General features: G+C 33.1%; 4 protein-coding genes and 1 long non-coding RNA gene across 5 annotated transcripts; all 5 read right to left on the bottom strand.

Moving 5' to 3' along the window:
- Positions 1-6,762: 6,762 nt before the first annotated feature.
- On the bottom strand, positions 6,763-16,591 carry LOC133331390 (23 kDa integral membrane protein). Its single transcript, XM_061539785.1, has 5 exons — positions 16,526-16,591; positions 7,412-7,570; positions 7,184-7,342; positions 6,916-7,116; positions 6,763-6,850 (listed from the first exon to the last, which is right to left on the bottom strand). Exons 1-5 carry the CDS (start codon positions 16,583-16,585, stop codon positions 6,779-6,781), a joined length of 651 nt encoding a protein of 216 aa, XP_061395769.1. The 5' UTR covers positions 16,586-16,591; the 3' UTR covers positions 6,763-6,778.
- Positions 16,592-31,144: 14,553 nt separating this feature from the next.
- On the bottom strand, positions 31,145-33,340 carry LOC133331398 (uncharacterized). The gene is made up of 4 exons (XM_061539791.1): positions 33,335-33,340; positions 31,834-31,995; positions 31,472-31,669; positions 31,145-31,405 (listed from the first exon to the last, which is right to left on the bottom strand). The coding sequence occupies exons 1-4, from the start codon at positions 33,338-33,340 to the stop codon at positions 31,322-31,324; spliced, it is 450 nt and encodes a 149-aa protein (XP_061395775.1). The 3' UTR covers positions 31,145-31,321.
- Positions 33,341-33,377: 37 nt separating this feature from the next.
- On the bottom strand, positions 33,378-42,515 carry LOC133331388 (uncharacterized). The gene is made up of 3 exons (XR_009754382.1): positions 42,466-42,515; positions 41,669-41,777; positions 33,378-33,496 (listed from the first exon to the last, which is right to left on the bottom strand). It is a non-coding gene; the product is annotated as an uncharacterized LOC133331388 (long non-coding RNA).
- A 2,315-nt stretch (positions 42,516-44,830) lies between these two features.
- Positions 44,831-50,866, bottom strand: LOC133331384 (tetraspanin-9). Its single transcript, XM_061539780.1, has 5 exons — positions 50,791-50,866; positions 45,477-45,686; positions 45,247-45,411; positions 44,979-45,176; positions 44,831-44,911 (listed from the first exon to the last, which is right to left on the bottom strand). Exons 1-5 carry the CDS (start codon positions 50,848-50,850, stop codon positions 44,831-44,833), a joined length of 714 nt encoding a protein of 237 aa, XP_061395764.1. The 5' UTR covers positions 50,851-50,866.
- Positions 50,867-61,562: 10,696 nt separating this feature from the next.
- LOC133331406 (protein late bloomer) lies at positions 61,563-64,974 on the bottom strand. The gene is made up of 5 exons (XM_061539800.1): positions 64,911-64,974; positions 62,232-62,414; positions 61,994-62,158; positions 61,728-61,925; positions 61,563-61,669 (listed from the first exon to the last, which is right to left on the bottom strand). Exons 1-5 carry the CDS (start codon positions 64,968-64,970, stop codon positions 61,592-61,594), a joined length of 684 nt encoding a protein of 227 aa, XP_061395784.1. The 5' UTR covers positions 64,971-64,974; the 3' UTR covers positions 61,563-61,591.
- Between the last annotated feature and the right edge of the window lie 727 nt (positions 64,975-65,701).

Genomic DNA, 65,701 nt, shown 5'->3' with positions numbered 1-65,701 from the left:
TTTGTGAACCAAAAAATATGGGAGATCCTTTTAACCCATTAATAGCCAACAACCTTTAAATAATCATCAATAACTTAAACTAAAACTATGAAAATTAAATAGAAAATATTTTAGAATATATTTTTGAGCCTACTACTAGGTATGATCGTTAAAAACTGAATTTTTTAGAGGATTTATGGCATTTTAAATATGAGTGTTTTTCTGTGAGAGTAAAATGGTCAATAACGGGTTAAGTGTGAACGGATTAAAACAAAGTTGTTCCAAAGTCCCAATGGTAAATTTTGGCAAAAATTTGTACAGCGTACCAATTTGACCATTGAAATCGGTCCAGATTTATATATAGCTCTCATATATATTTTCGTCTGATTCATCGGGCTTGGCTGCAGCATACAGGCGTACGCTAAGTTTACCTCAAATCGGTTCAGATTTATATATAGCTCATACATAATGTTGCTTGATTTCCATCAAATGGCGCAGCAAATATTCCAAGTCTGCCGGATTTCCATGGAATTTTGCATAGATTTCGAATGTTAAGCTTGCACTGCATGTCACATATCACATTGTCCATCTTATAAAGTAATAAGACAAACAATGTGTTCCCGATTTTACTCAAAAAGGCAATAATCTTATTAAACCGACATCTTCAGTACATAAGTCCAAAAACCTCATGGCAAATTACGAAACATCCCAGTCTTATCTTCAACTCAAAACCATGGAAAACACCGTTGATGCTATGAGAAAGATACGAACCTCGATAATACGTATTATTGGGTAATCCAAACTGTATTTTACAACTCGTAGTGTATACTATAATCTGGATATTTGCCTCTATTTGATCATTATAGTCATTCATTATATTTTATGAGTATTTTTTATTGGAATCGTACCACGGCTCAAAACTACCGTTAGAATAATGAGCCGTGAATGAGATCACACAGTGAAGAGATCACACAAAACTTAATATATTTTAGTGAAAATTTTGCCTATTATTTTTAAAGTTCATATTTTTGCAATGTTTTCTATAAAACACAAATTTTTTTAAATTATAATTAAGCTAATAAATTAATAACATTTTAAACCAATTTAATCCTTACAATAAACTTGATAATCGGTAGACGCAAGTGCAGGTAATGTGGTATGCTTTGAGTAAGCTAGAAAAAAACTAGTACAAGACGAAATCTCATTACTCTTTGGAAGACATGTCCTCTACTAATATTGCGACAGTCTACCATGAATCGCAAGGGGTAAAAAACGAAGGCTACCAGTTCTAACAACTTCTCCATACAAAAATGTAATGTTGCTATGCATTGACGAGATTATATAATAAAATATTTAAATTGAACTCTACTTAAAAAAGTTAACAATTATTTCCTCTAATATTCGAAATCATTTTTTCGCACTGTTATTTTAGAACTCTATGCGGTTCGCTGAATAACCAACTTTCGGAATGTATAATTCACGAAGATTTTTCGGTTTACTGTGTGTGAATACAAAGAATTGATACAGGTTTGATAGCATACTTTAAGGCGAATATAATATTAGATTTTCTGTCGCTTTGCTCATTTCGATTTGCACGAAATTTGGTACAGCCTAATCATTTAGGTCTAGAATGATGTCTGCCAAGTTTCGTGAAAATCGGTCCAGATTTAGATATAGCTCCCATATATAGTTTCGTCCGATTTCATGTAAATGGTGCCCCAAAGTCCCTATATATCCTTCGATTTGCACGAAATTTGACATAACGTACTGAATTAAGCCTAGAGTGATGTCTGCCAAGTTTCGAGAAAATCGGTCCAGATTTAGATATAGCTCCCATATATAATTTCGTCCGATTTCATGTAAATGGTGCCCCAAAGTCCCTATATATCTTTCGATTTGCACGAAATTTGGCATAACGTACGGAATTAAGCCTTGAATGACGTCTGCAAAGTTTCGTGAAAATCGGTCCAGATTAAGATATAGCTCCCATATATAGTTTCGTCCGATTTCATGTAAATGGTGCACCAAAGTCCCTATATATGATTCGATTTGCACGAAATTCGGTACAGCGTAATGAATTAGGCCTATAATGATGTGTGCTGAGTTTCAAGAAAATCGGTTCAGATTTAGATATAGCTCCCACATATAGTTTCGTCCGATTTAATGTAAATGGTGCACCGAAGTCCCTATATATCTTTCGATTTGAACGAAATTTTGCACAGCGTACTGAATTAGGTCTAGAATGATGTGTGTTAAGTTTCTCGAAAATCGGTTCAGATTTAGATATAGCTCCCATATATATTTTCGTCCGATTTAAGGTAAATGGTGCACTAAAGTCCCTACATATCTTTCGATTTGCACGAAATTTGGCATAGTGCACTGAATGAAGTCTAGAATGATGTGTGTTAAGTCTCCTGAAAATCGGTTCAGATTTAGATATAGCTCCCATATATATGTTCGCCCGATTTAATGTAAATGGTATACCAAATTCCCTAAATATCCTTCCATTTGCCGGAATTCGGCACAGCGTACTAAACTGGGTCTAGAATGATGTGTGTAAAATTTCTTGAAAATCAGTTCAGATTTAGATATAGCTCCCATATATAGTTTCGTCCGATTTCATGTAAATGGTACATCAAAGTCGCTATATATCCTTCGATTTGCACGAAATTTGGCATAACGTACTGAATTGAGTCTAGAATGATGTCTGCCAAGTTTCGAGAAAATCGGTCCAGATTTCGATATAGCTTCCATATATAGTTTCGTCCGATTTCATGTAAATGATGCACCAAAGTCGCTATATATTTTTCGATTTGCACGAAATTTGGCATAACGTACTGAATTGAGCCTAGAGTGATGTCTGGCTTTTTTCGTGAAAATCGGTCCAGATTTAGATATAGCTCCCATTTATAGTTTCGTCCAAGTTAATGTCAATGGTGCAATAAAGTCGCTAAATATCCTTCTATTTGAACGAAATTTGGCATAACGTACTGAATTGAGTCTAGAATGATGTCTGCCAAGTTTCGAGAAAACCGGTCCAGATTTCTATATAGCTCCCATATATAGTTTCGTCCGATTTCATGTAAATGGTACATCAAAGTCGCTATATATCCTTCGATTTGCACGAAATTTGGCATAACGTACTGAATTGAGTCTAGAATGATGTCTGCCAAGTTTCGAGAAAACCGGTCCAGATTTCTATATAGCTCCCATATATAGTTTCGTCCGATTTCATGTAAATGGTTCACCAAAGTCTCTATATATCTTTCGATTTGCACGAAATTTGGCATAACGTACTGAAAATCGGTCCAGATTTAGATATAGCTCCCTTTTATTATAGATTGATTATAAGTAATTGACGCACCAAGGATCCAATAGGCTGATAGGAACAAAACGTTCTGAAATTAGTATAATCTAACCTGTGACAAGTTTGTTTGAAATCGCTTAATATTTGGATAGAGCTTCCATATATATTTTCGCCCGTAAATTGGGCATCAAACTCCTCATGTTAGTCAGATTGACATCAAAGTTTGCACAACGTACAAAATTGAGCATAAAATTACGTAGTTGCGTTTTCTAGAAGTACAGACATAGCCCAACGGATGACCTATTTATATTTGTTTGAAGTCGATTTACATACTTTATGGATAGATCTAGGTATATTCATATTTAGATAAATATCACATATCTTATTTCATCCAATTTCATGTTAATAGTCCTGTTTAATATACCCATAGTGGTGAAGGGTATCATATAGTCGGCCCCGTCCGACTTTACTACTTTCCTTACTGGTTTTATTATGTTTTATGAACGGAGAGCCTCAATGAAGAAAAGTTTCCAAACGGAATTAGCATAAAATAAGTAAAAAAAGTTTCAGTAGGTGTTGCCGACATATATATACCCTTAGCCTATGGTTTAGGGAGATCATCGGAGTTACACACAGGTTTTATATAAGGTATATGTTTTGAACATTATATAAGGTATATGTTTTTATCAAAGAGGTTTCGGATTTAATATTGATCAAATCGGGGTTTCAATTCTCTTCAAATACAATTTTTGAGTTTATATAACATTGAACCTTTTTGGGGGAGATACCAGACGAAGTGGACCAATGGGTCTCATCTTCGGACTTGGCTTGGTAAAGTTATGGTTGTGCAAAGTTAGGTTCAAATCGGATATTCCGTTCGCATGATATTATAAAATTAATTTTTAACACAATTTTTACCACTATGTGGGGGAGGTACCAGAAGGAGTGGAACAATGGGTCCCATCTTCGAATTTGAACTAATTTCTTTAGAAATATGATGTGCAAAGTTTGGATGCAATCGGATATTCCCTTCGAGAGTTGACGTGCGCACCAGCCAGTCAGACCATTTTGCGGGGATGTACCAGAAGGATGGACCAATTTTCCACATCTTCGAACTTCTACTAAGTTTGGTAGAAATATGATGTGCACAGTTTGGATGAAATCTGATACTCTCTTCGAGAGTTATCGTGCACACCAGATCTTTATCAAAACAGGCATGCTTATTCTTTGGTCCCTTCTTTATGTACAATTTCGCGATGTGCGACCAGAAAAAACGAAAAAAATACATATTTAGTCGTTTTCATCCCCTAAATCTTGGCCAGAACCAATCCTATATGCAAAATTTCGTGAAGATTGGTCTAAAACAATGTTTACAAATTATAATGGACAGATGGATGGACGGGCACACATGTCTAGATAGACTCAGCCAATCGATATTGACGATCGGTATACTTAACTCTTGGGGTTGCACTACGCTATAATATCCGATAAAAATTACTACAGGAAAAAAACAAAAATATTATATTAAAAACGTGTAACTTCAAATACATGTATTTGAAGACTTAACAGCCCTACCTAAAATTCAGCTAGCTCGTTCGACGTTTTTCACCACAAAAGTAGAACGCATGTATTTATATGAATGTTACCGAAATATGTCGAGCGTACAAAATTTCAAGCTGAACAATTTCAACTTTGACAGAACGTGTTTTTTATTTTATTCTTTTGTTGAAAATAAAAACAAAAGATTCAGAAAAAACGAAATTTCGAATGTAAACATAAAATATTTGGATTAATTTAATAAATTTTCAATTTTGTTTTGCGGCTTGTATTATTCGCTTGAATATACATATGTATTCGACGTATTTGGGTAATACGGCCGTACACAACATTTTCCAAAAGTGGGGAAGTTGAATTTTTCTGTGCGCCCCTCTTTTCGACGGCGGGCTTGATTGCCGATCACTGGAACATACAAATCTCAAAACGCAAGTAGGAAGTTTACAATGGGGCTGCGGTAAGAACTAAGATTATTAACATCGCTACAAAATTTACTAAATGGTGGACCTGAGAAAATTATTTTTTTGGAAAATCGCAAATTTTCGACCACAGGAAAATAGGAAAGATCTTGACCGATTGGATTTATCCTAGTTCATACGATATCAATGTAGCCCCAGAAAAACGTTTTAAGTTTGCAACCGATATACATTCAAGAGTTTTTGAAGAAGACTTTCTTGAGGTGATATATATAGTTTAGTTTTTATAGTTTTCATTCAATACAGTTTTTTGCTTCTCCTACACAATTATGCTTTTGTTAGTTACGCCTTTTTTGATTCTTTACATTAAATATTAGGTTGGGGAAAAATAAATCCATTAGGCCAGTCGTCGAAAATGTCGATAAAATCGGAAATATGATCGAAATTTTACCTACAAAATGTGAAATTTAAATACATACTGAAAAAACTTTTTGGTGCATGTAATCAAAGAATCAATGTTGTAATTCTTATTAGTACTTCTGCGTAATGCTATATGCGCTTTTAGTTTGGTTGTAACTCAACCCGTTTTCTCAAAATCAACTACCATGTCAAAGTAAGAAAATCTCAAATTTTACCTTCAAAATGTGAAATTTACATACATACTGGAAGTGGATTATTTATAATGAGTTGCTTCCATATGGCCAAACGCTATATTCTGATCTGTACTGTCAACAACTGGACCGCTTGAAGATTGCAATTGACCAAAAACGGCAAGAATTGGCCAACAGGAGAGGTGTGGTGTTCCACCAGGACAACGCTAGCACACACATCTCCAGTGACTCGCCAGAAACATCGTGAGCTTGGGAAATTTTAATGCATCCGCATTCAGTTCAGACCAAGCGATTATCATCTTTTTCTTGCATTGCACAATTTCTTTAATGATTGGTATCTAGGGAGGATTGTGCAAACCGACTACGACGTTTTTTTGCAAATAGAGAGCAGGACATTGCAAAACATGTTAAAGTACTATAGTTAATAAAAAAATAATGTATTTCTTTTTCCCCAACCTAATATATCATGAGGGAAATGCCTTTTTTATTCTTCTCTGCTTACTCAATTGATTTTTTTTTTTTTTGAACTAGTTATTTTGCCTCTACTGTACAATGGTGATAGATCTGAACGTCAATAGCATTTATTTCCGGAAGGGGAATTCAAATCCCTAAATTCATGAACCGGTTTTTACGGTTTTTATTCAAATTATATGTATACCTGTTCTGGACCTTGTCAAAGTAAATTCTTATATTGTCTGCAAATTTAAATTATTATCAAATTTTTATTCGATCCATTGAAAAAATAAATTCAATTCATGCTTCTTGTAAATATTAAAAAAGTACAATTTAATAAAAAAAGTTACAAAATTTATTAATCATTGTTAACAAAGATATTACATTGTATCATTAAATAAAAAAAAACATTTAAGGATCGAATTTATAGGATATCAAATACAAAAAAACAGGCATTTCTAGTAACGATAACGCTTGTTTCGGCTGTTGAAACGGAATACCAAGTAAATGGAAAAGATAAACAAAACGGCCTGAAATGATATGAACAGATTCAATAAATTGTCCAAACATACGTTTCACATCAATCTCTACTTACGGTGACAGCAATTACACCCCATTCGCTGGATGTTTGATATTTTGCTAAGCTGAATATTTTATTCTCACTGGCTGTAACACAACCGACATTATAGAATGCATGTGCCGAAGTGGAAGCATCATCGGAATAACAACTGGCTGGCAAAACAAAGCGACCATTTCTTTGATAATCGGTTGGGCCATCAAGTCCACAACATTTGAGCTAGAAGAAAAAAATGTGTTTTTAAATCCATTTGATGTTTTGTTTACCAAAAAGTTATGTATTTTACCGATTTCTGGGTAGAATCCATGGCACCGGGGGTCTTCAGTTCCTCATCCCATACGGCTTTAATGGTGCTGCGAATGATCTTCTTGATTTCATCTGTGGAAGCTGGTTTAATTTTATTGTAAATTTGACCAATCAAAGAGGACAATATAAAGAGGGCATACTGCAGAAAATAGATTTTAGATTTTTTTTATAAATTCAATATTCGTTAAAAAACAAAAAATTAACTTACAGTGGCCGTCATACAGACATGTTCATGGCAAATACCGCAACAACCCAAAATGGCAGCGATCAAATTAATGGCACCCATGGCAATGATTATGTACAATTGTACAATGTTTGCCGTTTGTAACAAGGTAACACCGAAAACGATCAGAACAATTCCAGATATCTGAAAATATGAAGACAAATGAACAAAATGTTTTGAAATATTTTTTTTCGAGAAGGTTAAGTAATTTTTGCATTTAACTTTTATTTTAATAATCTCATAAAAGCTACTGTAAAGAAGGCTCAAAGGCTCCTCCCACTCACTACACATCATGATATCCTACCGATCAGCACCTTCGAGAGAGAGTAACAAACTAGATATAAAGTATCAGTCGATGTTGCGACAAATATATACCCCAAGCTTATGACACATATGTAGTATACCTTTATTCTGGCATTTGTATGATATTTTGGTCAATTTTTTTCATGACAGGAAAATCGTGTTTGACAGATGTCCAGTTCTATAATTCTGAAACCACGATATGGAGAACTCTGTATATCAGAAATAAATTCTATGTCGATTTGGCCGTCTTCGTTTAAATCAAGATAGAAATCGCAAATTTTTAAAATATAGTTTTGGCATTTTTACACAATGGGATATATCGGCTATACTCCTCATATAACCATACTTCTTTATTGTCGATAATTTGAAGGTTTTGTGAATTGGTCGGAAATGGTTGAAAATCTGGTATGTTTATAAGAATGTTTTATGATTAAGGTCTATGTTTCGACATAGCCCCATATAAAGGTTCCGCCCATTTCCAACAGAAGTGGCATAAATTTGGCTTTCAGAATTCTCGTATAGTCAATATGTTGAACGTTTTGGGTGTATTTTCAATGTAAGTGGCTTATCGGTTTATTAGAATGTAAAACAAAATAATCTTTACAAAAGAATTTTAATATAAGTCCATGTTTTTACAAAGCCTCCATTTAAAGTTACCGCCCCATTTTGGGTATTGATCTATTAATGGAATATTTTGCACTCAATTGAAGTCTGTACAAGCTAACCAAGCTCAGGTTTTGTTGGAGATCATTATCTCAAATTTCAACCGGAAAAATTGTTAAATAAAAAAATAAAAAATATTTGCAGCCGGAATAATAGCATAGAAAACAATATCGCCTGAAATGTTTTTATGTGCGAGTGTCCTCCAAGATAAAGTTCACGCAACAAACGTCGTGTTTAATATTTTTTCCCTACTCTTTTTGCATTTCCGACTTAAAAAGTTTTCTGAATATTTAAAATTATGCTTTTTATTCTGAATTCTTAAATATTCTGAATTCTTAAAAGCATAAAAAATATCATTTAAAACAAGTACATTCTCAAAATATCTAAAAGTGGGGCTATTGTTATATGGGGCTATAATAAAACGGAGATCAATATTGATATTTTTTGATAGTAAGATTTGACAGCCAATGGAAATATAAAATTGAAACCGTGTTCAAAATTCAGTTGAAAACCGTGTTCAAAATTCTCAAAAAACCGACTTGGGTCAATATTAATAATTTTTAGTGCGGAGATGTGGTGACTGTTGTCCTCTAATCAGTGAAGGTGGTGCAAGTATCGTGAAATATTACCCATGCTCAGAACATTGGTCCGTTGAATGTTGCGGTTCAGTGGTTTAATCACATTTTTGTAAAACACAATATTCAAATACTATCGCTTATAATATACATCAGGAAATTATTGAAAATTACAACCAAATTTATTAATTGGTCATTTTTAAGTATTCTATGTTTGATAAGAAAAATGAAAAGAATTTGGGTGTGTTCAAATTTGAAATTCCTGCTACTCAACTGGCTGAACAAAATTAAATAAACAAAAACATAAGCCAAATTTGTTATGTGCTTGTTTATTTATTTATATAAAAATTAATATTGAATCGAAAGAAAAAAATAAATTACTTCAGCAGAATTGAAATTTTATTATTGGTTTATAAACAAAATTTCAGATTTTCGATAAATCTTGATATTGTTGATGACGATGATTATGTATTTAACACTTTCACCAATACCACCATCAATTTGCCACTTTTTAAAATTATATTTAAATACATTATAACATTTGTATACGATATGTATGTATGAATATCATATGTTACCATTTGAGGATGAAGATCTCATTGTTTGTGTGTTTGTTCTCATTGTTTTTATGAATTTCATTTCACTCACCGTGACTAACAAACGAATCCTAAATTTGCTGCTTCAGACAAAAGTTCAAGAGCGTTGTAGACAACAGCAGCGACGAAAGCAAAAATCGGCACAAACGGCCATGAACCGACCTAAAAATTTATTTTTTTGAAAAGAAACAAGTGGTTTGTTTGAATGCCTTTGACTTGAAATAATCAGTTAGAAATTCATGCAGGTTCTGCACAATCCTTATTCAATTTTATATACAGTGAATTTCTGTATGCATACCATTATATACTTTCTTTCGAAGCATAATTATAATAATGTCTTTAGTCCTGTGCATTTTCCAAATATCTTTATTGTTATTATTACTGATGACCTAATCAAATATTTTCGGGATCTATTTTTCATATTGATATTTAAATATATAGCATTAAATGATCAGATAAAGTAATAACAATCTCCTTGTTCATATGTTCAAATTTCGAATGAAAATCTCAAGAACTCGTAAAGATATAGCCGATTTATTGTGTCAGCATCAAGTGACGGCTGAAGGGCTTCTCAAACTTAAAACGCGTTTTTCTCTAAAATTTTTTTTGCGAATGGCGGGCACGATAACTCAAAAACTAATAACCCAATCGATTTCAAATTTTTACACGTTTCTCTGTGAGTGTATAGTTATCGTATGAACTAGGATAAAGCCAATCGGTGAAGATCTTCCTTATTTTTTAACTTGGGTTTTGGTAAAAAATCGGCGATTTTCCAAAAATATTTTTTCAAAGGTCCACCATTTTGTTAATTTTGGAGCGATGTCAATAATCCTAGTTCATACGAGAGCCAGACATGTATTCTTTCTAACACCGTTGGAATTTTTGGATTCCGATGTTCCAGTGAGGAGTTATCATGCCCGCCATCAAAAATAAGGACTTTTCTTTAATTACAAAAAACAACAACAAAACAATAACAAAAATTTTTTGTAAATTATTTTTCTTCTATTTTAAATCTTCAATTATATATGTGCAAAGTTACAAACCTTAACAAGCATTGGTTTTGATTTACCAGCCCATTGAAAGTCTTGAAAAATTAAAATCGCGAATGGGTGGGGTTCCCTTAAATGAATTTTTGAATTTTTGTTTAACATTATAATATAGAACCAGTTCAACAAACCACATTTTGATGATATCTTTTTTAACAGTGCAGGAATAAATGTATATTCAAATATTTATATAAAAAATTAATAAAACAAAAAATTCAATTTGTTTTCTTTGATTTGACATTGTGATGCAAATTTGTCAGCTAGAAAATCACGTGAATATATGACTGAACAGAATACCATTATCATCTTCATATAATAGATAAATATAATAGGAAAAATATGACGAATCAAAGTTGGACCAAGTCGACTTTATTACACCCTACATATATGTAAGTTACTCATAAAAATCTAAACCCGTTCTCACAAATTTCAAAAAACTTCATTCTTGAGCGGGACGGTATGCATGCATTAATCAAATCTGAATGGGATTTTAATCAAATCTGAATGTGATTTCCATCAAATCTGAATGTGATTTTGAAACAGGTCAAATTTGAAGATGAGCTGTAATTTAGTCATAGTGGTATAGTTGGTATAGTTTTGGGTATAGCTTACAATGATTTTCAACCGAATAGGTTACTCTTATGGACCCGGGTCAATTTACCCTCCACCATAGATTGGATACTGTATTCAATTGGGCATTCCGTTTGTAACACTTCGATCAAATTACAATAGTTTCCATATTTCGTTTCATTCCATTTTAAGGGGACCTCCCTTATTCTCGGTTTCAAATGATTTGAATTTTGAATGTCCCAAGGATGTCCCTTTAAAATTTTAAGTGAAAATCTCCACAACACTTGAAGATATAGCCGATTTATTGTATAAGCAAGAAGCGACGGCGGAAGTGATTCTAAAACTTTAAACGCGTTTTTCTAGAAAGAGTTTTTTAACAATTGCGGGCACGATAACTCAAAAACTAAAAGCCCATTCCGTACATTATTCTGTACGTATTTAGCTTTTCGCCTATCTTATAGTTGGAGTTTATAAGGATAGTTTCTTTAATTTTTACCGGCAATAACACAAAAAAAAATGTTTTTAGGGATTTGGAAATCTAAATTCCGTCTTCCACAAAGAATGAATTTGAATTCTCGTTTCAAAAAAATGGTTTCAATAGAACGATACCGAAATTGTTTATTTGTGTATTCACATTTCCCAATATTTTATAATAGAAAGAATAAATAAAAAATTTCCCAAAATTTGTATTTGTATAATGCATTCAGTTCAATAATTATGAAATGTTGAAGATGTCTGCTGTTCTATATGACATAACAATTGTCAACAAGTTTGTAATTAATTATAGGATACGTGACAAACATTAAAAACAATTTAATCATTACAGACCATTACAATAAATGATTATATTAATAGCGCATATACGAATTTACAAAATTAATTGTATTGATGGTTATTTGAATTCGAAGCATGTAAATCGAATGTAATAATTTTGAGTATATGTACTGCACGCGTACTTTTCAAGTTCATTTCATTGAAAATTAAAGGCAATCACACATCGAAGCGATATATCAAGGATAAGTTCAAGATTACATTTTTTGTGATATCATAATAATTGCAAATTGCAAATTGGATTTATCACATTTTTGTAATAAAGGTTTTAATGTAGTTCCAGCTTTCGCAACAATGTTACAAGCGGGTTATGTATATTCGTTGTTTCGTATGGCAAAATCTCTTCTGGTACATTATTTCCAACATTGATCCACTAAAGATGACCCCATAAAACGGTGCTACATATCGAAGTCGATGTAATTCGGAATATCGAGGTTGATAACCATGTTCAAGTTATGACATAGCCCCATATAAGGCTACAGCCTGATTCTAACTAGTTTGATTCATATTTTATATTCGGATTCGATTTCCACGTCATTGTTAGCATTATTCACCAGTTACGACAGTCTGGATCAACATTGTCACACATAATCTAATTCAAATGTAATCAAAAATAATTTAAAAAGTCCGAATTCATCGACAAAGAATAAAACCAGGGAAGTTCGAATAAATTTACAAGCTCATTTCATTTACTCATAATCACCAAGCCGCAGAGCTATTTTTATTTCACAGTAAATTCAATTACTGATGGTAAAAATATATCATTACACCATGAAAGAGTTTGTTCTCCATATAATTGTAAAAAACCCAAACCGCTATAAATAATAAATATAGTCCATTACAAAGCGTATAATTTAAGTTTTAAATCGTTTAATGGTTAGTTTCCCTCCGTTTACTCGTACATAGATAAGGAGGTGTTAAGGCTGCCAGCTATTTACCTAATTTTGATTATATAAAAAACCCTTAAAATATTTTCAATATACAGCTCAAAATACTAAAATGTCAAACTATAATTTGCAAAAACGTCTCTACACACAAGCTAAATTACATAAATTTTATTGAAAATATGGCTAAAACCTTCAAAATATCGAAAATCGGTGCATACACATTTTCGAACTTTGAGGGCTACTATATATTACTGGTCTAATAACGCAACCTAAATTACATAAATTTTATTGAAAATATGGCTAAAACCTTCAAAATATCGAAAATCGGTGCATACACATTTTCGAACTTTGAGGGCTACTAAATATTACTGGTCTAATAACGCAAGCTAAATTACATAAATTTTATTGAAAATATGGCTAAAACCTTCAAAATATCGAAAATCGGTGCATACACATTTTCGAACTTTGAGGGCTACTATATATTACTGGTCTAATAACGCAAGCTAAATTACATAAATTTTATTGAAAATATGGCTAAAACCTTCAAAATATCGAAAATCGGTGCATACACATTTTCGAACTTTGAGGGCTACTATATATTACTGGTCTAATAACGCAAATATCTATCATTAATAAAGGTTTTATTGTTTTTGAATGTATGCTCTGGTATGATTTCTATAAGGGTTATCCATTTCGTTGTTTCAAATATATGGGGCTGGAATTCGATATCTATCAAATTAAGTTATTAATCCATACAACGCCACAGATTTGTCCTTCAAAATCGTAAATTTAAAATTGAACCCTAAATATTTTATTAAAAAAAGCTATATTAGAATACAATTTAATTTTAGCATGAAGCTAGGATACAAAAAAAAAACAATTGAAAAAGCGTTAAATTCGGCCCGGCCGATACCCTTCAACATAGGTATACTGACAGATACTTGAAATGAAAATATAGGGAACATACCAAAAAGTGAACGTATGCCGATAATTCTACAAACCGGTTTATCTAAACCATTATGTACTCCAAATACAAATTTCAGAAATTTTTAATGAAAACCCCAAAGCGTGGACTCAAATTACTGCAATTTCAATTACAAAGTTACATAGTGTAGGAATTAGCGAATGTTTGGGGGTTATAACTTTATGAGGGTTATGCCTATTTAATGATCGACATATTTCAATTTTGAACCCAATATTTTTGTTTTGTGTCTCAATTCTTTCCTTCAGGATGTATAATATATGGGAGAGAAGTCTAAATGCTGGTCAATATATTTCATTTACGTCAGGTTCGAGTTTTTTCATCACGATTTCCTTAGAAAGCGGCATGATTACAACCGATGGCTAAACCGTCTTAGAATTCCATAATTTTTACCCTACAAACTGAATACTTCGAGTAATGAATGGGGGTACCGTTATATAGGGGCTACCAGAAAAAGTGGACCGATATTTATAAGATTTAGTGGAGACAAAAAGAACCAAACGTACAAATTTCAGCGAAATTTCGGTGAGTTACAAACGGCATGACAAAATTAATATACCCTCCATACTATGGTGGAGGGTATAAAAATAAAATCATTAATTGAAATTCCCAAAGGAAAACCAAGGTGGTTGCTGACTTGTACATGAATCGCCCTGATGGTCCTATGTCGTCTAGGGAAAAATTTGCAGAGGGGTTGGGGAACATCTAAGAGATCCCTTTAACAAATAATCTAATAAGATCCCTTTAACAAATAATTAGAAAAGTTTGACCCATTCGGAAGATATAACGAAATGACTATAATTATATATATATATAAATTATTAGTAAAAACACCCGAAAAATGAAAAATTACGGATAATTTTATAGCAGTTTTAATCAAGAAAAGATAAAAATGTATCCGGTTATTGATTGTAGGGTTGAAAGGATAGTGGAGCCAAATGAGTTAAACCATTTGTTTTCCTTTCACTTGGCAGTCTGACATTTACGAAAATATACCGCTTAACTACCCCATTATCAAAAACTACTACAAACTGGTGATTCTGCCACAGCAACATGGCAGAAAATCATGGTTAACATACTCGTTAAACACAGTTAACATAATCGTTACACATAAAACATAATTTAAAGATACTGGAACGGTTACAATATTTAATTTGAGATTTTCAAAATCCTCAAATAATTACATCCAGAAAAAGTTACTGTTTGGTGCGTTGTTTGATCCGAAGGTGTGAATGGACCTTACTTCTTCGAAAACGACGATGCAACTACTGTCACCGTCAATTCGTAGCGTTTTTGTAATATGATAAACGACTTAATTTGCCTACTATTTAAAGACTACAATTTGGGGAATATGTGGTTTCAACAAGACGGTGTCATATACCACACAACTCGAGCGAATATGGCTTTGTTGCAAGAGACTTCATGGCTGCGTAATTTCCCATCGTAGCGTTATCAACTGGTCGCCAAAATCATACAGTTTGACACTATTCGACCTTTTTATGGGCATACGCGAAATATGCAAATAAACCTGCAACTCTTCAGCACTTAAAGATAATCATTCTCAAGTTATGGCGGTTATGCCGCCAAATCTGAGTGAAAAAGTTGTCGAAAATTGCCTCAAAATAATCAATGCTTGCAACAGTTCGCATGGAGGTTAAATTATGTTGTGTTTCACACATAATGTCAACGTTCAAACTTTGTAATAAAAAATATATATCATGAAAAGATTATGTTTATTTACGTTTACATTTGAGGCCGCGAAATGGATAACCCTGTACTTCCTCATACTATCACATCAATTGTCGAAGCACTTTTTCCACATTGGGTGTCATGTCAGCTTGCATTTTTCACGTGACAATTGAATTCATATCAGTCGTATAGGATGTTGTCTCATCGTCGTGATATGTTCACGTGTTAATAAAATTTTTATTTTGCACTAGATTCCCTGAAAAGGTCACAACACATGGTCGTAGGTCAAACCCCACTGATCATGCTTTGGCTACAAAATGTCAAACATTCCAGTAGAAATGTCAAATGAAGTCAGGCAACACTTGGTGATATCTAGGCCTCAAGATAGATCTAGCGACCAGGCATGTTTATATATTCGCCATACTGCTCACATATACTACTAGGTAAATTCGAATTATATGTGAACATTTAATAGACGATAGAATATTTCCCTTATCATATTTAAAACCTAGTATTTTGTTTACATTTCGAACATAACACCATATGTAATAATTTGGATATTTATGGGATCATGCTTATAAATATGTATAAAATAAATATACATATGTATGTACATATGTGTTAAACATCCATAGCAAAATACAACATCCAAATTGTTTTGTTCCCTGATGATTAATATTTAAATAAAAAAACAAGAAATACTTTCAAACGTACATACAGACAGACAGACAAACATACATATTATTTATTTGTATTTCTAATAAAACGAAAAGATTCTCAATATGGCCTAAAGATGATATCATCAGCATCACCTAGTGGTTGAGGTAATTTTTGTTAGCAAAATTCGTAAACGTATTTGCACATCTAATGCCAATCATAGCTTTATTTGTCCTAAATAGTATTCTTATATAATTGTATTGATTGTGAGATTTAATAAAAACACAGTTTAATACTTACACCATAAATAACATTGAAGATATTTAAAATGCACTTCATGCAATCCGATGTACAACCCATTTTGACTAAATTTTGAAGAAGAAAAAAAAAACAAAAACAAAAGTGAAATTTAATTTAATATTTCGATACTTTTTGATTGATATAAAACTGGTTTCAATGATTGCGGAATTTTGATTGTTTTAGTTTTTTATTAAATCACAATTTTTTCACTTTTTTCTTGTGATTTTTTTAAACACAAATGCCGAGACAAAATCAAGTCGTTTCGTATAGTATTTGTTTTAAAATATCCAATGTATATATGTTTTTGTTTTGTTTATATACCAAAATGTTTTTATTTGTTTTTGCACGGATTCGTTGTTTTATGCTGTCACCGTTGGAAATCAAACGCGTTGTTTTCAAAATTGTTTTTTCTTATTTGAATCGATTCAAACAAACGAATAAAACGCCAAAATGTTGCGGTTGAGTGGGAGCAGACACGTCTACTTTCGACGATCGTTTTGTATATTCTGAAGTTGTCTGAATATCGTTGTTTTTGATTTTGGAATTCTCCTTACCATCGGTGGCAGCGGACAGTTGTGGTCGACAACGCTGTTGAATTCTGTTAGCCCGTCAGCAAATAATGTTTGTTAACAGAGATACAATGTAAACCAGTAAGGAAAGTAGTAAAGTCGGACGGGGCCGACTATATGATACCCTTCACCACTATGGGTATATTAAACAGGACTATTAACATGAAATTGGATGAAATAAGATATGTGATATTTATCTAAATATGAATATACCTAGATCTATCCATAAAGTATGTAAATCGACTTCAAACAAATATAAATAGGTCATCCGTTGGGCTATGTCTGTACTTCTAGAAAACGCAACTACGTAATTTTATGCTCAATTTTGTACGTTGTGCAAACTTTGATGTCAATCTGACTAACATGAGGAGTTTGATGCCCAATTTACGGGCGAAAATATATATGGAAGCTCTATCCAAATATTAAGCGATTTCAAACAAACTTGTCACAGGTTAGATTATACTAATTTCAGAACGTTTTGTTCCTATCAGCCTATTGGATCCTTGGTGCGTCAATTACTTATAATCAATCTATAATAAAAGGGAGCTATATCTAAATCTGGACCGATTTTCAGTACGTTATGCCAAATTTCGTGCAAATCGAAAGATATATAGAGACTTTGGTGAACCATTTACATGAAATCGGACGAAACTATATATGGGAGCTATATAGAAATCTGGACCGGTTTTCTCGAAACTTGGCAGACATCATTCTAGACTCAATTCAGTACGTTATGCCAAATTTCGTGCAAATCGAAGGATATATAGCGACTTTGATGTACCATTTACATGAAATCGGACGAAACTATATATGGGAGCTATATAGAAATCTGGACCGGTTTTCTCGAAACTTGGCAGACATCATTCTAGACTCAATTCAGTACGTTATGCCAAATTTCGTTCAAATAGAAGGATATTTAGCGACTTTATTGCACCATTGACATTAACTTGGACGAAACTATAAATGGGAGCTATATCTAAATCTGGACCGATTTTCACGAAAAAAGCCAGACATCACTCTAGGCTCAATTCAGTACGTTATGCCAAATTTCGTGCAAATCGAAAAATATATAGCGACTTTGGTGCATCATTTACATGAAATCGGACGAAACTATATATGGAAGCTATATCGAAATCTGGACCGATTTTCTCGAAACTTGGCAGACATCATTCTAGACTCAATTCAGTACGTTATGCCAAATTTCGTGCAAATCGAAGGATATATAGCGACTTTGATGTACCATTTACATGAAATCGGACGAAACTATATATGGGAGCTATATCTAAATCTGAACTGATTTTCAAGAAATTTTACACACATCATTCTAGACCCAGTTTAGTACGCTGTGCCGAATTCCGGCAAATGGAAGGATATTTAGGGAATTTGGTATACCATTTACATTAAATCGGGCGAACATATATATGGGAGCTATATCTAAATCTGAACCGATTTTCAGGAGACTTAACACACATCATTCTAGACTTCATTCAGTGCACTATGCCAAATTTCGTGCAAATCGAAAGATATGTAGGGACTTTAGTGCACCATTTACCTTAAATCGGACGAAAATATATATGGGAGCTATATCTAAATCTGAACCGATTTTCGAGAAACTTAACACACATCATTCTAGACCTAATTCAGTACGCTGTGCAAAATTTCGTTCAAATCGAAAGATATATAGGGACTTCGGTGCACCATTTACATTAAATCGGACGAAACTATATGTGGGAGCTATATCTAAATCTGAACCGATTTTCTTGAAACTCAGCACACATCATTATAGGCCTAATTCATTACGCTGTACCGAATTTCGTGCAAATCGAATCATATATAGGGACTTTGGTGCACCATTTACATGAAATCGGACGAAACTATATATGGGAGCTATATCTTAATCTGGACCGATTTTCACGAAACTTTGCAGACGTCATTCAAGGCTTAATTCCGTACGTTATGCCAAATTTCGTGCAAATCGAAAGATATATAGGGACTTTGGGGCACCATTTACATGAAATCGGACGAAATTATATATGGGAGCTATATCTAAATCTGGACCGATTTTCTCGAAACTTGGCAGACATCACTCTAGGCTTAATTCAGTACGTTATGTCAAATTTCGTGCAAATCGAAGGATATATAGGGACTTTGGGGCACCATTTACATGAAATCGGACGAAACTATATATGGGAGCTATATCTAAATCTGGACCGATTTTCACGAAACTTGGCAGACATCATTCTAGACCTAAATGATTAGGCTGTACCAAATTTCGTGCAAATCGAAAGATATATAGGGACCGTTCACATTAAATCGGTTAAATATATATATGGGAGCTATATCTAAATCTGAACCGATTTTTCCCAATTTCAATAGGGTTCGTCCTTGGGCCGAATAAGTGACCTATGCCAAATTTCATCCAATTCGGATCATAAATGCGACCTGTACTTTGTTTACAATTTTACATGGACAGACGGACGGACGGACGGACGGACGGACGGACGGACGGACAGACGGACATGCATAAATCGACTCAGAAAGTGATTCTATGCATATTCTCAAAAGGAACCATGGGTCTAACTCGATTATTTTTGCCTGTTACAAACATATGCACAAAGACATAATACCCTGTACCACAGTGTGGTGAAGGGTATAAAAATTCATAATTTATGGTTCTGACTTAATAAAAAGCTCGCTTTATAAAAGCTTTTTGTATAAAATGTGAATCATTGATTAACGCTGAATTTACATGCGAATCTATGGTTATACCAGAATACCCGATTTTTATAATGCAAATCACTTTTTTAAATTTAAACCAGTGTCGTTTGTATGTATGTATGTATTAGGAATATGGAAGGACAAGCTGGATCAACGTGATTGTCTTTGGTACACTATTTAAATTATATTGGACAAAATAATATGTGGGACATATAAACTTGACTTGGCTGAAATAGCAATTTTAGCGACATAAATTATTTCCCGACAATGGATATGTGAAAAAAGGTGGGCCACGCCCCCGACATGTTGGGTACATTTTTCAACGAAATTGGCTGTAATTCTTATTTTGGATTCTCATTGCATAGAAAATCTCCCTACCAAAAATATTGGACTAGTTTCGAAATTTTTTGGGATTTTGCGCGCTTCTTTTAAAAGAATTTGCTGTCTTTACGTATTTTCATTCAATATTGTTCAACTTTATCAAGTAGTCCACATACAACGGTGACTCCGAAATTTCGGTATTAAGGGGAGTTTGGTCACTTTTTCATCAAGTTGGCTGTAATTTTATATTTTGGCTTCCCATTTATAGGAATGACTCCAGTCATAAGTAGGGGCGGATCGAAACGATCTAAAGTATTTTCCAAAAAAGTTTGTTAAACTAAACTGTGACCGTTTCGTCTAGCAGACACGCAGCTCAAAACTAGGATTGATTTTTCAACATCCATTGTACACAATACTTCATGTATCTATCTATTTTTTTTTTTTTTTTTTTGATCCTGAATTTTTAATTTTTAGCATGTCATAAAGCAAGGGTATTTTACAAACAATTACATATAAATAGTTTCTGCAACACTTTGTTAATTTTTAGTTTTACTCCACGAAAAACGATAAAACTATTCAAAATCTCGCAACAAATACAATAAAAAAAAACACCATCATATGTACGAATAATTTTATATTCTTATATAGTAAAAATCAGTAAGGAAAGTTCAAAAGACGGGCGGGGACGACTATGATACCCTTCACCATTTTGGGTACATACAAGATATACAAGAGAATCGGGTGAAATTAAATGTGCTACCTACATAGATGTTTGAACAAATAAAAACCATACACATAATATTCTGAAATCTATAAAAAAATTGAATGTCAATCGGGAAGACTTAAATTTTTGGACGGATTTCAACAAAATGTCAAACTGGACTGAATTCAGTACGCAGTGTAAAATTTTGTCTAGATCGGACCAATATTGGAAGTGTGGTGTACCATTTACATAAAATCGGGCGAAACTATATATGGGAGCTATAACTAAATCTGGACTGATTCCAACAAAACTTAGTTTACGTCAATCTAGACCTAATTCAGTACTCTGTTCAAAATTTTGTCGCAATCGGACCAATATTGATTGTATGGTGCTCCATTTACATAAAATCGGACGAAACTATATATGGGAGCTAAATATAAACCGACAACCGACACAAAAAAACATGGACGGACAGACAGACGACATGCATAAATCGATTCAGAAAATAATTCTATGCATATACCATGGATCTATCTCGATTCCTTGTGCCTGTTACAAACATATGCACAAAGGCATAATACCCACAGTGTGGTGAAGGGAATAAATACTCAACTCTAGTAATGGAATTCATATTTACCAAGATTTTTTTTCAAAAATATATTAAAAAACAGTTTCGTAATTTTTTTTCTAATAAAGCGTGCTAAAATCATTGTAACCATTAGCAGCTTTTTGTTGCATGTACAACAGTTTAGGCAACAGTTAAAAACTTTTTTCGATTATTTCTTATCAATATTTGGAAAATGTAAAGTTAAAAGGACTTCATTTATGCCTGGTAAAAATAATATGTTGTACAAAGTTTGGTTAAAAGCGGACAGTCCGTTCCCATGATATTGTGGACCGATATTTCCCATGAGGTTAGGATGAAATCGGTTAATCGACGGACATTTGTAATTGGACTCCAAATTATCTGAATCGGATTTGGTCTAAAGAAACATATGGTACAAATCTGTGTTGACCATTATAAAACCATGATTTTGAGGTTATTGTCAAGCTGACCCAAATAAGCGGTATATTTTCTTCAGCGTTTTCCGAACACATTTGTATAGACAATCCGATCCATTGCTTCATAAACCTTGTAAATAAATCGAACTACATAAAAAGAAAAAAAGCCCAATACCATCCCAGTAACCTTGCAATACAGGGGCATGAGCCTTTCATTTTTGGACTTTCTCACGGTAATTTAAATCTCACTTTAATATTTAAATTGGTATTTTTAACAGCTTTAACAATTTGTTGATCAGTACAAACTGATGTTCTTATGCAGTCTTCCCCCGTGGTGAACTGTCACCAGTGTTGCCAAAACTCTGTTGAGAAAAAATGCTAAATTTTGTTGAAAAAAATGCTAGAAAGTTCTAGAAATTTTAAAAAAGTGCCAGAAAAAAGTGCTAAAAAATGAAATGAACAAAATTATTAATATGTAATAATGAAATATTCATCAGAGACCCCATTTATTCTTAAAGGCTACTCCTTGTCGATTTAGCCATGCCGGTCCGATTGTGGTCGCAATATTGAAAACAAAGCATTGGAATTTTGCCCTTATATTGCACTACTCCTAGGATATTTGGTATTGGAGTCTTTTTTGGGTACACCATAACCAATATTTGATTTTTTAAGGTTTTGGGCACATTTTTCAACCTAATATGCGGTTTTGTATTTCGGATTCTCCCTGGGTAGACAGTCTTATTACTAAAAATTATCAACATTGGTCCACTTTTACGCGTAGCCCTCATAAACACGTTTTACAAAAAATCTCCTTATCAGAAATTTTAAAAAAGAGGTACATATTTAGGGGTAGCTGGGTAGCACCCCATTACCCCAAAGTAACTGTAATTTCACATTGCTGGATTTTGGAAGTTAGCATACGAAGACAATTATCAAGCAATTTCAATCAGACACCCTTTCGAAATACATATGGAAGCTATGGCTTCATCTGCACCAATTTCAACAAAACGCAATAATAATTCTAGTCTCAATTTGATACGCTATACAAAATTTCGTGCTAATCGCACAAATTTTAGAAATTCGGTGCACCATTACTGCAAAATCGGGTGAATATATATGTACATTTGGGACCAATATCAAAATCTGAACCGATTTTTCCGAAACATTTCACTCATCATTCTTGACTCAATTCAGTACCCTATTTACCTAAAATCGGCTATATCTAAATCTGAACCGATATTCATGAAATTTAACATAGATCTTTTTAGACTTAATTCAGTACCATATGCCAAATTTCAAGCAAATCGTAGGATATATAGGGACTTTGGTGCACCATTTACATAAAATCGGACGAAAAAATATATGGGAGCTACATATATCGAAATCTGGACCGATTTTTTCAAAACTCACCACCCATAATTCAGTACGCTATGCCAAATTTCGTGCAAATCGAAGGAATAATAGGGACTTTGGTGCACCATTTACATTAAATCGGACGAAAATATATATGGGAGCTATATCTAAATCTGAACCGATTTTCACGAAATTTAACACACGTCTTTCTAAGCTTAATTCATTACCCTATGCACAAATTTCGTGCAAATCGAAGGATATATAGGGACTTTAGTGCCCTATTTACCTAAACTCGGACGAAAAAAAAATATATATGGGCAATATTGCCAATTTTTTAATATTCCATTTTCAAAAAATCAGCTTTTTTTGTTTTTGTGGCACATCAATGATTTTTGGTACAGATATAGAGAAAAATGTTCTGACTCCGAAACCGTTCGCGATCAAATTTTTGGTCGATGCGCGCAAAAGTTATCGAGGTTTTAATTTTGGGCATAAGAAAAAAATCTTAAAATTACGCCGTTTATTATATTGACCAAAAACGCTGATATATATCTTCCTCCGTAAAATAAGAATATGAATATATTATAATAATCACGATAAAGTTGCACATCTTCGCGAAATATGAAAAAAATAAAAAAATATAGCAGATTACATCAATATTTTCATTATATTAATGACATACTCACACCGGTTTCTAAATCAAAGCGACAACAAAACAAGATATTGAGGAAAAATATTTGTTTTTGGTTCGAAAAAATAATGTCATCATATTTATTTTTTTAATTGTATACACGAAATTTCAGATAAAAAATGTTGGGGTTATTCTGCTATTTACCCGAATTTCGCCGAAAAATTTACATATATAATAATAATCAGTTTTTGTGTATAAGTATACGCCTTGCGGATTATATCAAGACCCTTCCGTTAAATCTTAGAATTCTATAAATAGGAATAAATCTTAAAATAAAATAATATTATGAAATATACATTTTAAATTGCGTGTAAATCGCGTAAATCTCAAAATCATTTGATGCGCATGCGGTTTCCAGGAAGTACTGAAGTTTATCTTCCAATCCATATTTTTTTTTTGCGAAATTTCATTTGACGGCACGTTACATTGAAGTACCCAAAAAATTGTAAAACGCGAATAATTTCCGAAAACTCCATATGCCATTAACGCGCATCCGATTTTGGTGTGCACCCTAAAAAAATACATCGATCTATACCATTTCAATGTGGTCCATTAAGAACCATGGATGTGCCAGTAAAATCTACTTTTGAGATAAATTGCGTACATCTCTCTTTCGGCTGAAGTTTTTAAAGTTCTCTTTTCGAAAAAGATCAAAATCCGTATGAGGTCATTTATTGAAGCGGAAATGATACACAGAAAACGCAAATAAATCCGCGATATTTTAAAAAACATTTTTTGCCAAATTTCGTGTTTTTGGAAGGCCAGTTCCCGCCGTTCTAGTAGATGGATTTTCACGAAGAAGATTTTATATCATCCGAAACGTAAAAAACCTTATTGATCGCGGGTACCCATATCATTCAGTTGACAGATCTAAAAATTTGGCCCGAAAAATAGGTTTTTTAGAAATTTGATCGCACAAAATTCGCACCTTCGGATGAGTATTACTCTGAAGCTGTGCATACTACATACACAAAGTACGTATCAAATTACGCAGATTCGCGACTACAATAATCTTATAACCGATTTTTATAAATTCCTGTTTGCGTATTAAAGCTAGAAGTAAAATTAAAAAAACACTCAAAATCGAGCTTCAAAATGTCAGCATCATTTAAAGGTAGATGCAGTGAAAATTTTGAAAAATGATACATAAGGGGCGTAGTCCCCATTTTGTTGGCTTCTAGTTTTATTTTGACACGAAGACCGTGCAATGAGTGGCTTAGTCACAAATCGATATAGAACATAAAAAAACTGGTTCGCCTCAACGTGTTTTTACACATTTTTTTACATTAAAGTAGACACAGCTTCCACCAAAATAAAGTTTGGAGGTCAATATCATGAACAGTTTGCAACGACAGATTAATTAACCCAAAACTATTCACTTTTTTTCATATACTTAAGTAGTTCCCGAGTTATAAAGGGGTAAACCTCCGCTTCAGCTATGTTAAAAAATTGGCAACATTGCCCATATATATATATGGAAGCTATATCTACATCTGAACCTATTTCCCCAAATAAATGAGCTGTGCCAAATTTAATCCAATTCGAATCAAAAATGCGACTTGTACTTTGTTTACAATTAAACATGGACAGACAGACGGACGGACATGCATAAACCGCTTAAAAAGTGATTCAATGCATATTCTCAAAAGGAGCCGTGTGTCCATCTCGTTTCCTTTTGGCTGTTACAAACATATGCACAATGACATAATACCCTGTACCATAGTGTGGTGAAGGGTATAAAAATATATGTTTGCCGGAATTTTTCTATTTTGGTCTTGTTCGGTACTCTTAAGTGGTTATAACTTGGCATTCGGGATTGCCGGTGAATTTTCAGAAAATTCCAACATAATTCATGTTCATGTTTTTAACATCGCTCTCATCCAATGGACCGCTTTATTTGTTTGTTTTTTTTTTTTTTCAAATAAACAATATACTAGCAGACAATATCATAGTTACCATATGAAGACCTGTTTAGAAATCTACTGTCCCTGTTTTAACATTGGAAAATCAAATTCATCGCGTCAACATAGGGATATTTCAATGCGTCAATATGAAATGGAAAAACGGGAAAATTTGTTGGGATGAAACAAAAATCATAAAAAATTACTGAAAAATAAAAACTGCTAAAAAAAGTGCTAGGTGCTAGATCACTTCTTTTTGGTGCTAAACGAGTTTAAAAAGTGCTAAATCTAGCACTAAAAGTGCTAAATTGGCAACACTGACTGTCACTACTAATAAAATTGTATAAAATCAACTTACAATTGGAGAAATCACTGATTTATTCATGGAATATTTCTCCGAAATCATTTTCTGTGGTAAATAATTTTCACAATCACTGGTAATTAGTTATTTTATCGGAGTACTGTCTTTGTTTCTATCCATTTTTATATTTTGTTTGGCAGTAAATTATTGTAATAAAATCCATTTAAAATTAAAATAAAATTGTTTATATACATATATAGATTTTGAGTCAATGCTTGTGTTTATACCCTTCACCACACTGTGGTACAGGGTATTATGTCTTTGTGCATATGTTTGTAACAGGCAAAAATAATCGAGTTAGACCCATGGTTCCTTTTGAGAATATGCATAGAATCACTTTCTGAGTCGATTTATGCATGTCCGTCTGTCCGTCCGTCCGTCCGTCCGTCCGTCCGTCCGTCCGTCCGTCCGTCCGTCTGTCCATGTAAAATTGTAAACAAAGTACAGGTCGCATTTATGATCCGAATTGGATGAAATTTGGCATAGGTCACTTATTCGGCCCAAGGACGAACCCTATTGAAATTGGGAAAAATCGGTTCAGATTTAGATATAGCTCCCATATATATATTTAACCGATTTAATGTGAACGGTCCCTATATATCTTTCGATTTGCACGAAATTTGGTACAGCCTAATCATTTAGGTCTAGAATGATGTCTGCCAAGTTTCGTGAAAATCGGTCCAGATTTAGATATAGCTCCCATATATAGTTTCGTCCGATTTCATGTAAATGGTGCCCCAAAGTCCCTATATATCCTTCGATTTGCACGAAATTTGACATAACGTACTGAATTAAGCCTAGAGTGATGTCTGCCAAGTTTCGAGAAAATCGGTCCAGATTTAGATATAGCTCCCATATATAATTTCGTCCGATTTCATGTAAATGGTGCCCCAAAGTCCCTATATATCTTTCGATTTGCACGAAATTTGGCATAACGTACGGAATTAAGCCTTGAATGACGTCTGCAAAGTTTCGTGAAAATCGGTTCAGATTTAGATATAGCTCCCACATATAGTTTCGTCCGATTTAATGTAAATGGTGCACCGAAGTCCCTATATATCTTTCGATTTGAACGAAATTTTGCACAGCGTACTGAATTAGGTCTAGAATGATGTGTGTTAAGTTTCTCGAAAATCGGTTCAGATTTAGATATAGCTCCCATATATATTTTCGTCCGATTTAAGGTAAATGGTGCACTAAAGTCCCTACATATCTTTCGATTTGCACGAAATTTGGCATAGTGCACTGAATGAAGTCTAGAATGATGTGTGTTAAGTCTCCTGAAAATCGGTTCAGATTTAGATATAGCTCCCATATATATGTTCGCCCGATTTAATGTAAATGGTATACCAAATTCCCTAAATATCCTTCCATTTGCCGGAATTCGGCACAGCGTACTAAACTGGGTCTAGAATGATGTGTGTAAAATTTCTTGAAAATCAGTTCAGATTTAGATATAGCTCCCATATATAGTTTCGTCCGATTTCATGTAAATGGTACATCAAAGTCGCTATATATCCTTCGATTTGCACGAAATTTGGCATAACGTACTGAATTGAGTCTAGAATGATGTCTGCCAAGTTTCGAGAAAATCGGTCCAGATTTCGATATAGCTTCCATATATAGTTTCGTCCGATTTCATGTAAATGATGCACCAAAGTCGCTATATATTTTTCGATTTGCACGAAATTTGGCATAACGTACTGAATTGAGCCTAGAGTGATGTCTGGCTTTTTTCGTGAAAATCGGTCCAGATTTAGATATAGCTCCCATTTATAGTTTCGTCCAAGTTAATGTCAATGGTGCAATAAAGTCGCTAAATATCCTTCTATTTGAACGAAATTTGGCATAACGTACTGAATTGAGTCTAGAATGATGTCTGCCAAGTTTCGAGAAAACCGGTCCAGATTTCTATATAGCTCCCATATATAGTTTCGTCCGATTTCATGTAAATGGTACATCAAAGTCGCTATATATCCTTCGATTTGCACGAAATTTGGCATAACGTACTGAATTGAGTCTAGAATGATGTCTGCCAAGTTTCGAGAAAACCGGTCCAGATTTCTATATAGCTCCCATATATAGTTTCGTCCGATTTCATGTAAATGGTTCACCAAAGTCTCTATATATCTTTCGATTTGCACGAAATTTGGCATAACGTACTGAAAATCGGTCCAGATTTAGATATAGCTCCCTTTTATTATAGATTGATTATAAGTAATTGACGCACCAAGGATCCAATAGGCTGATAGGAACAAAACGTTCTGAAATTAGTATAATCTAACCTGTGACAAGTTTGTTTGAAATCGCTTAATATTTGGATAGAGCTTCCATATATATTTTCGCCCGTAAATTGGGCATCAAACTCCTCATGTTAGTCAGATTGACATCAAAGTTTGCACAACGTACAAAATTGAGCATAAAATTACGTAGTTGCGTTTTCTAGAAGTACAGACATAGCCCAACGGATGACCTATTTATATTTGTTTGAAGTCGATTTACATACTTTATGGATAGATCTAGGTATATTCATATTTAGATAAATATCACATATCTTATTTCATCCAATTTCATGTTAATAGTCCTGTTTAATATACCCATAGTGGTGAAGGGTATCATATAGTCGGCCCCGTCCGACTTTACTACTTTCCTTACTGGTTTTTTTTTAAGTGAATGAAGTACCAGATTTATTAAACTTGCAATTTTATTTGATTTAGTTCTGACCGCCAGTGTAAATATATATATATATATATATATACATATATATAGTGTATTGATTTGATCAATGATTTTTGGTACATATATAGAGAAAAATGTCTTGACACCAAATTCGTTCGCGATCAAATTTTTGGTTGATGCGCTCAAAAGTTATCGAGGTTTTAATTTTGGGCATTAGAAAAAATCTTAAAATTACGCCTTTTATTGTATTATTATACCCTACACAACTATGTTGTCAGGGTATTATAGCTTTGTGCAGCCCCAAATGTTTGTAACGCCGCGAAATATTGGTCCTAGACCCACCTTTAAGTATACCGATCGTCATATCTCGACTAGCTGAGTCGATATAGACATGTGTGTCCGTCCGTCTGTCCATTATAATGTAAACACGATACAGGCCACAGTGGAAATCTTCACGAAATTTTGCATGTAGATAATATATTTGGAAAAGATCGGATAATATTTAGGGGATGAAATGGACCAAATACTAAATTTTTGTCGGTTTTTCTGGTCGCTCCAATGGCCGCAATTATGGCCCAAACACCGCGAATTTTTGCACGGAGAAGGGGATCGGGCCACAGAATAAGCATGCATGTTTTGATAAAGATCGGTCAATATTTAGCGGGTCAAATGGACCCTGACTTTTGTGTGAAAAATTACAAAATTTGTATTCTATGGCATATATATTTACTCCTGGAGGATGTAGACCCCAGGAGTTGATAGCATATCCAAGAGGAGTGGTTGGCCTTTAAATTGATACCAAATATAGTGATGTATCTACTCAGATGTGGGAGTTGCAGCCAAATATCTACTGGTGCTTACGTATTCAGATATTATTTAGTAACCCATTACCACATTAGAGGGAGAAATATCGCGCTGATGGCTTTGAAATTTTTCATGAAGTTCCAGTTATAGTCAAGAACAACGCCTACAATTTTCGGTGATGATCAGATTAAAATGTTGGGATGATGATGATGATGGGATGTACTGAATATTCGAAAAGAGTAAGAAAGAGGTGTTGTTAACCTCTAATCGGACAAGAGGGGGCAAATATCACGAAATATTACTCAGACTCGGAATAAACATCCTCAGAAAGTTAGAGTTCGTGGTAGTTGTGTAGGGTATCGTATGGTCGGCCCCGTCCGACTATACTGCTCCGCTCACTGGTTAACGTTTATATATGACTTCCTTCGTAAAATATGAATATGAATATATTACAAAAATTGCAAAAATGTTGCATATTTTCGCGAAATATGAGAAAAGTAGTAAAAATATAGGAGATAACGTCAATATTTTCATTATATTAATGACATGTATCAATCTAAAAATTAATTTAAAAATATCTACATAATCTAAACATTATGATGAATCAAATTATATCAAAATCACAAGTCTTTTTTACTGTTTGTAATTCACGGCGACAACAAAACAAGATATTGAGAAAAAATATTTGTTTTTGGTTCGAAGAAATAATGTCATCATATTAGTTTTTTAGTTTTTACAAGAAATTTCAGAAACAAATGTTCGGATTATTCGTCTATTTTACCCCAATTTCACCGAAAAATTGGCATATATAAAAATAATCACGTCTTTTGTGTAATTCGTAATCGCGTAATCCTCAAAATCATTTGATGGCCATGCGGTTTCCCGGAAGTACTGAAGTATTTCACGAGAACATAAAGAATCTGGTTCGCCTCAACCTGTATTTACACATTTTATACATTAAAGCAGATACAGCTTCCACCCAAATAAAGTTTGGAGGTTAAAGTAGATACAGCTTCCACCCAAATAAAGTTTGGAGGTCAATATTATGTAAAGTTTGCAACGACAGATCAATTAACCCAAAACTTTTAACTTTTTCATATACTTAAGTAAATCCCGAGTTTTTAGATATTTTCCTACTCAGACCAAATAACATTCTAAATTGGCACGTATCACCGCCGTTCATGGGTTATAACGGTGTGATTACCAATTTCCCTTTTACATATAGATATATCGAAGATACATATATCCTTTTATATACATATATAGATTACAATATGAGTGGCTTATACATTGTGTAGGATATAGAATAGTCTGCCTCTTCCCACTTTGGTCTTTACCTTAGTGGATAATAATATTATGAACAGTTGCCCATCTAATAATATATATAATCAATATGAATTACAATCAAATATAACTAACGAACTTGTCAAAAACAACAGTCAATAATTTAATTTCAAGTCGTTGTTTAATTCGAATACTATCATCCATACTGAATTGAACAAAAAATCATCACAATGTAATAGTAGTATTAAAAAATTGTATTTTATAAACTTTGAAACATAATTAAGAATTGAATCTATAAACCTTGGAAACTACAGGTCTCTTACAATGAGACAATTTACTCTTCTTAACGTAAAAATTATGATAACAATTTTAAGTTTCAACAAGATTTGCATCGATCGCGATAACAAAGTTTATTCCATAACAGCCTGCTCCGATTTAACACCGCGTGTCTGTACAGCTTTTCCCAAATAGTAAGCCGATATAATGCCAAGGGCCTTGAAAAGAGAAAACAAATAATTCATATAAAATTGAGATTCAGATTGAGAAGTCAACACGCTTACCTCGAAAGCCACTAGGCCAACCAAAGATAATATTAAATTGTCACTCTGAGAGTCGATGAATTTGATTGACATCACTTCACAGCCTTTAGGAAATATATTATCACTATCGGAACAGTCGCCCAAATAACAGCAACTGGAAGGCAGTTTATCACCCTTATCTAAGTAGTCCTGTTGACCTTTTAGGCCACAGCATTCGTACTGTAAATAAAATAAAGCAAAATGATTTAAAACATTTATAAACATTACCGATTAATTATATTTCATAAGAGAAGATGTAGCTCAATTTGTTGCCAATAAATAATGGATTTAATAATTCTCCACTTAAGATTTGTATTTAGTTTTGTGTGTGTCATTGCACTTACTTGTATTTGCACATCCAACATAGAGCCAGGTTTCACTAACTCCTGCTGCCAGGTATCTTCGACGCGTTGTTTTGTCATTTCCATGAAATCATCCTTCATTACAGCAAAGGCAATCATAAATATTGTCTCACAGACTATTGTGAAAACGCCAAGACCCACAAACTGTAAAAGTAGATGCATAAATATGATATCCAAATTTGAATTATAAAACAAATATTCTAATTGAATGCAAATGAATTTAAAATACTCATAATATGAATATTACTATTACAAATGATAAGATTTTGATATTCACACTTATTTAAATTGTGGAATATAACCATTGTAGACAAATAATTTTTAATCATTTAGTTTTAGCCAAATTTCAATTTCTTCCCGATTAATTTCATTTTCCTACTCGTATATTCGTGCTACATCGTTAGCTAATGTGGGAATTATTTAAAACCCAATACCGACCATAATTAAAATTTTAGTATGTTCTTTTATAGTACGTTTTTTCAAAAGAACCTCCATAGCTCAACTCTACACAACAATTCTGACCGCATCAGAAATCTAGCTCTATACTAAATTTGATATCATTTATTACCCCTTGTACTCTTGTAATACTTATTTCGAAATTTCAAATGTAGGTTCACCCAAATTAAATTTTTAACCAGTTAGTACACATTAATATAAACTCCCATAATTACCTACTTTAACAATCATAAGTACGAATTTCCAAAACACTCCAATCTTAATTCCAAATCTCAGTATTTCAGCTCTATCGGTTCATCTAATAATATCAAATTTAGTACCCTTTAGTACACATACCTAAAAATGCCCATTACTACCTACATCATGCTATTTAATGGAAATTTGATTACCCAATTTAAGGATTTAACCTCTTTCGGTTCATTTTAAATCCAAATTGTACCAAATTTAGTGTAATTTAGTGCACATACCCCAATCCAACATCCCTACAGTGATCTTTACTGCAAATTTCAATATTCCATTTCTATCGGTTCATCTAAATCCAAATTTGGTACCATTTTGTACACACTAGTAAGGTTTCCACAACGTTTTACATAGCCCAATCCTACTCCCAACTGTGACACTAAGACCAAATTTCAGGATTCCAGCTCTATTGGTGGTTCACCCAAAATTTAAATTGTACCAAATATATTAGTACGAATTTTCAAAACCCAATCCATCGGTTCACCCAAATCCAAATTTAGTACCATTTAGTACACATTAGTAGGTATTTCCAAAACTTTCTACATAGTTCAATCATACACCCCACCAATGATCCTAAATCCAAATTTAGTAGAGGTTAGTAAGAATTTCCAATCACTATATATTACAAATCACTTACATATTATGTTCCAATTAGTTTTTAAGAAATCAATGAACTCTGTTAAATACCCTAATTTGTAATAATATTTCTGTCATTCTTCCTCAATGCAATACCGAGTTCGTCATTTGTAGCGAGAAATGCATTATAAATAGCCTGCCAAATACTTACCACCATTGACAACAAATGTGATTCTCGCAGTGCCGCAAAGCAGCCCATGGTACAGAGAGCAAACACCAGACAACCCAGCAGACTGGCGGTGTAGGCTCCCAATGGCGAGCCAGCACCGCCGAGAGTAATGACACCAACCGATATCAGCACCACGCACAGCATCTGTAACGAGTGTGGAAAAAGAAAATGAAAATGAAATGCTTGTAGTAAATTTATTCATTAATTAGCCAAAAATCTCAAAGAGAGCAGAGATTGAAAAATGCAATTTAAATTTTGTGGCATATCTATAAAATAATATTTGGCACAAAGACATCTCAAACGCGTATACAAATTCATATTACGTATATAAATATATCTATGTACATAGATATCTATTAAGCTAGATGCATAATAGATTTCTATATGTAAGTAAAGTCTTGGAACTATCCCAGATATCAGAACTTTTATCTGCATGTCAATTCAATTCAATCAATAAGAAAAAGAAAATCACTATGAATATATGTTACCAGCATTATCGGGTTTTTACCAAACTAATATAAAAGAGTTGTGCACGTAACAATTGCAAAAATGGAGAAAAAAAGTATGAGAATATCTTCAATCTTCATGTATGATTTTTTTATTTTAAGATAGAAATAGCAAACTCCTTTTTTTATTATGCATATATATATATATATATATATATATACTTCCAATAATTCTGAAACTTTTTGATTAAGAATATATCACGTAAATTATCGGAAATGGAAGAAAATTCACCTGCTAAGCGTTAATATAATTAAAACCAGTGAGCGGAGCAGTATAGTCGGACGGGGCCGACCATATGATACCATACACAACTACCACGGAACTCTATCTGCTGATGTTTTTTCCGAGCCTGGGCAATATTTCGTGATATTTGCACCCTCTTGCCCGAATAGAGGTCAACAGTACCTCTTCCTTACACAGACATTTTTCCGAATATGACTAATATTCAGTACAGCCCTTCTAATTACTTGTCTAGATTGCCTTCACGGTGGGTTGTGTTGTGATGTTCGGCTTTCAATTGTGATGTTCGGCCTAGAGATCGACTCGAAAAACACCAAAAATAAGTTTTCGGTCCACTTTATCCCAATATTATTATCTGATCATCAACGAAAATTATAGGCGCTGTCCTCGACCATACCTAGATCATCATCGAAAAGCGAGCGAGCAGCTATATATTTCCGCCCTCTAGTGTGGTAATGGGTTACTAAATACTGTATGAATACGTAAGTACCTGTAAATATTTAAGTGTAAATCCCACATGGTTCATAACTGTGGCCTGTATCGTGTTTACAAATTATAATGGACAGACGGACGGACACACATGTCTAGATCGAGTTAGCTAGTCGAGATATGACGATCGGTATACTTAAAAGTGGGTCTAGGACCAATATTACAAACTTTTGGGGCTGCACAAAGCTATAATACCCTGACAACATAGTTGTGTAGGGTATAAACATAGAATTTTTTGAAAAACAAATACTCTCTACTCTATCAAATAATGAACGAGAATGTCGTATAATTAATATTTATAGGACATTTACAATACTCATACGTTTTTATAACCTCCACCACAGAATGGAGGGTATGTTAATCGAGGAGGGTAACTCATCGAAACAATAATTTCCGACCCTTCTTGATAAGCGTAAAATGACGATTTACATATGTCCATCTGTCTGTCCTGTCCTGTAAATGAATTGATAGTGTTGTATTTTGTCTGCAGGCAGGTCAAGATCGATAATGAGCTATATCGGACCATGTTTAGGAATAGTCCGCATATAACGGGTTTCCAAATGAATTACAGTTAATTTCAAATGAATGCAGTTAAAAATCAATATTCGTCCATTTTTTTGAGGTAGCACTCAAATCTCCAGATGTTGAGGATTTTGAACAAGTTTTTCGATAAGATTGGCTAAATCTTTCCGTTAAAAATTATCAATATTGGTCCAATACTTTTGGCAGCCCCCATATACCGGTACCCTTTCAAACCGTTTTTCAAACCGAATAACCTGTAATTATTTAAAAATGATAAATTATTATTTTTTTTATTTTTCCCCATTTTTATACCCTTTAGTCTCTGTGCATATGTTTGTAACAGGTAAAAGGAAACAAGATAGACCTATGGTTCCTTTTAAGAATATGCATAGAATCACTTTCTGAGTCGATTTATGCATGTCTGTCCGTCTGTGTGTTTGTCCAAGCTAAATTGTAAACAAAGTGCAGGTCGCATTTAAAATTTGGCACAGATCATTTATTTGCCTCAAGGACTAACCCTATTGAAATTGTAGAAAATCGGTTCAGATTTAGATATAGCTCCCATATATATTTTCGTCCGATTTTTATCAAATGGTCCACCAAAAAGTCAAATATAGGCCGATTGGTACGAAATTTTGCACAACACTTTGAAGTTAGAATAGCCTAACATGTGCCAAGTTTTGTTGAAATTGGTGTAAATTTTAATATAGCACCTATTATTTTTTTCAACCAATTTTAAGTAACATTAAGTAACACAACATTATCCGCAACGTATCGAAATGGGTCTGCAATAACGCCTGGTAAGTTTGGACGACATTGATTCAGATTTTTATATATATATGTATATATATATATATATATATATTCGTCCGATTTTATGTGAATGGTGCACCAAACATTCATGTTTGTTCGATTGACACCAAAAAGTGGAGATAATTATAATTTCTAGACATTTGATACCCAATAAGAGACCATTGTACCAAATTTCAGCAAATTTCGGTTTACATATAGACACAATGGTCCTAAAAAAATGCGTTGCGAGGTCTGTTAAGATACATTTCTTGAATATACCCAAAGTGGTAAAGGGTATCATATAGTCGTCCCCGTCCGACTTTACTAGTTAAATCATTTGTTTCGCGTGTTAAGGACTGTCCCCATATTATCGAATTTCACTATGGTATGTGGGTTATTCTGAACTCCAAATTGTCAGTTTATACACTTTGCCAAGGGAAAAATCAGCTTAATTGATATATTACTTTGGACCGTTTCAGACAACTTGGAGTCGATTTATAAATATCCGTATCTTTGTCAGACTGGCTGAATCGCGTGAAGGGAATAACCGCTTTAATTCAAACTTTGCACAATGTAATAATACTTCATTCAAAGTTCAATCGAAAATCGGAATATCATTGCACCAATTACACCACCATTTCGTAGAATATTGTCATAATCGGGTTCATATTATTACAGATAGTTTGCAGGTTGTCGCCTCATAAAAAAAAATTGTTCGAACTTAGTCGAAATTAACGTCGTTTATAAAACTAGTTCAAATGTCGGGCAATTGCTTTATATTGCAAAAATTAGAGAATACATTACATAAAGGTGGCTATTATAATTATTAAAATTAACAAGTGAAAAGGCGTTAAGTTCGGCCGGGCCGAACTTTGGATACCCTCCACCATAGATATACTGACAGGTACTAGAAATGAAAATATGGGGAACATACCAAAAAGTGGACCTATACCTACATGTGGACCTATATATACATGTCTAAACACGGATTATGTAAACCATAATGTAAACCATAATACAAATTTCAGAAATTTTTAATTGATAATTCAAATTCGAAGATGGGGAAGAGGACCGATACACTCCTTCTGAAACCTCCACACAGGGGCTAGGTCTAAATGCGGCTATAGTTCATTATCGAACCTTACGTTCTAATTTTTTTTATCTCGCTATCCTCCAAAGGTGAAATGATTACAATAGAGTCTTAGAACCAAACTCAAATAACAGCTAATTCGGCGGAAAAATACGATCAAAACCCGCAAAATACTGAAAATTGGGAGGTACCGTTATATGGGAGCTACCAGAAAAAGTGGACCTATATTTATAATTTTTTGTGGAGACATTTAGGACTCAATAAGAACTCAATGTAGCACATTTCAGCGAATTCGGCTGAAAAACGCTCTCAATAACCCCAAAATAACGAAAATTGGGGGTACCCTTATATGGGGACTAACCGAAAAAATTAGAGAGACTTGGTACCTATTAAGAACTCAAAATAATAAATTACAGTAAATTCGGTGGAAAAATTCGACCAAAACTCCCGAAATACTGGATATTAGAAGGTACCGTTATATGGGGGCTACCAGAAAATATGGACCTATACTTATTATTTTTTGTGGAGACATTTAGTATCCAATGTACCAAATTTCAGCGAATTCGGCTGAAAAACGCCCTCAAGAACCCTAAAATACCAAAATTTGGCGGGTACCCTTATATGGGAGCTATGCCTAAACGTGGACCGATATATCCCATCTTCGAACTTGACCTGCCTGCAGACAAAAGACAACCCTATGCAAAATTTCAGTACCCTATCTCAATTTCTTTAGAAGATAGCGTGATTGCAACAGACGGACAGACGGACGTCTTAGAATTTCACCCTGATCAAGAATATATATACTTTAGAGGGTCGGAAATGAATATTTCGATGAGTTACAAACGGAATGACAAAATTATGGTGGAGGGTATAAAAACAAACATATATTTATATTATGTGTAATAATTAAAATTAAATCCTACGATGAAATTCGAAATACTGAAATAACGCATAAGTCCATACACTTTGGAGTTTCTTAGCGATAGCTCACATAGGCTAATAATTCATACACAGAAAAAAAATTGTAACCATTTGATAAAAAAATTCAAAAATCCAATTAAAATTTGATTGATTTTTCGACGATAAAAATAATGTTCATATTTACAATCGCCGATAAAAAAAATTGTAATCCCATTCGAATATTTTGATAAAGCAATTCTCATATATATTAAAAATTTTGTTTAATTTTATTTTGTTAATCGATAAAATATTTTTCATATTGACAATCTTGTTTATCAAATTATTATTATTTCAAATTAAATTTCTTGTAGTACGATACAAAACCTTTTAAACAGCAATTGCCGATTTTTACCCTTATTATTACAGCTCTCCCACAAAAATACCTCAAAATTTTCAGTATTTTAACGGCTTTAAACTAAATGTGTAGCTCTATACCGAATAAAAACTTTTATTTGTTATCCATCTTTTACAATCTATTCAACAAAGTACTTTGTAATAACGTAATAAAAAATAATATGGCATATTACAAAAAAAATTATTAAAAATTGTCCAACAAATTTAATAATTTTTTTGGTCAAACTCGTTTGTTGATGGTTTTTTTGTGAATTGTTGGTGTTTGATAAACATTTCCGACTACGTTTGAAATATGTTATCGACATCTTTTTGTTGAACGCTGATGAAGCTTTTAATCAAAAATTTCGGGGTGGCTTTTTTTTCTGTGTAATATATTTACCAAACTACTTTCGCTGTCTCCTCCACAAAGCATCAAATTATAGAGAGTACACACAACTTTTTGAAAGAAATAATTTTAGCTCATATTCGAAGCTGTTCTAGAATCCCAATGTAAAATTACAGTCGTTATTACCCATTTTAATATTTTCTTTGAGCTCACACAGGTCATCATTATATACAGTATATTTTACTCGTCTTGCAAAATCATAAATTCTGATGTGTGCAGTTAAAATAAATTCATGTTTTGTTTACCATCGCCATGACGAGGCTCATGCACAAATATGAATGTACAAATGAATGTGAATTTTATATTACTTTATTTCTGGATCTATTTATACTTCTATACTGAGCCCATGTAAAATATAGCCGAGTTAAATATTTGTACAATTAAAATGAAAAAAACAAACGATAAATTAAATTTTAATCCACAAAGCGAATCAGAACATTTTTATGTTTGATTTTGTACACAAACATACGTACGAGTATTGATGTGAGATGGAACATCAGGATGCAACACCTTAACCAAATAGTAAAATAATGTGAAGAATAAATATTGTTTTGTGAAAAAAATATTATTAAATTACATTGATTTCTATAAAAACACATTGGTATACAATGAAACACAGAACGATAACTCCCGTTTTTCTTTTCATTTTTTTTTTTTTTTTTTTTTTTTTTTTTTGGATTTTGAAATACCGTTTATAATAGAATTTGACTTAATTTGAAAGTTTGAACATACAAAAATCTAATTATTTAATAATTTTCTAATTTATTTACATTATATGAAAAATAAGGATGGATGGATACAAGTATGGTAATTAGTCTCGCCTAATGACAGCAAGAAGCAATAGCAGGGTAAACCATGAAATATAATTTTAGTTCTGGCAGATCACTGCTATGAAACTGTCACAAAATAAGCCACAAAAAATATATGATGCTTTCCCAGCAGTTTCAAAACAACTTCCTAAATATTATTCTTAATATAGAAAATGTTGCATTCGTAGTAAATCCAATATTCCGAAATTGCTAAATATCCAAATAAAACCAAACCAATATTGATCATATCCGGTAGTGAAATCATTTTAATACAGACATGAAGAGCTACTGTTTTATGGGGGCTACTAGGGATAAGTAAATCGACTTTCGACTAATCGATTAATCGACTTTTTGTATTGAAAAGTCTAAAATTCGAAGTCGACTTTTGATCTTTTGTGGAAATCGCAAAGTCGACTTTCGATCTTCTTTATAAATACTTGGTTAATTATCTCAAAGCCCAAATTACTCAAAAATTACATATTCTAGAATGTTATTTTATCTGTTGATAACAATTACTTAAAAAAAATAAATTTTTAGTCGAATTTGCATTAGTCGGTAAAATTCGAAAATCGATGTTGAACTGGTTTAACAAAATCGAAAGATCGAAAGTCTACTTTTTAGTCAAAGGCAAAAATCGAAAAGTCTGCAAATCGACTTTTTGGTCAGCGGTAAAAATCGAAAAGTCTTAAAGTCGACGTAGGGGCTACACTCAAACTGTTATACAATAGAACTCAGAATACCAAATTACAGTCAATTCGGTTGAAACCGAATATTGGGGGTACCTTATATGAGGGCTACATTGAAACTTGGGTCACTATAAATAATTTTTAGTACGGAGATGTGTTATGTAATGAGAACCCAAAATACAAAACTACAGTCAATTCGATTGAAAAACCTGTACCAAATCCCCAAAACACCGCTTAACCAATTGCGCAACTTCACTCATAATGGTGAAAATGTAGTATCTCTCTGGCTTTCCTTGTTATTGCAACTTCGATGATTTACTTATCTCGAAAGAGAAATAAATAATAAAATTAACGACATTTTAAATTTTTATGGGATATTTTTCGAAATTCCCATACAAATTGTAAAGTTAGACATTAGTCTGAAGACTGTAATTTCGGATCTCAACACTGGTTCTAATTATTTCCTTAGTTTTTTTTATTTTTATAAGGTATTTTTTTTGTAAGGTATTGTCCACAGAATATTCATTGTCAATACCGTATCTCTATTTTAACCCTATGGATTCATGATTCATGCTAAGTCTTTCACTCAATAGCCATTAATATACGTTTAGTACTTTTCGTACACTTATAGTACGAATCTCCAAAATTAACTCCATACACATTTGTAGCGAACTATTCGCTCACAAAATACAAACACTAAGAATTTGTGTATTACATTGCCTAGCAATCAAAATTCTAAAGATGAAAGCTAAAGATTAATTTATATTAAAATCGAAAATAATATTTTTTTGAATAAGTCCAAGTAAATAGAATATCACTAATATCGCTTTAAATAAATAACTATATTTCATTTTACAACTTTTTAAAAAACTCAATTAATTTTCAACTACAGCAACTGTTGTACTATACAACAAGGGAATGCTACCTTTTCCAGTTATTTATTTTGAAACGTGTTGTTTTGTTTGCAAATGTTGACGTATTCGTTACACAGACAGACATGCACACACTTCATATAATAAAATCTGGCACCTTATATGAATAACGTATAAACAACCTCCGGAACGTTAAATAAGAATTCCAAATTGACCTGCTTCTCGGTTTATTTTTAGTTTGTGTTCTGTTTTCGCTTTCTTTTTTGCAGGTAACGCACATGGACAAGAGTGAGAGTCAAGTACATAAGGACATGTGCTCGTCTAATATATACGAGTATTTATGTCCGTATTAGTGTACACGTATATAATGTAATGTGTTGTACATCCTCGTGCATGTTAAAATTCAGGGTCACTTTACAATTGTTATTGTTCGACTAGTTTGGCCTCCGTCTTCTTTACTTCGACACCAAAATGACAATATTTGCTGATGACATTGATTTTTTTGTTGATGCTCCACATTTTTATGGAACACTCTCAGAGACCTAGTTAGTAAACTTGATTTGTTTGAGGTTATTGCTGTTGTTGTTGCCATTGTCGTTGCTTTACTTACCGACAATAAAGTGCTCAAGGTCAGCAGAGCATACTTCCAGACAGGAATTGAGAATGACATTTTCATCTTTACGGCAGTTTCCTTGAATCAACCCAGTCACGGAATTCAACTGAAACACAGACACACACACGCACACAAAGCCCACCGAAAAAGAGAAGAAAGCTATGAAAACAAACCAACAAAACGTTTTAGCCAAACAATAGTCAGTTTTGTATGTCTGTCGTTCGGTCGGTCTGTCGTGCATTCAAATCCTAATTTTGTTACATAAACCAAAAAATGGCAGGATGCATGAATTTCAATTCAGCAAACAATAATTGTGGGCCAAATTATAATCAAAATTTAGATACATGACAACGTTCGACAAAATCATTTTTCAAAAATTCTTAGACACAAAAACACCAGCAATAACAAATGATATAAACAAAATAAACCGAATCAGAACGGAACGGTGGAACGTGTTCCCCCAAATACATCAAAACATTATGCCATGTGTACCGTACCCAAGAGAAGAAAATTTCAAAAAAAATTCTTGTGATGCTGTTTGCTTTCAGAATCAGATTTTCTGAAAAATCTGAAAATAAACACTAAACCATATACTGTGGCCGATACCGAGGAGTCTGTCTGTCCGTTTCTCAGTCAGTGTGTCCGCCGCCCCTCTTCGCTGTTCCCTCCTTATCTGGTTTGTTTGGGTCGGGTTTGTTTGTTTATGCTGAAGGCACACTGCTACTATACACGCGGTAGCTCGTTCGTTCGCTTTTAAAGAAATTTCCTCATGCCGTTCGCTACGCTCGTTTTACCCGCTCGACTATTTTCCACGACCACCTTTGTCTTAAGGAACAAGTGTTACTGAGGTGAAAAGCTACGAGAGGCATCTTATGCAGGCTCATCTGCCACTGACGAAAGATGCTTTTTTGTGCAACGGTGTGTGTGAGTGCGAGCATAGCACCCGGAATTCACCACAATTACAATTTCTCATCACCACGAATGTAAGCAGAGCAACAATAGGAACTATATAGCATGGAAATTTGACATTTGAGTATAGGCGTTCGTGTGTGTGTGTGTGTGTGAGTGTGCATGTTTGGTAGGGAAAATGCTGTGTTTTATATTGACACGAATTTTCCGGCACTTGTGTTTGTTGTAGTTTTTCAATTGAGAACAACATCACACGTCAATGGTGAAATGTTGAATATCATTCACACCATTCCGACGCACACTTGCATACACTCAGTCAGACAGACCGACCGACCGACACACTAAACAAAAACACCCAAACACACACACACGCGTACACAAACATTTATTATCCAAAAAATCAAGTAAATTTCACCAACAGAGATTTTTGTGGGGCGAACATTAAAGTAGAATTATTTTTCAGTTTGACGAAAGAATGTTTGTTTTTCGAAGGCATATTAAAATGATGTATTTATGCCGCAATAAATGTGTATTAGAATGGAACGAAAACGAAGAAAATACAAACCAAAAGTAATAGTACAAAATGTATACGAGCATTTTCAAGGCACTAGTAATTTTACCACTTGTTCTGCAAATCAACTTTTAATCAAGACCTATGCAAGGTTTTACAGTATGGACAGCTGAGTATTAGGTTTGCTGTGATCATAGTTTGTTGTGAAATCATATTTGGAAACCTATACATACATACAAAATTTTGTTAGACTTCAAAACGAAATTATTAATATTTTGTCAACATTCAATTCAATTTTAATTTATAACGTCTTTGTGAAGCACAATTGCACTATTTTAAGATTTTAAATAATGCTATACACAGACGACAACCTTTATTTGCATTAAAAAATTCTTAATTTGAATGAATATTTACCCCCGACAGACATGTGTTTCCAATATTTTTCGGGATTAGATCTTTATGGAATAGATACATGACATAAAGGAAGAATAGCAGCTATGATATTAGCAAAATAGCTCAAAATTTGAAAGAATGTTGAAAATTATTACCAACTATCCACTTTTTTGGGTAGCCCACATATAAAGGTAACCCCAAAATATGCGGGTCTTGAGGATTTTGGACAAGTTTTTTCAATAAAATTGACTGTAATTTGGTATGTTGTGTTCTAATTGCGTACCAAATTTCCCCGCCTAAAATATCGATATTTGTCCAATTTTTTTACGTAGCCCCCCATATAACGGTACCTCTAAATTTATGGTTTTACATTTTTGCGCACGGTATCTTCATGAATTTTTTTGCTGAAATATTCTCTGGTATTTTTTAAAAGAATCTAAAAAATGGGTGACGTACGGGATGATAGATACCAAGCAACGGCTCTGATTAGCTTTAACATGACAAAGCCGATGCTTATCTTGGTCCCTCTTTCATCTCAATTGTGGACACTGAGCTCCCGCGGTGTCACCTGAGGTAACTACTTTCATCATCCGTTGAAATAGTGAGCTGATTTGTACCACGAGTTCACCCGAAAGAACTACAAAAATGGGTTGAGGCGTTTTCCTACACTCGGAAAACCCCTCCTACAATCAAAAAGCAACGAAAAAAATAGTCACCTCCCCATAACTTGGAGGGCTGGTAGTTAAGGAAAAATACTGGCTACAGAATTTACATCAGTCTGTCTCAATTTCGTAAAAAATTGACAATAATGCAGTAATTTTAACAGACATACAATAGAACATTGATAGAAGAGTGACTTCCACCAATAGTCAGTAAATTCACGCAAAGATTGTCCTTCATTGCGTAATTTTTGGATAGTTCCACGTTTTTCAGCACCAATTTTCTTTTGTATTGGGACTTATCTCGATTTTTAATTCGAAGAAAATAAAAAACCATTTCAAATGCATTTAATGCAATTTACAATTTACGCACGTTTGCTTTGTAAAATTGACGTGGAGTACGAATAAATTTTCGGGTAGCAAATGGTTGCCAAATGGTTGGTTTGTATTCTTAATTTAAACATGAATTTTGAATTAAAAAAAAACTTATTTCGATTATATGATTACGCAATTGATCTCAGGTAATTCTCAAAACGACTCTTTCAATTTTCTATGTTCTTCAGTAATTTTGAGTTATAATACAACATCCCATTTATTACAGATCTCTATATTATCAGTTATAAAAAATATTTTTGTTAAAATAATACAACAATTCTTAATTATATATAAATATTAATAACTATTTCATTATATCCATGTTAAATTCGATCGACGGCTTTCGTTTTTCAAATTGCTGAAAAGTAGCCAACCGAAGACTGCAGCTGCAATCTGAAGAAAACAAACAAATAATTATAATTAAAATGGATTTGGAATTCACAATTTCAAATCGCCTTACCTCAGTCATAATAAGTAGACAATTGACAATATTGAATGTTAACATTTTTTGAGACAAATATTTGTTGAATTGGTCTTCACAACCCACTGTAAAGTAACTGTCCGCGTTGGTGCAATGTTCTTCTTCACAACAACTTTTCGGAATAGCATGTTGGATGGCAGCATAGTCGGCGGTACCGTTCACACCACAACAATGCAGCTGAAATAAAAACAATAGAAAATTGTTTAAAATTGCCATACCACCCATGATTTTGTTTTATTTATTTTACCCATTTCTCGTAGTAGGCCAATGCACCAGGTTCTTTTTGCTCTTCGACCCACAAATCTTCGAAACCCTTTTTCACAGATCCAGCCAATCCGTCACGCGTACCCTGAGATGCCATACTGGACAATAGCAATTGGATCAAAATCATGGCACACAATATGACAATAAACTTTAAAATATTTAAATGCAAATATCAGTGAAGGGTTCGTTTTGTTTTAAAGTTTCCTTACTTACGATCAGAAGTCTTCGTTTTGCTTCATGTATCGCCGCCAAACAACCAAATATGGAAATGAGTATAATGGCAACACCCAATGCGACAATTAATCCACCTGCCAGATTTTCACCGATATCCACAGTGGTCTCCTCGCCATACACCACCGTTTTGTTTTGCGATGCATTCACCAGTACAAATATTCCAAATCCGAATAGAATTATGCCAAGAACCTAAAAAAATAATAATTAAATTGTCAAGAAGAGAATATAGTGATGGAAAATGAAAATAAGTGGTAGATGAAAGAACAAATTGAACAGGTGATGTATTTCCTAAACAGTAGTTAGAATTGTCATAAATTTTTACTTTTGCATAACAATATGAAATCAGAAAAATTGCCCCAGCAAAGCAAATACACCACTTTATAAAATATCTGCCAACAAATTTTCTATCGGATTAAGATCCGGTGGTTGCGCTGTAGCATTACGTCAATCCTTTCGGAAACCATTCCTGAACCCACAAAACTGGTAAGACATTGAACCAAATTTAAGAGAACACAAAACAAAATTGCGTCAAACTTTTTACTCGAAAGATTTGTCCAAGTAGTAATGGTAAACAGGAATGCCAACTTCTGATTGACTGTTATGTTGATTTTAAAGTATTGCCATCTAATTTTGGCATATTTACTAGATTTGCGTTCCTGAACTTTTGAAATTATTTCGTACTCTGAGAGCGATTTTGAAATGTATCCCTTTTACTGGCTTTGCTGTTTAAAAAGTACTGGAACAGACCATATATTGACAAAAATATGAAATTTTTAATTAGACCTCATGTCATTTGTAAACCGTGACTCACAATGTTATAAAATCTACTCATGCAAAACTTAAACTCTCCAGATTTGAAATATATATCGTTTTATCGCCTCTACCTAAAATTGACTTTTTGCCTAAAAATTGGTTTCATGTCCCATAGTGAGACGTCGCAATTTTGCACCATTTTCTTAAAATCGGACAAAAAATATATAGGATATATTTATTTTATTGACCAAAAATGTTGATATATGACTTCCTTCGTAAAATGTGAATATATTACAATAATCGCGAAAATGTGCAACTTTTTCGTATGAAAAAATAATAAAAAAAAAACAGTAAGGAAAGTAGTAAAGTCGGACTGGGCCGATTATATGATACCCTTCACCACTTTGGGTATCCTAACAATTGCATGTCTATGTTCCATCTTCTCCAACCTTTCCTAACTTTAATTTCATTGGAGCAGATTTAGAGCCGTCTGCGTAACATGGGGAAAATTTTTGGAAAACGATTTATAGCAAAATTGATACACGCTATTCGGTACGCCGCGTTGTTAAAAATATAATCTATATGTGGGAGCTATATCTAAATCTGAACTGATTTTCACGAAAATTAACACACATCTTTCTAGACTTAATTCAGTACGCTATGCCAAATTTTGTGCAAATCAAAGGATATATATAGGGACCTTGGTGCACCATTTACATAAAATCGGACGAAATAATATATGGGAGATATGTCGAAATCTAAACTGATTTTCCCGAAACTCACCACTTATCATTTTAGAGTCAACTTAGTACGCTTAGCCAAATTTTGTCCAAATTGATGCATATAAAGGGACTTTGGTGCACTATTTACCTAAAATCGGACGAAAATATATATGGGAGCTATATCTAAATCTGAACCGATTTTCACAAAATTTAACACACATATTTTTCTAGACTTAATTCAGTACGCTATGCCAAATTTCGGGCAAATCGATGTATATATAGAGACTTTGGTACACCATTTACCTTAAATCGGACGAAAATATATATGGGAGCTATATCCAAATCTGAACCGATTTTCACGGAACTTAACACACATCATTCTAGACCTAATTCAGTACGCTATGCTAAATTTCGTGCAAATCGAATGATATATAAGGACTTTGGTACACCATTTACCTTAAATCGGACGAAAATATATATGGGAGCTATATCCAAATCTGAACCGATTTTCAGGAAATTTGACACACATCATTCTAGACCTAATTGATTACGCTGTACCAAATTTCGTGCAAATCGAAAGATATATAGGGGCTTTGGAGCACCATTTACATTAAATCGGACGAAAATATGTATGAGAGCTATATCTAAATCTGAACCGATTTTTCCCAATTTCAATAGGGTTTGTCCTTGGGCTGAATTTCATCCAATTCGGATTATAAATGCGACCTGTACTTTGTTTACTATTTAACATCGGCATATAGACGGAGGGACGGACATGCATAAATCGACTCAGAAAGTGATTCTATGCATATTCTCAAAAGAAACCATGTGTCTATCTCGTTTCCTTTTGTCTGTTACAAACATATGTACAAAGACATAATACCCTGTACTACACAATGGTGAAGGGTATAAATAGGAGATTACGTCATTATTTGCATTATATGAATGGCATGTATCCACCTAAAAATTAATTTAAACAAGTGAAAAAGCGTTAAGTTCGGCCGGGCCGAACTGGCAGATAATTGAAATGAATATATAGGTGACATACCAATAAGTGAACCTATACCGATAATTCTACATATGATGGCTATGCCTAATTAGTGACCGACATATGCCAATTTTTCCTTTCCTTCACGAGGTATAATTATATAGGGGAGATGCTTGTCGTCAATTTTAAGTTTTTTATCACGATTTCCTTAGAAAGCGGAATGATTACAACCGAATTCCAATTTTTAGAATTCCATAATTTGTAGGGTAAAACTGACTATTTCGAGTAACGACTATACCCTGTAATATGGTAGAATACCCCTACACACGGAACTAATCAATAAACTATTTTAATATAAGGAGGGGATTATATGGGAGCTACCCCTAAAAAGGCGAATATTAATAATTTTTGGTAGGAAGATTTGTTACCATATGCGACTACAAAATACCAAATTACAGCGAATTCGGTTGAAATCAAGAACCCCAAAATTGTGGGTGTCTTATATAATTGCTACCCGAAAAAATTGGCCTATATTTAAAATTTTTAGTGAAGAAATTTGGTACCCATTAATAACCCATTGTATCAAATTTCAGCGAATTCGGTTTAGAAACGCGCTTAAACCCCCCAAAATACCACAAATTGGAGGTATATAGGGGCTACCAGAAAAAGTGCCCCGTATTTATAATTTGTAGTGCAGACATTTGGTACCCAAAAAGAACCCAAACGTACCAATTTTCAGCGAATTTGGTTGAAAAACGCGTTCAAGAACCCGTAAGAAGATAACGTGATTAGAACAGACGGACGGGCATGGCTAGATTCTCTTAGAATTTCATCCTTATAAAGAATATATATATATATACTTTGGAGGGTCGGAAATGAATATGAATGATGGAATGACAAAATTAATATACCCTCTACCCTAAGGTGGAGGGTATAAAAATATCTACATAATCTAAACATCGTGATGAATCAAATGATATCAAAATCACACAAGACTGTGTAGCGGTTTGTAAATTACAGCGACAACAAAACAAGATATTGAGGAAAATTATTTGTTTTTGGTTCGAAGAAAAATTGTCATCATATTTATTTATCTTTCAATTTTATACAAGAAAATTCGGAAAAAATGTTAGGGTTATTGTTTTTTTATATCCAAATTTCACCGAAAAATTTACAAAAATTCAAAATTCCCTTTTTACGGGTTAACGAAATCCCACTGGGTTAACGAAATCCGTTTAAATTTAAACGTACTATAAGAATTCACCTTGCGGATTATAGCAAGACACTTCCGATAAATTTTGGGGTTCTATAAATAGGAATAATTCTTAAAAAAAATTATATTTTGATACATACATTTTAAATTGCCCCTAAATCGCGCAATCCTCAAAATCATTTGACTGCTAAGATGTACTACATGTTGCTTTGAAGTACCCAGAACCTCGTAAAACCGAAAAATCATTATGCTTTTAACGCGCATCCGATTTCGGTGTACACCCAAAAAAAAAAAATACATCAATCTATACCTATTTCAATGTGGTCCATTAAGAGCCATGGATGACCCAGCTCACAACATTTTGGAGATAAATTGGGTACATCTCTCCTTCGGCTGAAGTTTTTAAAGTTATGTATATTTGTATATTTTAAATAATCCTCAGAAAATTCAATTAACCCCGCTATATTTCTAAAATATTTCTTGCCAAATTTCGGGTTTTTGGAAGGCCAGTTCCTGCCGTTCTAGTAGATGGATTTTCATTCGAAACCTTACAGATCGCTGGTACCCATGTAATTCAGTTGACAGATCGAGAAAAAGACAGATCAATTAACCCAAAACTATTCACTTCTTTTCATATATTTAAGTAATTCCCGAGTTAGAAAGGTGTGAACCTCTGCTTCAGCTATGTTAAAAAATATTGTCTCTCGTTACCTTTCGCTTGTTACAAACATATGCACAAATGCCTTGTACCCTGTAGCACAGTGTGGTAAAAGATATAAAAATCTGACTGGAAAAATATGTTTTTTTTTTTATAAAATTGATGGCACAAATGTTTACCTTTGAATAAATAGTACTGTGAAGCTGTGCATATTACTTACACAAAATATATAATAATCATATATTTAAAGGTTTGGAAATTCGTGACATGTCATTGAAACTGGAAGAAAATCAAAAACACCCAAAATCGTGCTTCAAAATCTCAAGATAATTTATGTCATATCACGGAATGCTGTTAAAATGTCTTCTTTCCAAATTTGGTAGCTCACAATTACTATATATGGTATTGGAATTTATAATCAAAATATTCTATGAATATAAAAATATCAGTTGTGGTTTTTTACAAAACTTTAACGAAGAGTTCTTGAAACTGAATTTTAAAGAATGTTCGTTATGACCATTTAAATAAAAAAGTGATTGATCTATTTTACGGTCACAACCATCTAAAAATACCTTTGTATAATAAATATATATAAATATATAATATTTAAACCCAAGATGGTCAAAATTCTGTTAAAAATGTTTAAGGGAAAATAACAGCTGGTATTATTCTACGTGCTTTAACTAATTTAATATTTTTTAAACATAGAAAACATCTAAAGTAGTGCAAAAACCACAACTTGAAAAAATTGCGGGAAACTATTCGTTTTTTTAATAGGCTACCCATCTTATTAAACCAACTCCAATATTCCAACACTGTCCAACACATTTCAGTTATCATTCTACAAATAAAATAAATTTCAGATGCATCCACAGTGAATATTTTTATTTAATGAATAATGCAGTGAATGAGCGACGACGATGGATGGTGATTATCGATGGATGATTCACAAAACTCACAGCAAAAATAAAATTTAGCAGCAGCAGGATATGCTTCAGTGTTGGTGTTTCGAAACCCATGGCGGAGATTTTTTTATAATTTGTTTCGCTTTCTCTGTTACTCGTGATTTCTTATTTATTTGTGTTTTTTGAGTTTAGCATAATTAAAAACGGATCACTAATTGTTTATCATTCGTACCGTGGCACTGAAAATAAAACGATCAAAACATAAACAAAAAAAATAAATAGAATATGACGTAAGATATGCATTCATTTCTAGTTTTCAAAATTGTTTATATGCAAGAGAAAGTGGAATTTTTTTTTATTAACGTTGTTTTTGCATTTTACACTTTTTTATATTTCAATTTGCAAACTTTAGAATGACCACAGTTAATCACATAAACGCTATTGAAAATTAATTATCTACTTATTTAGAAATTACAAATATTTTTTTCTTGATAATAATCTCGTTACCGGAATCGGATATTCAAATGTCACAACAATATGAAACTGTTTCGTTTCGCGCACTATTTAAAACTAAAATCCAAAGATTTCATTCTATCTGCTGATGGTTTAGAACACCTACATCTTCTTAGCCGATTCATTTGGTTTCTCATTCGACATGATGCGCATTTGCAATAGAGTGTATTTAGACAAAAGATATAGAGAAGTAAATGACTCAGAATTGCAAACGACAAATTTAAATAATTCGACAAAAGTAAACTAAATGGGAATTGAATGAATACTATTGCGATGGCACGTTAATAAGTTTACGTGACGAAAACATCCTAATATCAATAATACAATAACGTCACTAAAATTGTCGTCGACGTAATTCTTTACATACATACATAAATATACGTACTCACACATTGCCAAATCTGGCCCAAAATACTTTTCTATTTTGGAAATAAAAAACAATATACAGTCGAAATCGTTTATAACGACGATCAATGGACCGGCGAGATCGGTCTCTATAAACGATGTGTCTTTATAAACAATATAAAATAAAGGACAGAACTTTATGTATAAATTATTGACTGAGGATGTCATAATTTTTAAAAAGCACGAATTTTGCCCTTGAATGGTCATATTGACTACAGGTTCGGCCCCAACTGTGCTTATTAAGGTCATGACATCATATATCTGGTGTGCAGGTCCTAATTCTGATTCCCGAAACGAATACATGGATGTTATACATCTATTACCTAGAATGAATAATTTGATTTGATTTGACTTCCAAAAATCCTAACGAAGTGAAAAAGCAATTACAATGTACATATCGGGGTAATGTCAAAAAATTGTTCGGTTCAGAACAATATTACAATACACAATCACATAGACGACCAAATCGAAAACGACATATCTGAAAATGGCATACAACATAATTTTTCCTCTCAATTTGTCAACATCCGACTCAAGTGTGCAGTATCAGACAACGTGTTCGAGTCGATGGTATATTGATCGAGCAAACTAATGAGATTTCTCGCAAATTTTTATACACTTAGCCTTGGGCTAATTGGCTAATAAGGGCAAAATGTGCTTCAAGATGTTGGTTTTAGACTCCATGCTTCTTTGGATGAAATCCGGTACAGTCAATATGAAATCGATTTACAGATGTCCATCCATTCGTCCGTCCGTCGGGCTAGTAAGCAAGTTAACCTCGAAGATAGTAACCAATTTCTTCCAAACGTTGCACAATTGAATATTTTAACCAAACCACTTTAATGTTTAAAGATGGGAATTATAGGTCCACTCCTTCTAGTACCTACCCACAAATGGTCAACATATTGAAAATTTGTTAATACAATATCAAGCGAATTGAATGCCGATTTGATGCAAACATTTTAAATCCTAAAACTTTTACCAAACCTTGAGCATGTCAGAAAATCTAGTCTATTCTATATAAAGCGAAAAGAAAATTCTGTGTAGTCTAAACATGACAGACCCTAATATTTATGATAAGTATATAGACTTAGTTTAATTATAGGTCCATCATGCTATATAGGTCAATCATCTCAAATCGACATAGAATGAAACCACTTCTCAGAGAATATGACTATGCTCTCATATTGTACCTCTCCCTTGTTCACAAATTTGAAAAAATTCGCTTAAAGCTTCAAAATACAAAATATGGGTCAAATATATCCCATTTGCAAGTAGTAGCAATTTAAAGACTCTGTCTTAAATAATACTATCTATATCGCTAAATCTGAATCAAATTGTATTGTGATCAAAAATATGTATATACTATCCAGTAAATTGGATATTCGATGAAACATTTAATGTACACTTCACCAATTGCTGGAGGATAAATGAGAAGAGTTTCAATGTATGTCAGAACATTTATTATAAGGTAAATAGGATTCGACCGCGCTCTACAATAATTTTCAGACTCTTCTACACTTGTTTTATATTTCAAAATAGCAAAAGAGTTTTTGTTTATATTTTTATACATATGTATATTCATTCTATATTTTATCTTTTGCAGCGGCTGCGGTCGGTGCTGTCGCAGCTTTCTCGACTGTGGTCAAAATTCTGCTTTGGAGAATTGCTAGTGATGTTGTTGTTGACGTGTGTGCTCGCTCCCCTGAATAGTCATTTCACTTGAATCGCGAGTGTCGTAAAAACGCTGACAGTGATCTTGGATCTATTCTAGATGCCTCCCACAACAATTCCGTAGCAACTTATTGATATTCTGCTATTGATGTTGTTGTTGTTATTTACTCGGTAAGTGGGCAAAGCTTTTGTTTTGTTTTTATTTTCTCTTTTGACTGGGCGACTGTAAAGTTTTCATATTTTTTAGTAGTTGTTTTGGCCATATTTTACTACAGCAAGTTCAACAATTTTGTGATATATGGCTATCTGTTTTAAACCCACTCGCCTAACATATAAACAATTATCAATACACTGCAAGAAAAATTTTAAAATATTGAACTTTATTTTAATTTTTATTTATTTTTTTAAGCCGGAAATAATTTTTATATAAAAAACTCTGGGCCTATAATCTAAACCACTATAATAAGCGGGACCTTTTCATGGGTACTAGTTCAAGATATGGGCCAATATTAAGAAGGTTGTGTTCTACCCTCTGAGAACTTAATATGAGAAGTTAAAGCTGCTTCGGCTGGATAATGAAGCTAGGTCCTTCAAAATACCGCAAATGGGTCGGTACCCTTAAATGGAGACTATTCCAAAGCATTGACCCATACATGTTTATATTCATTGAAATAAACAGAAATTTATCACAGGCAATCCAAAACCTGTTTTTATACCCTTCACCACACTGTGGTACTGGGTATTATGTCTTTGTTGTAACAGGCAAAAGGAAATGAGATAGACACAAATACCGCAAATGGGTCTGTAGATGTTAAATTGTAAACAAAACATTGATCGCATTTATATTCGATTTGGATAAAATTTGGCAAATTTATTTGGCATAGGCAATCCCATAGAAATTGGTTTTAATATATATTGTTCCACATTTCTTAATATAATGCAATAATATAGACTAATATATATTAAGATTTGCACGAAATGTACAGAGTATATAGGTCCAGAATTTATGTGTGCCAAGTTTCAAAGTTAAATTTCAGAAAAATAGGAAGCTGAAAGTCCAATGTAAATTAAACATAAATAACAAATGTTATTCTGTTCAAATTTGTGAAATTTGACACAGAGTACTGAATTAGGTCCAGAATGATGTGTGCCAAGTTTCGAGAAAATCGGTTCAGAATTATATATAACTACCATACATAGTTTCGTCTGATTTGAGGTAAATGGTGCACCAAAGTCCGTATATATCATTCGATTTGCATGAATGATGTGTGCTTAATTTCGAGAAAATCGGTTCATATTTAGATATAGCTCTCCTATATAGTTTCGTCCGATTTAAGGTAAATGGTGCACAAAGGCCCTCTATATCTTTCGATTTGAACGAAATTTGACACAGAGTACTGAATTAGGTCCAGAATGATGTATGCCAAGTTTCGAGAAAATCGGTTCAGATTTAGATATAGCTACCATATATAATTTCGTCCGATTTGAGGTAAATGGTGCACCAAAGTCCCTATATATCTTTCGATTTGCATGAATGATGTGTGCTAAGTTTCGAGAAAATCGGTTCAGATTTAGATATAGCTCCCATATATAGTTTCGTCCGATTTAAGGTAAATGGGGCACCAAAGTCCCTCTCTATCTTTCGATTTTCACGAAATTTGTCACAGAGTAATGAATTAGGTCCAGAATGATGTGCGCCCAGTTTCGAAAAAATCGGTTCAGATTTAGATATAGCTCCCATATATAGTTTCGTCCGATTTAAGGTAAATGGTGCACCAAAGTCCCTATATATCATTCGATTTTCACGAAATTTGGCATGTCGTACTGAATTAAGTCTAGAATGATGTCTGCTAAATTTCGGTTCAGATTTAGATATAGCTCCCCTTATATGGTTTCGCTCGACTTTAGGTAAATGGTGCACCAAAGTCCCTATATATCTTTCGATTTGCACGAGATTTGGCACAGCGTAATGAATTAGGCCTAGAATGATGTGTGTTAAGTTTACTGAAAATCGGTTCAGATTTAGATATAGCTCCTATATATGGTTTCGACCGATTTAGTGTAACTTTACTACTTTCCTTACTAGTTTAAATTACTGTTGCACACTACCCGCAATTAATGCAATAATATTTTTATAGACAAATATATATTATGTTTGACCTGGAATATATTTATACAACATATCTACTATGGATATCAGAAAAGAAAATAATGGTATATTTAATTGGTACATAATAAACCAAGGGATGCAGAGACGTGAATGGTTTACTGCCAATATAGTTGTGTGTTCATAATATAGCTTGAAATATTATGTTGTGGAAACTTTGGATGGGATAATACGTTTGCCTATTAGCGCCAGAATTGTTAACCCTTGTAAGGTGATCGATATAAGTGGGTAAGGATTAAACCAAAATGTGACTTTGGGAATTTCGAATGTAAATTGGTGTATAGAGTTTGGTGTAGTTTATAAAATTCGTACTTTAACTGTGCGAAATCTTATAAATGGAAATTAAATTATTATTTGGTGAACGAATAATTTTGAACTTAGAGTATTATGACAGAGATTATAACCTTGGTATCATAATTGGTACTTAATAAACGAAGGGATGCAGAGACTTGAAGGGTTTACTATTTGTTGTGTGTTCATAAATAATGCCAAATTTGGTGCTATTGGATTTGATAGAAGCAATATGCTTCGAATATGGAAAAAAAGTGTTACAGTTAAAGTTGGTGCGTTAGATTGCGACAGAAAATGACATTACGAATTTCGTATGAATATCACTGTTGGTGTAAAAATTCAGACCATTTTAGATAAATAGTACACTTATAAGAAACATTGATACAAGTCGACAGTTCTCTTTAAACAGTAATATTTGTATAAATTGCAAATATCATTGGTGCCTGTTGCGGACTCCGACTGCAGCGAAATGGTCTGACTCTGGCATCGACTCCGAAGCCTTGGTTACAATAAATCAGTAGTCAGATATCTTAAAGTGAAACATGTGTTAACAACACATGTAAATTACTTCCAATGAAAAAAATATTTTTTTGTAAAATGTAGTATTTAAAAATTTTGGCACAAACTGTATTTTCGTAAAAATAAGACACAGCTTTAGATAAATAGTATACTTATAATAAACATTGATACAAATCGACAGTTCTCTTTAAACTCCACAGCCTTGGTTACAATATATCAGTAGTCACATATCTTAAAGTGAGCCATATAATAAATACTATAAATAATGATTATGATTATTAAAATGACTAAATACGAACTTGACAAACATCACTTTGGACTTATTTCGCTTCAAACAAACAAAATTAAATCGGACTATTTATTTTTCCCATATATCTAATTCTGCCGGTAAGCCCGTCTTTAGACGGTTTGCAGGTCTATGTTAAGAGATTATGTTACTTTTGGTAGAAAGAACAGGCAGTGGAAATTTGCCAAATGATTAACATTTATTAACGCCAGGATCAGTATTAGAAATAGTGAATAAAAATTGGTCTGCTACAGGATTAATACATGCCATTCTAAACAAACATAGGATAAGTCTATATCTATACTAATAAAAAAGACTTACTGACTTAAGTATCAGAAAAGTACTACATTTGGTGCAATTTCGTGAAAGGATAGAGGTAAAATAGGGTAGGTCGAATCAAAGTTGAGAAGTAATCCGTATAAAAACTTGAAATTGGTTTTGCAAGTATATACATAAGTATGTATACGAAAAGTACTAACCAGTACTAAATGTGTGATGGAATCCTGAAATTTGAAATTACATCACAGTCGGAGTGTAGCATTAGAATTTTCAGTATTTTGGAGATTTTGATTATATTTTTTCGCCCAATTAGCTGTAATTTAGTATTTTGAGTTCTTAATAGGTCCCAAATCTCTCCACAAAAAATTATGAATATATGTCAATTTTTTTCGGATAGCCCCCATATAAGGGTACCCCTAATATTCGGTATTTTGGGGTTCTTGAGCGCATTTTTCAACCGAATTTTCTGCAATTTGGTATTTTGTAGTCGTAACAAATCTCCCTACCAAAAATTCCCATATAACCCCCTTTTTATATTAAAATAGTTATCTGATTTGTTCCTCGTTTTTAGTTTGGTTCTAGGACTCTGTTGTAATCATTTCACCTGCTGAGGATAGCGAGACAAAAAATTAGAACGTAAAGTACGATAATGAACTATAGCCGCATTTAGACCTAGCATCTGTGTGGAGGTTCCGGAAGAAATTATAAGGTGGGCAAAGTTTGGATGAAATCTAAATTTTCTGAAACGGATGGGGTATAGAACCAAAGTGTATACACCCTCATTCTGAAATTTGTATTATGGTTTACATAATACGTTTTTAAAAATGTCGGTATGGGTCCACTTTTTGGTATGTTCCCTATATTTTCATTTCTAGAATCTGTCAGTATATCTATGGTGGAGGGTATCCAAAGTTCGGCCCGGCTGAACTTTACGGTTTTCACTTGTTTTACTTTTCATTTAAACATTTTACTTTATGAGAACACACGCTTTTAAGAAACAGATTTCTTATATCCGATAATTGCACATAAGAAAAAACTCATATAAGAAAGAAATCTCTGGCCTTTTTCGAGTTTCTTATAACCGATATCTACTGTATTAAAACTACACAAATAATGAACCTAATTTAAAATGAATAATTTAAAATAAAATTGAAAATAGTTGAAAATTTTTTTTTTTTTTAATTTGATTGACATTGTATTGAAACTATTTTATGTGAGAATAAACAAAATAATTGAGAAGTGTAACATTGAATGTACACGCGATCATTGTAGGTACACGTTTTCACATAAAATTCACGTACATTTTGCGACAAATGCAAGAATGGAAAATCAGATGACATTCTGAATCGAATTGTGCTTGCCTTAGATTATTTCGGTTGAAAATAATAATAGTTCCCAAGGAACATGTTGTTCCTCAAAGTACCTAAAATGTTACTATGCTACGGGAAATATCAAATAAGGTGGTATCATGATAATAAGGTGGTATCATGTCTAATCGTTGATCAATAACTTTGAAATTATTAACACAACACCTCGCATATATCACAAAGTGGCCAATATTGCTAATTTTTAGTATACCAAAATTACAGCTTATTAAGATTTAAAACGTGCCCAAAACCCTTTAAGCATGGAAAAATGTGGGGACTATTCGGAAGCATGGGCGAATATAAAATTACAGCCAAATACCGAATAGTAAGGGATAGCGTTTTGAGGGCTACCCGGATACTTGGGCCAATTTTGATCATTTGAAGCAGTGCGACTTTCTGCTCAATGAGCGAACCACTATTGAACTTTTTCAATAGGAAATACTCTAGTATTTGTTGACCTCTAATCGGAGTAGTAACAATGAATGTAGAAATTTCAAAGTTCTATCTTAAATCGTTGAGGGTATAAAAAGCTTACTTAATATTGAGGTACCATTACGTGGAAGTCTATAAATATATTTGGAAACATTTAATAAAAACCGAAAGTCAAACTTATATGTCTATGCAAATTTATTTTCCACGAATTCATGTTCCACCGAAACATTAGAAGCCAAAAATAGCAACAAGTCTCACTCATAAACATTAAATTGCAGATATGGTGTACTTTAATGTCACTTTATGTGTGCTCTGATTAATTCCAAGGTATTACAAACGACCTGTACTCTCTACCTTATAGAGAAGGGCGTAAAAACAAATCTAAAATGCAGAAAACTATACGTCAAAAATTTTGCTAAGGCAAGACAACGTTTGCCGGGGTCAGCTAGTAAATAAATAAAATTCAGTCGCAAACTGAGCACAAAGGAAAAGATCGACCCTTTTGAGAAGTATATGTATGTACACGTTTTCCATTGAATGCACGCAAATTTTGGAACAAATGCAAGGGTGGAAAATCCACGGGAAATATCCAATCAGGTGGTATTATTTTATGGTGGTTGTATGCCTAATCGTTGGTCAATATCTTTGAACTTATAAATACAACGCCGCACATATATCCGATGTATCACTGTGAAAGATCAACTGGAAGGATAAAAAACTAACAAAAAAACAGAAATATTTAAAAAATAGCCAAGGCTAATATCTAATGTGAAGTTTTTACCAAAAACAATTATTATAACAATGAACCTCATGACTACAAAATGTGACTATACAATTACTTTTTATACCTTCTAATACTTAGAATCATTAAAACGGACGTGACATTTATATGAGGACTATGTTACATCTACCCGGATACTTGGGCCAATATCGATAATTGTGAGTAGTATGTATCCCTAATATTAAAATAGAAACAATTCTACTGAAAAACGTTTCAAAATATCGAATATTGGGGTACCGTTATAAAGGTGCAACGCTAAACAAAAATAACAACAAGACTCGCTCAAAAACATCAAAGTTTAGATATTCAGTATTTATACCCTACACAACTATGTTATGTTATGGACCAACCTTCACGAAATTTTGCATGTAGGATGGGTTCTGGCCAATGAAGACCCCTATTGTCGGTTAATATTTAAAGGAACGCGAATTTTACACTAAGAAGGGGATTGAGACAATGAATAAGCATGCCTGTTTTGATAAAGATCGGTCAATATTTAGCAGATCAAATGGGCCCTGACTTTTGTGTGAAAAATTACAAAATTTGTATTCATTGGCGTATATATTTACGCCTGAAGGACATAGACCCAAGAAGTTGACAGTAAGTCCAAGAGGTGTGGCTGACCTTTAAATTGATACCAATTATATTGTCGTAAGTACTCGGATGTGTGAGTTACCCTTGAATATTTACAGGTGCTTACGTATTGGTATATTATTTAGTAACCCATTACCACACTAAAGGGCGGAAATATAGAGCTGATCGCTTTGAAGTTTTACATGAGGTTCCAGTTATGGCCAGTTATGTTTTTTCGAGTCGATCTATAGGTCACAATTGATAGTCGAACATCATAACACAACCCACTGTAAAGGAAATCAGGACAAGTAATTAGAAGGCATGTACTGAATATTAGTAATATTTGTTGACCTCTAATCGGTCAAGAGGGTGCAACTATCGCGAAATATTGCCCAAGCTCAGAATGTAATACCACAGAAAGTTAGATTTTCGTGGAAGTTGTGTAGGGTATCATATAGTCGGCGACGTCCGACTATACTGCTCCGCTCTCTGGTTTAATCTGGTTTTATGTCAACTCTGATAAATACCATGGTAATATAAACAATCTGTACCCTTCATTATATGGTGGAGAGTATATAAACAAATGTTAACTGCCGAAAATTATACATCAATGATATAGCTTAGACAAGACAACTTTTCTGGGTAAGATAGTCTGTATATAAATCTTTATTCTAGGAACAATCTGGTGCCGTGTATCATATTACATCTAAGACGACTTTATACTCTGCACTATGAGAAGGACATTTATTATACCTGTAATCTTTGGGTCTTTTGTGTATGGCGAGCTATGCCTTGGTAAATTTTCTAGAGAGATCCGGTCCAAAAACGTCTTCAAACTCCCCAAAATACCGAAAATTTGGGGTATTTGAAAGGCATTCCAATATTTATAGTAGCAAGAAAATGTATTACCAAATAAACACTCAAAATACCTAATTTACGTTCCCATGTTATAAAAAATTAAAATTTTAACACGTTCAAGTGGTTTGAATTTTTTTATATATGTAACATATGAATGTAGTGACGTCAAACTTTGTTCATATTAAATCTGTGCAGGAAAAATAATTTTATGGCCATGGAAAAAATTCGGGACTCAAATATTAAAATTTTTTAATTTTTATAATTCATACATGTGGTTTTAAAATACCGTTTTGAATTATACTATTATTTAAATATATTATAACATGCTTGATATCTTGTATTTTATTTATTAACTAAAAAAAGATTTCCGATGTAAAACAAGTAATTCATCGAAAATACTTACTAATATTTTAAAAAGTCTTCTAATATAACATACTAAGTATATATACAATTATCAGAAGTTTAAATCTTAATTCTACATTATTTTAAATAATTATAACCTACATTGTTTAATGTTGTTAATCTTTACAAAATAAAGGGTGATTTTTAGCTATTATCTTTTTGGCAACATTTAAAATAAGATGTAGATAATATGACTAGAATAAACTAAATTCATATCTATGCGATAAATTACAAAAGTAAAGCTCAAAACAATGGAAACATTTCGAAATAAATACTTAAACTAAAGACATGACTGGGGTTACTCTACTTTAACTATAAAATCGTCGCAAATCTCTGTAATTTCGTATGCTGTCAATCAAAAGGCAAGAGAAAATGGAACCAATAAACTGTAAATGAAGGAAAGCATTAGAATTTTGTATCAAATAACAGTACAGATATACCCACCTCGGTCACAATGATTACCCAACTAAGAATATTAAAGTACTCAACTTTTGATTTGACATATTCACGATATTTGTCGGCACAGCCGTCCTTGTATAAATTAAATATTTTGGTACAATTGTGATCTTTGCAGCAACTTGTTGGTGGATATTTGTCAAGGAGGTAATAATCTTCAGGGCTATTTTTGCCACAGCATTGTAACTGAAATCATAAACAAAAACGTACCAGCGTTAATGTTATGGTTGTATTTCAAAACTCTTCTTACTTACCCATTCCTCATAGAAGGATAAATTTTCGCTAGGTTTCAAATGTAGCGGATCCCATAGCTCATCAAAACCTTGCTCCAGCTTCTTCGAACCACTATTCAGCGCTGTATAGCTAATGCTCACCAATACAATTTGCATTACCAGCAATGCTATTAACAGGACAGTAAACTATAGATGCAAACAAAGGAAATTACAAAATTAGTTTTAAGGAGTTTTTATAGCCCGATGAATGTTTACTTACACTGATCAACATATTGGAAAATTCAAAGATGGTTGCCACTGTTCCGTAGATGGCCGTAAATATTAACACTCCTCCCAAGGTCATTATGACAATGGATGCCAATTCTTCGCCATGATCAAATTTTTCATCATCTACACTTTTGTGTAGCCATGATCCGAACCACGTCAATATGGAACCAAGAATCTAAAATGAAGGCAAATATGAGATCATTTTTAAAAGTGTATAAATTAAAAGTTTCCTTGTGTTGATTGTGTGTAAGAGGCGATTTTAACCGCCATATAGGACGAACCTCATAGCCGACGTCATTGGACATTGACGATATTTTCAAATAGTTAGCTGAGAAACATTTGAAGCAATTACAATCGGCATTTTGAACAAATTTTCCAGTGAAGAAATTGAAATAATTAGTTTTCATTATTTATTCCAAAATATTTCTAAAACTAAAAAAGTTTGCAAATAGTTAATTAAAAAATTTTATTTTCTTGTTTGAGTAGGCGTAATCCGATTGCCATATAAATCACAATATTTGATATTGAATGTACTCAATTAAACATTAAATACGACAAATAAATAAACGACTGTGATCAGTAATTAAAGATCAGAAGTCTGACGGGCCTACAATATGATACCCTTCACCAATTTTGATATATACAAGAGAGGATCCTAAGATTCCTATTGTTAGTGAGATACATACCATTTAAACTATGTACAACAAACGTCGTTCTCAATCTGATATATATATACAAAACTTAATGTGAATTGGCCTGACTTGTGTGTTTGGTGTACCAGAGCGGGAAGAGATATATATGAAAGGAGAGATGGTATTTACCGGGTAAACCATTTAGGTATTTACTATATTGAATCGCTAATACAACATATTACATCCTATTTCCGGATTTCTGTTATCAAATCGATTCAAAATGGATAGTTTAAAATACTTTTAACACGTGGGTGCTAGTATAAATACGGATTATTTACCGAAATATTGGGTGTAGACTTATTAACTGACAAGCACTTGGCGCCGACTGGCAAAATTTGGCTCTCATGTTTTAAATCTTAAAACGAATACTCCATGTTTTGATATAGCCCCCATATAACCGTATTTCCCGATTTAAGGTTATTTTTGTCTTTTATACATATTGTACAATCAAATTGGTTGTAATTTGGCACAGAGAGTTATCAATGAGTATCAAATATCTATGCCAAAATTTGTCGGCGTAGGTCCATATTTTCTGGTGGCTTCCATATAACGGACCCCGATTGGGTAAAAACTATTAAACGGCTGAACCACTTGGCGTAGGTTAATAAAATTTCGTTCACATATCGCCAAAATTTTCGGTATGGGAAATGGGATCTTCAAAATACACGTCAAGTGGTTCGCCAGTTAATCCACAATTACTGTAAATCGTCATTCAAGATTCAATTCAGTATGGTATGTCCATTGGAGCTTTGGTTTACCATTTTATAAAACTTCACTGATACTAAATATATATGAGTCAAACATATCACTTGGGTGAACTAAATCTGAAACCTATATATCGAATTTCAATGGGGTTCATCCTTCAGCCAATAAAGTGGACTGGGCAAATTTTAATCTCATCCGTATCATAAATGCGACCCCTTTTTGTAATGACCATTATAGGTGTGAATTCTTAAATCTTTTTTATAAACTATTGCATGCTTGGAATTTTAAAGAATTCGTTTTTATAGAACAAAAACTTCGAAGAAAACTATAAGGGTACATTAAAAAAAAATCATGGGCCATTAAACAATTAGCTCTATTAAAGGCGGTGAATTTGTAAACAACTGTTTTTTTTTATTTCATCCGATGTATCCGTCACACTTTCCGACATCATACGCTACAGTATAGCATAGTTCCAAAAGAAAAAAGTGACCTTATTCCTATATTGAATGGTATAAAAAGGTAAGCCTGGTCGAACTATACACATTTTTCCACTTATACGACATTAAATTCAAATTAAATTCAAAATTTCCACAAAATCGATATTTGAAAAGTGAACATTTATTCCATAGCCTATTGTCAGATTCACACGAGTTTAGCATAGCGTAACGAACTGATTCTAGAACTGGGATTTCAGGTTTACTTTAAAACACTTCATATTTTATAATTTCGCCAGGTTTCATTTATAATGGTGCACGAATCTGCCAAATTTCTACGATATTTTACGTACTTTACAGACACTTTTATTTAAATTATTCAAATTAAGAAAAACATTGTAACCCTGTGTAACTTAGAATTGTTTATAAAACACACTAATCACAAATATGACAACATACATACACATGTGTATGTATATGTAGTATTAGCCATCAATGATTCATAATAAGAAGAAAAAGATGTTTGAAAAAATAAAGAAACTTCCGCAATGTCTGCATTGATAATAGAATATTTTATTTGTCCAAACACACAAACAATTAAGAAAACATGAGCATTCAGGCACTTCAGGTAACATACAACAAACAGCAATATTTTTAACACACAACTTCTATCGCAATAACAACCGGTAATTTTCGAATTTTGTTTATTTTTAAAATATGACGCGGCGCTATATGACTAATTACTTTTTGGCCTAGCCATGGTCGGCGGTCTATTACAAGACTATTTTTTTTTTGTTTATACAATTGCATCATCGTCAAATTACCCCGAAATACACTTACCGCACAAATCACATTCAATATAATCACAATTATCTTGTAGGTCGGTTTAGAGATATACATTTTGATAATCTGCACAAATGAGCTTGAACTTAAACTAGAATTATTCGTTTATAAGCGATTTACGCAAAACAACAATCGTAAAAATTATATTTGCATTTAATAGCATTTGCTTATCGCTTGGACAGAACACATATTTTGAAATAAAATCGTATCGATCCGCAAGCACAGAAGCATCCGTTAAAGATTCGCGCGTTGTTCGAACTAAACGCCAACATGTGACAAATACTCGGAGCGTTCCCTCGCCGAAGCAAAAAATTGTGTAAAAAATTGTTTAGCCAAATTGTTAAGAGAATTTCTCTCTCGGTGAATGAATAGAAAATGACTTGTCTTTGTTAATGACACAACTAACTGAAATCTCAAAGTATAAAAAACACAAACACTGAGACCGCAAATGAGAGACCGACCAACAAAGTTTGTTTTGATGTCATGTATTAACAACATTGTCGCATGTACGCATATACATACACGACTGGCACAGTGTTTCAGGTAGCTTGATCCATGGTACAATTATTCAAGGCACGCCATAACAACATATAAATTACAAATATTTTTCATATTGTGGCTTGTTATGCCAGAGTCGTATTCAAAATGTGTGTATTTGTTATGTTTTGAAGAATATAAAAAATTCATTCTAAAATCAATTTGTTTGCAGATGAATTTTGCAACATTGGTAAGACGAAATTTATGATTTTTGAATCCACTCTTTTCAACCAATTTGGTATAAAGGGTTC

The sequence above is a fragment of the Musca vetustissima genome, unplaced genomic scaffold (assembly GCF_032173495.1).
Source record: "Musca vetustissima isolate MV318-11 ecotype Yass unplaced genomic scaffold, APGP_CSIRO_Mvet_v1 utg2694, whole genome shotgun sequence".
NCBI lineage: Eukaryota > Metazoa > Arthropoda > Insecta > Diptera > Muscidae > Musca > Musca vetustissima.
The sequence above is the reverse complement of the archived record's forward strand: the minus strand, read 5'-3'. Positions and strand labels throughout refer to the sequence as shown.

Coding starts and splice junctions, on each gene's coding strand:
- LOC133331390 (XM_061539785.1), bottom strand. CDS start 16,585: ATGGGTTGTACATCGGATTGCATGAAGTGCATTTTAAATATCTTCAAT. Junction 7,571..16,525: donor TCTTCAATGTTATTTATGGT/GTAAGTATTAAA, acceptor TCATATTTTCAG/ATATCTGGAATTGTTCTGAT. Junction 7,117..7,183: donor TGGATTCTACCCAGAAATCG/GTAAAATACATA, acceptor TTTTTCTTCTAG/CTCAAATGTTGTGGACTTGA.
- LOC133331398 (XM_061539791.1), bottom strand. Junction 31,670..31,833: donor TGTTGGATGTGCAAATACAA/GTAAGTGCAATG, acceptor TTTTATTTACAG/TACGAATGCTGTGGCCTAAA. Junction 31,406..31,471: donor TTGGCCTAGTGGCTTTCGAG/GTAAGCGTGTTG, acceptor TCTCTTTTCAAG/GCCCTTGGCATTATATCGGC.
- LOC133331384 (XM_061539780.1), bottom strand. CDS start 50,850: ATGGGTTTCGAAACACCAACACTGAAGCATATCCTGCTGCTGCTAAAT. Junction 45,412..45,476: donor CAAAACGAAGACTTCTGATC/GTAAGTAAGGAA, acceptor AATATTTTAAAG/TTTATTGTCATATTGTGTGC. Junction 45,177..45,246: donor TGGCCTACTACGAGAAATGG/GTAAAATAAATA, acceptor TTTTTATTTCAG/CTGCATTGTTGTGGTGTGAA.
- LOC133331406 (XM_061539800.1), bottom strand. CDS start 64,970: ATGTATATCTCTAAACCGACCTACAAGATAATTGTGATTATATTGAAT. Junction 62,415..64,910: donor TATTGAATGTGATTTGTGCG/GTAAGTGTATTT, acceptor CCTTCATTTTAG/ATTCTTGGTTCCATATTGAC. Junction 61,926..61,993: donor TATCCTTCTATGAGGAATGG/GTAAGTAAGAAG, acceptor TTATGATTTCAG/TTACAATGCTGTGGCAAAAA.